Source organism: Corvus hawaiiensis, chromosome 6 (genome assembly GCF_020740725.1).
Source record: "Corvus hawaiiensis isolate bCorHaw1 chromosome 6, bCorHaw1.pri.cur, whole genome shotgun sequence".
Lineage (NCBI taxonomy): Eukaryota > Metazoa > Chordata > Aves > Passeriformes > Corvidae > Corvus > Corvus hawaiiensis.
Window position 1 is genome coordinate 25,535,610 of NC_063218.1, and position 72,089 is coordinate 25,607,698.

Genomic DNA, 72,089 nt, shown 5'->3' on the forward strand with positions numbered 1-72,089 from the left:
ATCACTAGGATATGAAAGGCTTCATTGCAAAAATAAAACTTCAGTAATGAAAAAGCATCATCTTCAGCACACAGAGCTTGCAGAGAGACAGAAATGGTAAAATCTGCAGAGGAGCTGATAGCATCATTGAGGAGAAGTCAAAGTTTTACACCTCCTAACTGCTCTTTATTAGAAAATGATTTATTCAGTATAAAATAGGGTTTCGAAATGATGATGGGATTAATCAACTTGCTAGAAGAGAAAGTATTGAAATAACTTCACGGTTGGCATAGCCAGTTGTCGGATCAGCTCTCCCTTTCATAGGCACTTGTTATAACAGGCAGGGGGCTAACCCTCTCAGACATGGAGCTAATCAGTCCTTGAAAGTCACTTCATCCAGTGGAGTGGAATAATGTACTCTAGCATCGTTTGTCCATCTCTACCATTTGGAGCAATGTTATTTAGACTGTCCTTTTTTGCCTCATCAGCTTCCATTTCAAAGAATTATATTTTTTTTCAATGGCATCTTTTATCAGAACATCAGGTTAAATGTATTGTCTCCTACTATCCCCTTTATAGTGGGCATTGTAAAGACTAGTCTGTGAATATATAGCAAGATAAAGAAAAAGCAGCAGCATAGTTGGAATGGCTATTCTTTAAGCTTGATTAAGTTCTCACAGAAAAGGAAAAAATCTGGACAAGAAGTAAGACCACGATTAATGACCAAGAACAATATTTCCAGCAAAAAGTTAACTTAATCAACTTGCTGGACTGCAGGGTCCATTTACAATTACCATGCAGATGCCAGTAGCTTTCATCCTGCAGGCAGTGCGCGTGCCTGCCCACCCTGTGCAAACAGATGTTCTTTGTCTCATTTTGCAATATTTGTTTCTGCCCTCCTCACCACAACTGGCCGCCTGCCCTGTCTGCAAGAATTGGTTCTTTTCCTGAGTCTGGGCTGGGCCTAATTGAACATGAATAGATTCCCTGGCCCCAAAAAGGATCACTGAACTTGAAGAAGACAAAAGCTGATGGACAAGGAAAACAGAATAAACTTTGCTTCACCACCAGCTTTTCCTCAATGTCACTCAGTGCTATCAGTAAATTAAATGTCTTTCTCTTAGTACCTGGATATTCCTCTTTGGGAAATTTCCAGGAAATTAATAAAAGTAGGACTAGACTAAATAGTGTTGACAATTTGATTATATTATACACAGAATTCACCTGCTCACAGAAATCCTCTTAGCGTGTTAATTCCACTCTTTGATAACATTTATTTCATTTATGTGGTGAATGTGTTTTACTCTAGTTATAATACTGTCATTTTAGAAGATCTTTTCTCCTGTCTGGAGGAGGCTGGTATCAACAAGGGAACAGACATCTTCTGAAATTTGTTCATCCAAATTGATTAATAAAATGAGCACTTGGATGTTTCCTCTTTGTAATGCAGTAACAGCATGCAAGTGGCTACTTTGAAACATTTCTAACTCAATGGCCACCATAGGGCCTCTGGTGTCTCTTGCTGTGTCCCAATGTCTTCCAGTGATTCCCATTACCTACAAAAGATCATGAAAATAAATTTCATTTTGCATAAATGATTGCCAGTTAAATATCAATAGCACAAAAGATCATGCATGGGTTTTAAAGAGAGCACTACCTTCCCTGAGCTGGGAAGAGAGTGAATCTTGCTGTTATGCAGAGGGAAATATTGATGCCAGCAAGATGTTTTCAAGGGGTTCTTTGTTTGCACTGTTTGGGCCATAGTGTAAAAACCATCTTGTTCAGTTAGCTTTTTCTTTTTTCAATGTCACTGTCCTTGTTTGTAATCACAGTGCATAATATACTCATTCCTGACCAAATAGTTGGAACAGAAAGGAAGCTAATCTGAAAATGATGGCGATTCATTATACACATTTTTCTCTTTTGAGTAAAGGGTTTATTCTTTAAAATTAAAAACTTTTGGTCTTGTGTTACAAACCAGTGAGCTTTACTTTAAGAAAACAAGTAAAACTAAGAAAAAAAAAAAGCAACAAAAAAACAAACAAAAAACCAAACAAACAAAAAAAAATCCCCCCTCACCTTTTCATGTAAAAGCAGAAACTTTCCACAGACTTTTTATAACTGAAATTATCTTTTTTAGTTTTATGATATTTAATTCATTTATTTCATCACAGTGCACGTAACATGTCTGATGGAATTCTTACAGAGCTTGGTTTCCTGCTGCCCTCCTGGCCAGTTAAGCATAAGGAAAAGTCATGACACTAAAATGAAAAGCAAATGGGGAGGAAGAAGAGGAGGAAAGATAACCATCCCAAGTCATATTTGCTGCTTCCGTCCAGGAATGGCTCCTGATACCACTCATTTGAATAGAAAAATGAGTTGTATTTTTTCCTGACCTTTTCCATCGAGTTACAAATGGTGTTACTTGAAAGGCTAACTCAAGTCTTTTGCATTGTGAGAGTAATAATGTATAATGGCACTTATGTGTTCTAAATTAGGCCTTGCCAATAAACATACTTTTTAACCAGATACTTACTTTATTGAATTTCGTAATAAAGCAGAAATAACCTATGTGAAACAGGAAATAATCTATATGGAACAGAAAAATTAAGTTAAGCAAAAGTAACTTTGCTGTTCAGCAAAAACTATTGGGTAGTAATCAGCTTCATTCAACATATCTTTATAAATCAGAACTGTGAAAATAAAGTAAATTAATTTATCTTCACATTACAAATCACAATGATGAAAAAGAAGATAGGTGCAGGTAACGAGATGTGTTGCTCTCAAATATGCCACATGATCACAGGTTTATTTATATACAGTTAATGTTCTTTGTTTATCCCTTTGTTATGATTCTGCCAGATTTTCATTTTCTATCTTGACTGTTGTGGTTCTTCATCATTATATGTCTTTCTCTCACAAGAGGAATCCTGCTAAAATCATTAGTGCTTCTGCATTTGAGTCTGTAAGCAACTGTTCACTGAATGCACCTACTTTACACCTACATGGAAGAACAAATTGATGCTTAATTGTTTTATGGGAATAATTGGTGCTTCAAAGGAGAGCAGGAGACCTTTCTGCAACTCTTCTGTAAAAATTGTTTAAAAGCATTTTAAATTCAATATCTTGATAATTTCTGCCTGAATACATCAGGTGAGATCTTAATTGATAAGTCAGTTAAAGTTGTAAACTGAAATAGATCCCGATATTAGCTGAAAGCTAAATTAAATGGATTGCATATAACCTATATTATTAGTTGAAATCAATTTAATTGTTTAAATTAACAAAGCATAGTTAGAAAAGGAAAGCATTTTCAAAATGCATATAGCATCCTGAAACTTTGTTCTTGAAGGAGGGACACAGATCAGTGCCCACCAACTGCCTACGTTTCAGTGCTCTTCTGCAATGCTTTCAGGGTCCCAGGTGAACAGACACTGCTCCCGTGCTGTCTTTGCTTACAACTATCAAATGCCTCCAGTGTCCTCTCCTATGACTCCCCATCCTAAATGCACTGTATTTCAAATCTTAGTACAATTACGGGTAGCGACGTGCCGCATTACCTGCTAAGATAGGTGTTTCATGCTGGAGTTGGGGGATATCTGGCTGTTACTATTTCTCTGCAGTCTAGCATTACAGTGCAATTGGAACAATATTTCTGAAAGACCAGTTCAGTACATTAGCTCTCAAATATGAAAAAATACACTTTCATCATTGAAATTATTCACTTACAGCAGCACTTCAGCAAAACATTGTCCATGCTGACCTTGCAATTATATCGCATCTAGCGTGTACTCATTTACATACTGTATACTTTTCCACCTGTAATTGAGGCTATTAAGCAGAATGCAGAGGCTGAGCTCCACCCTCTGTATCTACCAGATTACACAGAAGGTGCAAACTCAACAAAACGTGCTGAGGATGCTGCTGCTGCTAAAGCTACACTACGAGGGCTCATTGCCCAGCAAAGTAACGCTCCTGCCTGGCAGGTGCTTCTCAGCATCTTTTGTTCAGTAGAGGTTATGCCATTCCCAGCGTAAATCACACATACTGCTTAGTAAAAATCGTTCTAAGATAAAGTAATCTGGAAAAAAGGGAGACAGTGTGATGACACCATCTGATTTTTAGAATTAGACTAGAACTAAAATTTTAGGTCAGATCAGAATTTTTTCTGTAATTTTAATGCTGGTGTTTTAATTGCTCCTTAGAAGCATAATTCTTTGTATTTTTAGTATTTCCTTGACTGAGGAACTTCTAAAAATGCTGAATTTTTCACTACTGAATCCCTTTTAGATTTAAATAACCATTTGTCCACAAACTTTTCAGGATTTGGGAATTAATATGTCAGGTTTGTCTGGCTCCTGAAAATACCAGCAAATTAAATCACCACTTTCATTCATACAAAAATATTTTAGTTTGCAACACTTTTTGTTTTTCACACTGCTTGGTTATTAATATACTATGAGCTGAAAACACTAATGACCTAATTTGCTTCTGAAAACGTGAAAAATGTCTAAATCAGAAATGTCCTGAGGGGAAGGCCCAGGGGAAATAATAATATAAAAGTAAAGCCATCTTGAGATCTTAATCTGGAATAGTATTTTACATCATTCTTGCCGTATAAAGTAATTATGGAATCAACTATTAGAAGATGTTGAATTAGAGCACGGATGGCACCAAAAATCACCGTTGTGAAGGACAGGACAGGACATTTGCATGTGAAAGGATTGTGAATAGTATCTGTAAAGAATTGTGAAATTACTTCCATATTTATTATTATAATTTTGTATCATCACAGTCTCATTTCAGCATGACCTGCAAGAATAGATTAAATTAATGTCATTTTCTCTTCTTGTTAACATCTTTATCACAAGAGCAAGCTGTCACAATTTTAGTGTCTAAAATAATCTGCGAATTACAGAGGGCAGGAGCAGGACCGTTTCCCCATTCTGCGCCTTGGTTTGCTCACCTCTCCCAGCTGGTTCTTCCTTCCCCACCATGCAGAGTGACAATCAACATAAAAGCCCTTTGTATCCTACTCTCCGCTAACAAACAGAAGACAGCCTTCACTATTTTAAACCTCAAGGTGAGTTAAAAACATAGAAGAACAGAACTGAATGAAAAAAGAGTGGAGGAAGAGGAGGTTTGAATGGCAGCAAGGTATAGAAAGGATCATACAAGAAAATGAAAGCAAGCGTATACATAGGTCTTTAATGTACGTACAATACACATGGCTAGAACACAAACTGTCAAAATAATTGTTTTTACACTGATGATAAGAGAAAAATCTGTCTCTAGAACTTCACTGGCAGTTTTCAGTAACAAATATTTTGAACCTTAAAAAGACCAACCTCTTACAGGAAAAAAAATTAAAATTGGGCTTTGGAAATGTTGTGTTTTTATAGAAGCATACTGTGAGGAATGAGAGGTTATGGTTGGTGAGTTTTGTCGTCTTTTTACCTTCCATGTCCCTGTTTCCTTTTCCTTCATCAACTTCAAGTAAATGGACAGGAAAGACCAGAACATCATCAAGGAATTTCAGAAGTGAAATTTTGAGGCATTTTCAGAATATTTTCCAAAAAATGAAAAAAATCTTTCATTTGGATACCTGTTGAACAAATGCTTCAGGACTTTGAAACTAGTCAGTCCCTCCTTTCTCAAACATTTCGTTTCCTTGGTTTTAAGGAACTACTCAATAAGTGAATATTCTGTGAGGTGTTGCTGTTCCTGATTCAACATTAATTATTGTCTGAGCTGCAATAATCCACTTGTAGCTGTAGAAATGAGGTGTATATATCAGGTACAAGTTACGTGAGATGTCTTATCCTTTAGAAAGTAGGAAGTTGTTAAAGGAAGTAAAATGTTGAGATTTGGATATGAGATAAAAGAATGCTGCAGTTTTCCCCTACTGAGTTATGAGTAAATATTACATCTTTTTTAACTTGTCATATAGATCATATTGTTCATGGGGTGTTTTTGAAAACCCAGTTTAACGACGATTCACTTTTTTACCTTTTAGGTGGGAAAGGAAAAAGAGTTTAGAAAGTCTTTCAATACCTTAGACTAGCCATGGTGTTCACAACATCAGGCAGGAGACCTTTCCTTCGGAGTAAAAGATCCATTTGTGGTGCCTTCTGGCTCCTGGCAAGAAGGTGCAACGTGACTCCATCCCATAGGTACCACAGAGCCTGTCGGTACCACAGGTACCTCCAGTCGTGGAGGAAAGATCTGTTTTCTTTCTGGCTGAATGTTAACTAGCCAACATGAGGGACTGAATAGGTGCATATTTCACTGAATATCCCAGCTTCACATTTGCTCTACAGATTCCTGGGGTTGTCTGTAATAGCTCTGTGACATTGCAAATGTATGTGTTGTATGTCTTGTAAATGTACTATTGCACCACTGAACAGGCATCAGTATTGCTGCTGCTGTGTTACCATTTTCTTCCCAGAGAATGTGATGTAAACATCAAGAGCCCCATAAAGAGCAGTTTGAACAGTAATGGTTTCCCAATTACAGCTGGCTATCCTGAGTATTAAGGTACAACACAAAAAACGTCCCCTTTCTTCCCTCCACCCAGCTGAGCTCTGTCCTCCCATGCTCCAGGACATACTCCTCAGAACTCAACAAAAGGGCTACATGCTCAGCTGAGTCCCAGACAAGCAGAGGGATGTAGAAGACTTTCCACAGAAACCATAATTCCAGTAACAATTATCATTCCAGGACTGTCTGGAAAAGGCACAAAATGCATGTATTTCATGGTAAATATTGTCAAAGAAGAAAACAAGTGGTACCCCAGGTACTTTATTTAACACCACAAAATACTTGTGCATGAACATAACTTTGCTGAAAGCCTTGGCCAAACTGATATCAGGCTGCCCCTGTCAATGAACAACTGTGTGGAAATGAGCATGGACTCATGGACTCAGCAGTATGAGCTACATCTGGCTATTTAAATCTACTCAACATTCAAGGCTTTTGGAAGACCCCATGTCTGCTCCCTTTAGTTAAATCCTGCTTGTTAATGAGCACTAAGATGAAACCAATGACTTAAACAAGTAGACAAATTGTTTTAACATAGACTGGAGGGGAGAAGTCTGCCTTCTTCACCTAAACTTGGTTTTCAGTGCTGACAATGCAGATGATCTTCCTTTCTGACAATTCATCTAACCATTCCCTAACTTTTATCTGCCACACTATCTGGGTTAAAAAGAATACCACAACTTAATTCCAAGAGAGCTGTTGAACAACAATCTGACAGAAAGGGGAGTACAGTGATGAAGTTTTGGGCAACCTGCTGTTCCTGCTTAGCAGCAAATAAAGTGGTCTGGAGCATTATTTACATGCATAATTCACAAGGGTGCTTCTTAGAGGGAAGTAAAGCCAAACCCTTGTGGAGTTACAAAATAATCGCTAATTTCTCTTTGATATGCTGAATATATTGATTTCTACCAGAGGTTTTTGGTCTATGGATATCCAAGGTTATAACTGCAGACCAGTTTCCAGAAGGATTAGAAGAATAAGGCATAATTTGATATAGGTCATGTTGTTGTCAAATGATGGCTTTTTAACATGGTATATTTATATACTAATTCCATTGTATGTAAAGGGTGATTACTTATTTAATGAAGAGTCTTCACTGGAACAGAGTTTTGTCACAAGATAATGGTCTCATGCTGTTAACTAAATGGGAAATCATTTACTGTAAAATATATACACACTAATTTATGAGATTACCTTGTACAAGTGAAGATCCAGCAATGGGATGTGGGCAAACATAAGAAAATATGAGAGAAAGAATATTTGCTTGTCCATAACAACAAAAATGGTAACACACAAACCCCCCCCCCACTTTGTTGTATCTTTATCCCCAAATACATATACATGTCAAAAGCTACTGATATCAATGCAAGTTATATGCATTTGTGGAAAAAAAAATCACTCAGTGGTGACTGCTACAGAACTGCAGAATTCAACCCTTCTGCCAGCTGACACTGGTAAATAACAAAAGAGTGTTTTCCATGAGTTTCTATCCCTCTTGGCTTAGGTACCTTCCACCCCTAAGTACACATGTTCTGCATTCAGCATGTGTTCAAGTAGTGCTCCCAACTCCTCTTTTAAGTTCCTCTGTTTCTATTACCAATATAAATTAATTTGCATATAGGCGTTTCCTAATATTCCTGAATGTGGTGTTAATATACAGCTATAAACCCGAAGTGTTAATCAGGACTAGTGAGACAAATAATCTCCCTAAGGGGAAAGTGTCAGTTACATAATCAGAATACATTAAAATCTGGTAGGCTGCATGTTTTTAATAAAAAAGAGCAAAATGAAGGGCTGAATTTATAGCCAGCAGACAAAGGTCCCTTAAAAATAGGCCTATTAAAGCTTCCCACAAGGTCAGATCAAGGATGATGAAATGAGAATTGACCAAACACAAGAGCAATTCCCAGCAAAATAAAAAGCCAGATATTATTTTCTTCACTGACAACAGAAAATGAACATAGAGATAAGAAAGGTTGATCACTGATGCCAAAAATGTGCTTTCCATTCTCTGAGCTTTCTAAAGTCTCTTCTTTTATCCATTTTCTATTTTTCATCATATTGCCATTCTCCCTTTTTTGTCAATGACCTTTCTTCCGTCCAACTCAGCTTCTGTCTAATGACCTGAAGAGGCCTTCTTCACAGCCTGGAAAGCTTTATATTTAAGATCCCCCTCCTTCATTAGAGTGAAAAGTGAACAGCCTCTATGTGCTGGGTGTTAATGAATGTGAAGAAAGATTTTTTTTGTATGTGTTTTACACATTATGTTCTTGACTCCTTGAGGTGCTACAATAAATTGCTGCGCTTCATTTACAAGGAGTGATAACAGAAGCAAAATGAGGATCTGGCAGCAAATTACTTCTCAGTTCACCCTGGGTCAGGCTGCTGGGGCTAATGAGAAGAGGTGCTCTAATTTTAAACTCCTCCTCAACCAAGCTATTCTTGCATTAATGTTCGCTGCTATAAATTGTAAAGTCAAATGAAGGAGCACTGTTGAAAATTAACCAGTATTTTTATCTTTTGAGTACCCAATAGAACATATTTTGGCTTCTAAGCCTGGTGGTTATCAAAGGCAGCACAGCTACACCAGCCACTCCTGCGTCACCACGGCAGGATGCTCCTCACACACACACGCAAACCACTGTTTCTGCCTTTTCTTTATGAAGCAGACATGAGAGGCAGAAATGGTATGGCTTTACAACCAGATTATAATTTAACTCAAAGAAGAAGGTGTTTAAAGCCAGCCTTTTTGTGTCACTTTAACAGGACACTGCACAGACATTAAAATCGTGGAGAATTACTCCATCCATTTAATGCTGCCACATGTTTAATGAATTGTAATTGTATATATGGAAAAGACCCTGTAAATCACTGACCCATTTATGTCTATGAACTCCTTGTTACTATAACCCAGAGCAGGATTTGAGTAGTTAATGAGAAACTAATGCAGCACCTGCTTCTCTCATGAAATATCTTCCCAAGCGTGTATTTTGTCAATTCGATAAAATCAAATACAATACAAATAGGAAAAAATAAATAAACAGAATAAGCCCCTAAACAAAAAAACCCCAAACCAAATCCATAGCCCAGGGTTCATAGGGAGTTACACATCTTTGAAGAACATGATCCCAGATTTTCATCACTGGATTTTTATTGATAACTTGGCACTGACTACAGTGATGTTAATATATTTGAACTATGTATCAATGATATGGCATTCATTTTTTGTGAGATGTGTCTGTCCTAGTACATTCTTCCATGAAATTACTACATAACATACAAATTAACCACACTACCCTACTCTAATCATTGTAATCAGTTATGTTTTCATGTGTACATTACTAATATATAAGGTTGTTGTAGTTCTTGTGTGTGGTTTAATTGCTTGTTTTTGCATATCTTGTGTGATTGATGATGTTCTAGAAATCTTTTCCCCGAAAGGAGACTTTCTAAATTACTTTGTTTAGATGCTAATGATTGTATTTCATTAGTGGCCCTCTCATCCAGAATCATCTTTAAATGAATGAATATGCCATAATTAAAAATCTGAATTATGAATTACTTTGAAAGGAGACAACATTGTCCCGATTTCCCACTGCGACTCAGTGTTATTTCAATTATGTAAATATGTTTAATCATTCCCCTTTTGTTTTTCTAATTATTTAATATTAATGTTGCTTTACCCCTTTATTGCTACAAGAAGGGATATGGCATCTTAAATGAGAGTACTTAGACAAGTGATACACAGATGACTAGATTCAAGCAGACATTTACCAGAATGCATAACCCATTTCAAAAACAAACATGCTATTAACATTCATACTAATATAGCAACACTAGCAGTAATTGCCCTTCATGCATGTTTTGTCTTTATAAACCTAATGTATTCACAATGTACAATCTCCAATCAATTTTCCTATCAAACTTAAAATCCATTTGTACAACTTTAAATTCTCTTGAAGCGCAGATTTTAAGTAATGAGATTTCTCTGCCCACAGGCTGCGCTTTTTCAATAGTTTAAAAAACAGATATAAAGCATCTGGACATAAGATCTCCTTTTCTCACTTATGTGGTCAAAAGACCATTCTATTTTATAGGATAAGCAAGCAAATTATTTCCTGTGGGTGTGAGCAACCTGAAAAAAGTAATTCTCCTGAAAAATATGCATAATACTGCACTTCTACTAAAATTCACAAAATGAAAGGGCTGTGAAATTAATATCTGTAAAACTATCAAAATCATAAATCCACATTTGGCATTACACATGCTACGTAACAGATAATGGAAATTAATTATAAGTATTTACACATCATGGAAATGTTATGTGAGTTTCTAACTAGATTATAGTCTAAAATGCAATAATTCAACATTTGCTTTGAAACATCCTGAAGCAGAATTCCTAAAAATAGGGTATCTCACTCCTCAGTAAGACTATCAACACAAGTTCAGAACATTGTTTAAAATATCTATTTGTAAATAATCTGAAGGACCAGCATAGGAGACAGAGAAAAATGTGAGTTTTATTTCCATATTCTTTATGGGAAAAAGTGTGAACTTGTTAGTGGAAGCTAATGCATCTGTTTCAGTTTTTATCAGCAACAGCCACAACATTTTTTTAATATTAAGAAAATCTTTATTTTTAATAATAAGTTTTACATTTTGCCAGTGACCAGGGCTCAAAAAGGGTAGTGAAATGTGCATGAGTATTACCAGTGATATCATTCTGCCACTTCCAGTTTGAGTTTATTTTTCTCTGCTTTGCAGTTTTTGCAGAGAGAATACTTCCAATTAGCACTGCTGCTCTTTTAGCCTCTGAATTACCCTTGGATTATTCAATACAAAGGAAAAAAAAAAAGACTGCTAATAACACATTCTAGTTTGGAGTTTCTAAAAATAAAATTTTCCATAGGCAAGGATAGGGTAGTTGTTTTCCATGGACTTCTCTGTACTGATACAGCCGAAGTGGTGAGCTTTATTCATCCCATCACTCTTGCCATAGGACAAAGGTCTGCCTGCAAGCAGATTTGTGCATTTTGTCTACAGCACACACACACGCAGAAGCAGTTCAGTAAGCACTGTTACAACATGTATGTTTATGTAGTTGTATTTTGCAGAAGTAATTCTTCTGCAGTCGTCTTTAGTGGTGCTGACATTTTCAATCAAAAAATGGCACAAGGTAGCAGCTGCAATTCCTGTTCTTACAATGTTGTGTGTGCGTGTGTAACACTTCATTTCGCTAACTAATTTTAAAAAAATAATAGAAGCAACCCCTTAGTATTTCTGCATAAGTGTTCCAGTGAACTACCTTTTCTTTGCAGACCACATCTCTTGAGACACAATACTTTGTAAAAACAGCCAGAGCAGAAGAGCAGAGAAGAGAGAAACAGATATAAAACTTTAATGGGCTGGTATGTTAAAAATGAAGGAAGCAAACAGCAGGAATCTTAGCCTGGCAGCCTCCATTTCATATGTTACATTTTTCACAAGACAGTTTCATTACAAAAATTGGGAATGGTAATTGCTACATATAAATGTAAAGTGTCTCTCTTGGCCCAGCACAGGGGATAAAAACCCCCAGCCAAATCCCAAACTATAATGCCACTCTCTGTTCTCAGGATTCTTAAGTATGCAAATAGTTTTTCCACTTAAGATCTCCCAGACACAGATCTGGTCAAAGCAAATTACCCAAACAGTTTGCATTCATCAGAGAGGAAAAGAGATGATAAGGCAGATAAAACCAATGATTGTAGACATTTTGAACAAAAGCCTGCCATTTTACAGAGGAGATTATCTTGTACTCTAATTCTCTAGTTATATTAGTAGCTGAATCTTATTTTCATATTATAAGATAATGTGAGGTGAAATGGTAGATAAAACCTGCCTTCACTGAAGTGAAGGACAGGATTTTCATTGACACAAATGGAGTACTTTTGTTGCAGGGGCTTTATGTCGTGTAATTTTTTCAGTGTTTTTTTGTACAAATACTTGCCTTTCTAACAGAGTTTTTTAACATTCAGTATTATTTGTGCAGCCTATGTTCTGCCTGCTCATGTGGAATTATTCATCTCCAAAAAAAAGTATCATCTAGCATCTCAGTCATAATTCAACTTTCTCATACTAATTTTGCGAATAAAATCATCTTCTTCTTTTACATTTTAGTTAAGATGGCCATAATGCTTGGAATTATCATGTGGAATGTTACTCTGTGAAGTGTTATGTATGATTTCTCTTCTAACAAAATACAAAGACACATAAAATCTTACTTCTTCTATAAATGCTTATAATCCTTGTCTCATAGATGGCCCCCAAAAAATCTGTGATTTTATTACAGCCTTGCTCTTTTCAAATTGCTCAACATTTTGGACCAGTTCTTCTGTACATGTTGAACACCCATGCTCTGCACCACAGGGTGTTGAGCACCCACCTCTGCTCAGCTGAACGCAAGGAGTAAGAATGATGGTGCCATGAAGCTCTGGTTTATGTGGTACAAACCATCATCCACCATGCAGTAGTAGTGGCCCGTTTTAGTAGCTCCATGAGTGCCACCCCAAAATGAGAATGATGGCACAGTTGTCAGTTGTCATTTTCCAACAAGTCTTGAGTGAGAACAAATACTCATATTATGAATAACAAAAAATCTTGATGAAATTATCAATAGAACTGGTTTTTACAAAAGTAAGGAAGATTAAACAGTAAGACTATAAAATAATTAGCACGACACTCAGAAGCTGAAAAAGCAGGTAAATCTATTGCAAATAGTGTTTGGGTTATGCTTCAGACTTCTGGGTTTATGCAGATATTATCACTGACCCATTTGCAGAAAACCCATCAAATTCCTTGTCTTCCCTGCAGGGGACATAAGGAATAACTGATCATTAGCCTCTTCATAACCATTTGTGACATACTGAAAGAATTGTGTCTTGTTCCCTTTTGTATTTCCCTTCATTTAGCATAAATTGATACAGACACCTCCTGCTTTCCACACAGTTTAGCAAATATTTAGTAAATTCCTTATCAATCCTGTAGCTTCTCTCTCCAGAGACTTGCTTTATTCTGGAAGCTCCATATCCAAAGCTGGACACAGTACTCAACAGGAATACCCACATCTTGCATCCATAACCTTAAGCTCCCATTAACACCTCTCAGAATGAAGTCTGCCTCTTTTTCTGCAAGGATTCCTCCAAATCTTTTCCAGTTCTACTGCTTTTTACAATCTTTCCTTAATGATCACCACTGAGATCACTTCTGCTGCAGTGGATAAAGCTAGTCTGACTCTTACTTGTAAATGGATTTTTCTCAGATAAAAGTCTTAAATTAACCTTTAGGAAAAAATGAGATATTTGTAATCTCTAGTTCATTTTAGAACAAACTAATCATTCCAGACCATAAGGAGTGACTGGCAGTGTCATTAATAAAGACTGTCACCACTAACAAAGCCCACTTTACACCAAAAAGCACAAAAACTGAATATTACAACAAAGTTCTTTTTACCTGGTTCTGAAATAAAAACATTAACAGGCATACAAGAGGTTTTAGTAGAATCAGTTTTTAATTGCTTACACCTTTTTCAACAGCAAATGAGAATATTAAACTAATCAAAACAACAAAGTCTATAACTTCAATAACACAAAAGACCTAATTTAACTTCACCTGTATCCCCAGAGCAAGCGCTTACACTACATCACTGAGATAGTTCTGGATATGTCCCTGTAATAGTGGAAAACACTTAAAGAAGCAGTGTCAGAAACAGCATCAGGTTTTTTTAAATACAGGAGTTGAAGGAAACACTTCCTTAACCAAAGCCATAGGTCAGGGAAAATCAAAGGATCCCAGGCCACAGCAGAAGGCAGATGCCAGGTCAAGGAAGCGGACCCCTGGTCCAGACCTGGGATGGTCTGGGCACGGCAATGACCAACTGGGAGCAGGGGAAATGAATCACAGAACCACAGAATTGTTAGGCTTGGAAAGCACCTCCGGAGATCATCTTGTGCATTCGTGGACATGGCTTCTCATCCTGTCACTGGGCACCACTGAGAAGAGTCTGGCACCATCCTATTGACATCCATCTTTGAAATATTTATATGCATTAGTGAGATCCCCTCTCAGTCTTCTCTTCTCTAGACTGATGAGACATCACCTATGCTGGCTAAGCTCCTGCCAGGCTGGTGAAAGAGGCAGAGACTGAACGCCAAGTAGGTACAGCCTTAGCTATTGATTTTAGAGGGTTAAGTGTCAGAAGGAATAACTACTATGTATCTAAAATTGCTAGACTCACCATTTCAGATGGTAAGAAATGCCTGCTAAGGTTGCACATTGTTTTCAGGGACAGGAGAACCAGATTCAGACTACCAAAAAAAAATTGTGGCTTTCTAGTTCAATGGCTGAACTGAAACAGAGGGGGAAATTGTTACATTTTGGTTTTTAAAAGCCTGCCTTTTCAAGCCTATTTTTAAAACCCCCTTCCAGGTTCAGCATCTTGACTCTGAAGTCAGTTTTGAGACATCAAATTACTTACTTTTTTAAATATTTAAAGAATTTCAACTTCTTTTTGTCTTTCCTTTATTCAAACTCATCACAAATTTGGAGCTAATTTTGTGGAAAGTTTTGATTCCTATCCCCCAATATTCTGTTTTAAGAAAATGTAATGTTCACTACTGCCTGTCTGTAACTCCTAAAAGAAAGGTGAGATGTGTTTGAAACAATGAAGAATTTTGTGGGAACAGAGGTTGCTTAAAATTATTCTGGATCTGAAGAACAAAGCAAGCTTAATACACTTATTTTTTATAGCACTGTGGGTCTCCTCCACAAAAATGCCTTCTTGAACAGTCCCTGCTTCTTGAAAGAAGGAAGAACTACCTACTATAGGAGCATATCAGGTTTGAGAACATCTAAGAAACCTGAAGGTGCATGAGTCCACGGGACCTGATAAGATATATCCATGGGTCCTGAGGAAGCTGGCCGAGGAAGTGGCTAAGCCACTATCCATCATATTTGAGAAGTCATGGCAGAATGGGGGAGTTCCCACTGACTGGAAAAGGGGAAACATAATGCCCATTTTTGAAAAGGGACGTAAGGATGACCAAAAGAATGACAGACTGGTCAGTCTCACCTCGGTGCCTGACAAGACATGGAGCTGATCCTCCTGGAAAATTTTCAAGGAGCAGTCTTCTCAAAAGAAGCTTGGTCTTGGCTTCTTCTAAGGGTAAATGCTACTTCAGGTTCTCCTCCCTCTCCTGCTGCAGCTCTTGCTTTCCTGCTTCCACAGCTGTGTTCCAACCACTGCCCTAGCTCTGCATTACCAAACAATGGTAATTCCCCCCACCCTCCAAAAATCACCACCTTAGTCTTTCATATTTCTAGCTATTTTCTGCTTTGGACATAGATTTCTCTTTTTTCCTTGTTTGCTTTCATAAAGGAGCTTGATTGCCTTCTTTTATTCAGTTGAAATTAAGAGAACCAGTGTGCCAAATGCTTGTCTACGATTGCCAACAATAAACTTGCTGGAAGCCATTCCTTTCAATGCCACAGACCTGTCCATTGTCCGAGTGGAATACAGAACAGAGATCTCTTGTGGAACCTATTTCTAATTCATCCCCACTTAACTAACAGTGCACAGTTGTTTCTTATCCCAAATATCCTCTTAGCCATGACACTATGCCTTGAATCATATTTCATCTTCTAATGACACTTTAGATGCCAAAGTAAGTCTAAAAAACACAATATTTTTCAAGATACACAATCCAGGAAATTTTAACATTGCTTGTAGAAACTATTAACAAGAAAAGACAGCCAAGGAAGGGAAGACATACAAATTAAGCTTTTTCTTCAGCAAGCTTGAGGAAGAGAAAAGGTCAATCCACCACAGTAACTGGCAATGTTGCCCAGTTACTATGAGGGATTTTGGAAGTCATATATTGTAGCACAGGGAAGGTGAAAAGATGCCCTGGCAGAAATAAAATAGCCCTAGGAATGCTTAACACCCCTCTGGGGTAGCATGGCAAAGCTAATAGCCAGCCTTCAAGGTAGCCAAGATGCTGAAGCAACAAAACAACAACAAAAAGGAGCTTGTTTGAAAAACAAGCTAAAAATGTGTTCTCTTGTCTTCTGTATTTGTCCCCATGGTTACAGACCCCATATTACTTATTCCTTATCTTAGTAGATTAAGTAGAATTATTTTTTTAACTGAAATGTTGTGATAAAGCAGGACCACCTAGAAGCACAGGTGCCTCTCTGACTTGGAGGGTGGCATACCTTTCCAAGAACATGCACAATGCTCCTGCAAGAACTGAATCCTGATTTTATGCAGATATTGCTGCCCAAGTTTCCCAAGGAGCTGCTAGCAAGCATCAGAAAAATTAGTGAGGGACAATACTTTAGTGACTAAAATGTTTCCAGATTCCTTGAGATGCTCTGCCTAGGATGAAGCTTTTCTTTTAACAGCTTCTTACCTAAAAAACAAGGGAAAAACAACAGGAAGATCTTCTTTCTCCTCCTTCATCATGAAGGTCACTCCTACACACTGGTTAGAACCACAACTAATGTGCTAAGACTAGGGTCTTTTATTTTGGAAATTGATCTAATCTGCAGAGATGTGTGGCAAGTGCAGAGACAAAGGGAGGCACTGCCCCACTATGCTTCTGAGTAATAGGCACAAGTGAACCAAATTTAAAGAAAATAACCATTTTCAGCAACCCTTCAAACCACCATATGAAGTAGGAAATGCAATCACATACCACCTATCACAGAGCAAACAGCAGATGTGATCTCATTAAACCCTGATTTGATATTATGCAAATTTGTCTTTTGTACATTTCCATCTAGATTTTGTTAACCAGCCCTGTGCTAGCTCCCAGTGAGAGACACAAATAGGTGGCACTGAGAAGGACAATGTTTTCTGGTAGTAGTGCTAAGAATGACTCCTCCATCAGAAGAGAGCAGCTCAAAGGCCACAGCAATCTCTGGCAAACAGTGTTTTTAATATGAGTCCCTGTTCTAGCCCTTCAGATGAGATGGCCTTGACCCCTGCCTCCCTGAGGTGTTGGGAAATACCTACAGGCCACACACAGATTTGCAGGGAGAGGGCAAAGAACCCTCTAGGTCCCTGTGTGTGCTTTCAGACCCTGCTGCTCCAGCAGCTGGGCAGCTTTCAGGTTCAAACTCAAATTACAATAGTTAAGCCTGTTGCTTTTCCAACCCCTGAACCTTGTTCAGAAACAATGTTTCTTCTGTGTCATGTTGGCAATAACAGAATCTGTTTTGCTTTCCCGTAGTGGTGTAGAACCCAGGACATGGGACAGGGTGGTAACACTGCCAGCAGTGTCAGATCAATAGTCAAAACTGCTTTTGCCCTGGCAGTATGGCTTGTATAGCTTTTCATTTCATAAGACTTTGCCATTTATAGTGGTAGCATTATTTCTTCTCATCTTTTAAGTTGATTTTTTTTTCTTTCAACTACAGAGGGATGTCATATACATGAATAATTTTCAAGTTTGACCACCAGCCTGAGATCTGGCAATCTGAGCACTTTTCATCAGTGTTAGCAACATTAGGGACAAACTAAACTTTGGGATAACAGCATACTCAGATTGTTATAAATAAGTTCACACTATACAGAATCAGCTGATTAAACCATAAGAAAAACAACTAAATAAATCTGTGCATTTCAGTGTCTGCAAGACATTCTTTATGGAAATCTACATGGTAGGTTACTTAAAGAGCTTTCATAAGGACAGAGACTGTCATGGAGGGCAGACTAGTTATTGTCTAACGTGTAATAACCTTCAACCAAGGAGAACCTTTTTAATGGTCGGAAAAATTTTATTAGCTGCAAGGAACATTATTACATTAGAGTTGAGAGACAGAGAGAGACAATAAGCCTAAACCACAAAAAAATTAATATTGTTTCTCTCTTATGAAGATGTATAACATTATTGCGAAAAGGATACCTGGGTAAACTCAAACAAAATATTTGGATAAAACATTTGCGTGAAATGCTGGCAATGTTATGTAAATACTGTGATGATTTAATATCTAATTAATTATTATTATTTGCATTACATCCATATTTGAACACTCTAATTAAGGAACAGTTCTGCTGAGTTCAATGCTATACAAATATGTCAGGGGAGAAGCTCCATTTCCCTGGTGAGTCTGCAATCCAAATAGCAAATGCAAAGTAGAAAGAGAAAGAAATGTAGAAAGTGACTTACCCAAGAGCATATAGTAAGTCACTGTCAGAACAATGGGAAAAAGTAATTCAAAACAACAAAAACATTCCACCAGTCTTATGATATCAGACCACACTGTCTCTATTTAAATCATGAAACATGCAAGCATGTATGGCTCTGTTCATCCAAAACCACATCTTCATTATCCTTCTCCTATTACATGGCTCTGTCCCTATTTACAACTGAACCCTCTGAACATAATCAGACATCTGAAAGGCACAGATGTTCTTCTCCTACACCACAACATAAACTGGAATTTTAGCCCTTCCCATACAATGTATATTTTATATGGGACAATATAACTTGTAAACTTAACACACATAAACCAAGATCAAACAAACCCCAATAGGTCAAGTCAAGCACCCACTGAAAAATACCAAAGGATCCAATGGCCAAAGATACCTCGAGCAGAAGAGAGCAATCCTGCACTGATGTTGGGAGGACAAAAAAAAAAAAAAAAAAAAAAAAAAAAGGTGTTCTCCTCCTAGATCCAAGGAGGAGCTGATCCTGATCCTGCCACAAAGCTGGGCTGGTATTTAGAACAAAGAGCAGAACAAGCCAGCCTCAAAAACAGTGTAAGCAGAAAGACTTTGGCTTTTGAGAAATACAATTATGTAAGCTGGATTCTCCAAAATTTCTCTGCAGTTCTATGTCTTTTTTTATGGTGCTACCAGAGAGCAGCTCTCAGGCTGTAGAACCTTGCACTGGGTCAGTGCTACATGCTGGTCCCAGCTGCAGCATCCTGCTGGTCCCACAGCTCCCAGGCAATTGGCACATAATAGCAGCAGCCTGCAGCCAGAGCAAAGTACATCAAAACCATTTTTTTTTTGCATTTCTACATATTTTTCTACTTTTTAATGGAAGAAGACAGACATTTTAGCTGCAGAAATATTGATAGAAACTGGGAAGCAGAAAGATCCACTAGAACACTGGGATGAAAAAAGGAACTTGTGTAGCTGTATTTTCCCAGGCACATTTTTTCAATCTCGATGGAAGAGTCAAAAGAAACTTTAGTTAAATACTTTTGGCTAAATACAAAAAATTCAGTTTTGGAAATGTTGCCTCTGTGACTTGTGTTGGCACTCACCATGGTGGACAAACCTCCCCAAGCTCAGTACAAGGTGGTTTCCTTTCCAGCTTAGTCCTCACTGCCAGCCTTGATAATGTATGCCCTACAAAAGTCATCCAGATACTGGAGTCCAGCTCAGAGAGAAAAGTAGACAAACAAACCACAATTTCCAGGTGGGAATTACTGGGTGTATAATTTTGGTAGTAAGCTATGGGTTTTGTTCAACCAAAGCTACAACTTTCTAGTTATTTTGGAGTTTTGTTCAACTCCAGCCTCAACAACTTCAGTCACTAAAAAAGGCACCTCTTCAAATCCCTCATGTGGGTTTCTCAATATTGTTAAGGAAAGCCTATATTATGAAAAGGGAAGAAAAAAAAAATACGTAAGTTAATGATTATCTGCCTTATCTGATGTTGAAGAATTTTTTCAGGCAGAAGTTTTCAACCAATCTTATAAAGAATGTTTATTTCTACTCACTCTGTAATTCACATTTACGTTTGCACCCAATTGCAGAATTCATGACCCAACCTCTGCAACTGTATTTAGAGATACTTTAAATATAAAACAGAAGCACCCAAGAAACAGCACCTTCTTCTTCCCCTCCTGCTGAAAAACACCTGGCTCACCTCAGAAGTCTTTTAAAAGAAAGATTGTGTAATAACTTGCAATCAATCCCAACACCAGTTTTACTGCAGTTACAGCCAAGTTATACTCAGGCCCAGATCAAAGGATAAGAAAAAGGTAATTTTCTGTCACCTTTGTTATCCATCCTCATCTCTCACACAGTAAAAAGCAATGAGCTAGTTCAGTCATCAGGACAGTTTAGAGGAGTTTTTCTGAATTAGTTATCTGCAAAGAGCCTCAGACAGCTATTCCACCAATGGCAGGACTCCACAGTGAAAAAGCAGTGTGAAATCACTTCTCACCACAGGATGCCAAATGCAGAAGGAAGCTGGGAAGAACAAGAACTGTGCAAGGTCACCACGCCCAGGACTGGAAATGGTGTAAAGTCCTACATAAAGGGTCAAAGACGTGCCTAAAACTTCTGAGATCAGACTCCTCTTTCTCTTTGTAATAGGCTGTCTGTTATGAATTTTGATCCTCAGACCACTACAATGTTATCTTGAGGATAAACAGTAGGACTTTGCTGTTTCTGCAGGAAAAAATGGATATCTGCTGGGATCTCTGAGGTTCCTCCTCACTGTCCCTGGTAATAGCACTTTCTCCTGCTTATTTGTAACCCCACCTTGCCATCAAAGCTTCCTACAACATCCCAGAAAGCATGAGGGGATGACATCAGAAAGGTGAAGCAGTGACTAGCACTTGCAAAAGAGCTCTGAAGAGCCCAGAAGTGTTGCAGATCACAGCACACTACAGAGCTGTCCAAGCTCAGCAAAACCTGATGTACAGCTGATTGCCTCCACAGCCAGAAGGAGGGCTCAAAGTTGGAGAAAGTCACAATTCAAATGTCTTGGAAATATTTTGATGGTCCCATGGACTTTATGACTATTAATGACACCAGAAGCAGAGAAGCTGAATCTGTCATAGCCTATTTGAGATAAATACATTAGCTGTGGTCAGTGTGACAATCTGGGTAGGAGGAGCTGAGCAGTCAGCAGACAAGATACAGATCCCTTCCTGACTGGCTTCATCACATGTATATAACTCTGAAGGGATAAATATCTTAGCAGCTTTTCTGGTAAAGGGCAAGTACCAATTCAGCAGCACCAGCTGGCTAATGAGGAACTGAATTAACAGAGCTGATAAGAACTCAGTTGCCCCACACTGCCTGGATTATACTGGCTAGGAAAAGAGATCAGTATACATCCAATTCAGGAAGGTGTGCATTAGACCCACTTAATCTTGCTGTCCAATTTCCATCCCCTCAAACACCACCAGTCCTATGAGATTTTGCACCTATAAAAGATAGAATTGGTTCTACTATATGTATTATTTAAATAATTTAAACTTGAAGAAAATATATTATCTAGGTCATCATCTAAATTTTAATGCTATATGTTAACCAAAACTAAATTAATCAAAAGAACTCCACAAAAAGCCAGATAGAAGAAACAGGCACTTTAAGTATGGTTTTAGGCAATTGGTCTCCTTTATCACAACCTGGGATTTTGCAATCATTATTTCATCTTCTTTGTGCCTGAAGCTTTTGTTATCCATGATGGTTTGATCATTTTTGCCAAGCCTCTTCAGCTGTAGAAAGCTTTGGTTTGCTTTCCAGTTCAGGTTCCCATCTACCACTTCTAATCCTCATTTTCATTCTTGCCAGTTAGTCATCTGATTTCTTTGATCCTTTGTAGCAAACCTTGAACTCTGTTTTTATTCAGATTAGAATCCAGCATCAAGAAGTAATGGCTCTTTTTCCCTGTAGTTTTGCAGCCTCTAGCTTCTTAAAGCTTCTTTATTTTTTCCAAAGTTTTCAATTGCTGCACTTGAATTTTCTGTGTTTTCAGGCCATGCTTCTGACCTACACGTAGCATCTGTGACAACAGTTAGCAGCTTCTGACAATCGCAACAGGTGAACATCTTCCTGTTTTCTCTCTTTTTCAGTTCCTAAATGTTGTTTAGGCAGTATGGCTGGTGTACAGCACTGGGAGAGCAGTAAATTACCCAGCTGTAACAGGCTCTCCTTGGACTCTCATGGCCTTGAAGGTGTGTAGGACAACGAGATCTTTCCAGGTCTCACATTTGCTGGGGTGGGTGAAGCACTCTGAGCATTTCCATTGTTGTACAGGAAGTTCCTGAAAACCCTTGAGAACTTAGGGTGGTGTAGGTGTCCAGGCTGGCATCTCAAAGCACCACCATTGTGGGAGCTCATGCCTTCTGATCAACAAATCAATATGATTACGCAGAAGCATCTTATTGTTTAAAATACCCCTGTGTTCACACATCTCACAACTTTGACATAATACCTTACTTATACATTTCACTTGCTTATCTTATACTACTTATACATATACACATCACTCTACTTATACATTTTCTTACTTAATTATATATTTTACCTATTTTTACATACTACTCTACTTATACATTTTACAACTTTTACATAGTACAGTATGTATACATTTTGCAACTACTATGCATGAGATCTCACATTGTTTGATTGGTTTCTCTATTTTGTCCATGAGCTCTGCACAGACTTTTCTGATAACATGATTGGTTTTAATCTAGTGCAGCACAGTCCTTTTTTATCTATTCCTTGCTGTCTTGGTATTTGGTTTTTCAGCTTCTTCTTTCCCATTTTATCACAGTTTACCTTTCAGTCCTTGAAGAATTCCTGATGGCTCTAGCAGGTGGGGCTCCTGATCCAAGCAAGCAGGATCAAGATGATGACAGCAACAAAACCCCATCCAGTGATCAGCAGCCAAGTTAGTCCAGGAAATCCAAACAACAAGACAGCACAGGACACAAAACAGATATAAACTTACCCCACCACTCTCCTTAAGCCTTCAGACTGGAGCTTAAAAACCCTCTTGGGGCTGATGTGCTGCAGCTGAAGGTGGAAAGGCCAGGTGAAGCCAGTGAGGGTAATTGCAACCCAGTCCTACTCTGAGGGCTCTGGTAAAAATAACTAAAAATGGTTTGGCTGGGGCACACTATCAAGGTTCAAATACTTTGCAACATACCATAGCATAAGTGATTGCTCCATGAGTGTGCCAGAGTACAGCCCACTACAGATGACTGACAAACCCAATTCATCCAGCTCATGCAAAGGAGGGCGGTGCTTGACTTTAGCACAGATCATCTGGCTGAAGATGCTGGTGGACAGCAGGATCCCTTCCTTGGTGCGCCATAATGATCATGGACTCTTAGTAGCCAGAATGGTCATCCAAAGTATCACTCCAGTGTGATCCAACAAAATTTTCCTGGAGTTTCCTGTCCACAAAGAGGGAGGTAGATTTTTCAATTGAAACCAGTGGAAGCAATTAGTTGAGTGGGGTAGCTGAGTTATGGTCTTATGAGGTGACTCAGCTGCTACAAACATTAGTGTTAACTGCTAGTTCCTTGTAGAAGGTATCCTTGGACAAGGCATTTAGTCCTCTCTTTGGATGCACCACTGTTCCTTAACTGGTTTATCAGTATGGCCAGTGCTGTTTGGCAGTACAAAGATTCCCTTTGCATAAATCACCTAGCAGTGTATTCTGCATCTCCATGCATGGGGCAAGAGAGGACATTGAGTCTTTAGCTTCAGAGCAATACAATGTTCTTAGGCCTCTTTTTGAAGAATCCCGTGAGAATTTTTGGAACCATGTTTATTTTCCACCAGAAGCTCCCTCATGGAGACTTCAACATCGTGGGTTTAGGAATTGTTCAGACATTATTAGGACAGCAGTTGTTATAATTACATGGGATGACTAGTGTTCAGAATGTTAAGCCAAGAATAGCCAAACTTTTGCTTTCTCAGACAGACATAAACATGCTGAGCACTTCTCTGGGGCCTGACTTTCTCTATATAGGACAGACCATACCTGTACCTGAATCTCAGAGGTTCAGAATTTGGCGTAGAAAACATCATGGATGCAAAATGGTATTGAACAGGCCTAGCAGATATAGACTTTGAAAAAATATTAATTTTGGATAAGAAAAGGAAAAAAGCTCTTCACACCTTTGCAAAAATGTTTACAGATTTTAAAGTCTGCTAAAAGGATGAGCAGATGCAGGTTGCATCTGAAGAGTGCTGGGGAAGAGCCATTAATTCTGTGTTCTTTATACTCATGAAAGTCAGGGTTTATATACATGTTCTCAGAAGATCCTGCTATTCAGATTTCTGATTTCTCACACACAAAGCATACATGAGCCTCCGGGTCCACACTGATGAGTACTCAAGGAACACAATACATTTCTCAAAGCAGAAAATAGAGTGCAAACAAGCAGACAACCTGAAATAATGCCAAGAAGCCATGAATATGCTGATTTAAGACACTGTTAACAAATTTTAAGGACCACCAAGCTACACAGTTCCCTTAAGCACAGCTAATCAAGAAATTAAAGGTCAAGGGATCATTGTAGAAGTCCTTCTGAGTGGACTTTTTCTATAGGAGGATTAGTCACCTGTTTGTGCAGTAAGACCCATTATTTGTCCAATAAACGCCAGTATACCCGTTTTTTTGTCCCATACATCTGGGAAAAACTGCAGCATTGGTACTGATTCCTTGACCTCTTTACTCGGATGTTCTGACCAGAAATTTAACTAAGCACTGATTCTTTATGGTTTTCACAATACACCTGAGACACTGCAGATAGAAACCCTGAGTGGGAAAGAGATGATGTGTGAAGTTTTCTTAGTAATTACCCTAAGGGGAGATAATCTTTTTTCTCTTGGTCTTATCTGTCAGGCATTAATTGCTTCCCTGGTTCCCTACAGCTGCAGAGTTTGCTTTTCCTAAGCCTATTTCTCTTCCAAATAAATTTCTTGCATTTCTTACCTGTATAGAGCTACTGAGCCCTTTGTTGCCATGGTTTCCTTAAATCTTCCCATGTCTGTCATCTCCTGTTTTCCACAATATACAATTCAAAACTTTTTTCAGCCAGGATCTTAATTACTGACATAGATCACCTAAGTTAACAAGGGACCTGTACTTTTAACACCATGATATTTGCATTTTATATTTTTGATTTAGCCATTTGCTAGGATTTAACAGAAAACAATTTTCTGTCTCCTAAAGCTTTACTTCCTTGTAACTCATAAACAGTATGAAATAAGAAAGAAGCATAAGAAAGGTAAAGCCTACAAATATAAAAGCCAGCTTCACCCAGCTCTTAAAACAGTTTTTCAAACAGCTTTTCTAACCATGGTCTTCCAGGTCCCAATGCTATCTTCACCTCTCCTGGGATCTTCATGCTGCTTAACAAAGCAGGTAAAGCATTTTGTCCAGATGATAACTTGTGCCAAAAAAATGCATGACTCATAAGGATAGTCAAAGATGAGGCTGAATAAAAAACAAGGCGGGAAAAGTTCATGTTGCTTTTCTTCCATCTACTCACTCTGCATTCTGTTTTTGAGGCTGGTGGCTATCCAACAAGCAGGAATAGCCACATATGCTTGAGTTTCTCTGTCATTGGATTGCACAGATATTTATGTATATATACTAGCTAAATAGTTATTTATTCTTAAAAAAACAAAACACTCCAAAACACTAAACACTCATGATTTATTAGACTCATATTACAACCAGAAGTTCCTTCTGACGACTTGTAAAGAGAAAGAATATGAAGCACTAGCAATTCAGTAGTAGCATTCTGGGTAGGAAATTTCACCGATAGATAACTATATCTTTAACAGTGAATACAAGAAATTTATATTTATATATTTTCACGGAACTTGTTAAGAAGTACCACGTGAGCAATGGGACAGGGGGTGTGTGCAGAGGTGTCACCCGGTGAGCACATCTCACACGCCTCCCGCTCCTACATTTCCCATTGATGTACCACCAGCGCTTTGGTTTAGCCACATGGTTTCATTTTCAGTCTCATCCCTGCCACTGGCACATCGTTCCTCCTCCACACTGACAAGTATTCTGTACTTTTGAAAGGAAAAGCCGAGTGCCAGGCGACAGAGGCCGGACGAATGCCTCTGCGAGATCTTTGGCCGCTGCGCAGAGCCGGCGGCGCCGCGGCCAAAGGCGGAGGTGCAGAGTTTAGGAGGTGCTAAGGTCGCGTAAGAGAAACCGCGGGTCTTTACGCCGCCGCCGGCTTCGAGACGCACCGCCGCCCCACCTGGCAGCGGCGGGAACACCCGCTCCCTCGGCGGGGACACCCGCTCCCGCCGCCCGGCCCCGCTCCCTCCGCGGGAACACCCGCTCCCTCGGCGGGGACACCCGCTCCCGCCGCCCGGCCCCGCTCCCTCCGCGGGAACACCCGCTCCCTCCGCGGGAACACCCGCTCCCGCCGCCCGGCCCCGCTCCCTCCGCGGGAACACCCGCTCCCTCCGCGGGAACACCCGCTCCCGCCGCCCGGCCCCGCTCCCTCCGCGGGAACACCCGCTCCCTCCGCGGGAACACCCGCTCCCGCCGCCCGGCCCCGCTCCCTCCGCGGGAACACCCGCTCCCTCCGCGGGAACACCCGCTCCCGCCGCCCGGCCCCGCTCCGCTCCCGCCCCGCTCCCGGAGCCACCGTGTCCCTTGTGCAAGTGCGCCATCTGCCGGGAGCGGCGGGCGGCGCCGCCGGGGCTCCGCTCCCTCCCCCGCAGAATGCCCGGCAGCCGGGCAGCCCATGGAAGCTGGGGAGCAGCGGGGAGCCCCGGGCAGCCCATGGAAGCTGGGGAGCAGCGGGGAGCCCCGGGCAGCCCATGGAAGCTGGGGAGCAGCGGGGAGCCCCGCGGCTCCGGCTCCGCCAGCAGCACCACCGCCTTTGAGGCGTCCGGCACCTTAAGGGCCAAAAGCATAGGAATGGCGCTAAAGGTGACTCGGCAGAGCGTCGCTGGAAGTGCAAGGACTAAGGCAGGAGAAGAGTATAGTTTTTAAATTATTACTATATTTTTTTCAGGGGAAACTGTAATTCCGAAGGGATTTAGTCACAGGATACCAGTTTATCATAACAGACCAGTTATTCCATCGTCAGGGTCGCGCACGGGAAGTTCCTGGAGCCGGGTGGTCTTCCCAAGAATAAAACGCGGCGCGAGAGGAGAGCCGAGCAGGGGCCAGTTTCTGTGCTGTGAGCACGAGGGTTCACAGCTTCCAAGTCTCAAATAGCTCCTGAAATAACTACTTCAGGGACAAATTTAAATGCACGTATAATCATTCACGCTCATGAAAAACATTCAGGGAAAGATTCCTACCAGAGGCTGGGGCTAAAGTGAAGTATTTGGGGGCTGACTACCTCCTCACTTTCATCATAGGGATGCTGAACATCTGTTCGTCTAAGGAATTTGTTTTAAAAGCTCTTCAAAGATTTTATGCCCTAATGTTCATGTTTCTCTCCAGCAAAAAGATTATATTCCCTGTATCCAACAAACCAGTTATGATGCTACTTTATACACACATACTTTTCACTTCTTTTTTTCATCTACGTGCTAGTTTTCCTCTTAAAAAAAACCCCAGCAATCTGCACACACAAAAAAACCGCAAAACCCAAAAAACCCACAAGAACTGACCATGTTCTTGGCGAGTCAGAATCTGTAGTAATTTGCAGCTCTCTCCTTCAGAACTGCTGCCTCTGAATTTTAAAATTACTCATCTCAACAGAAATTGGTATGCTGGCAGAAGAATACATCTCAATAGCTGTATAAGAATCTGTATTCATTCAATCTCATGTTGAGGACTTTGCTTTGTAAGACAGTATTTTATAATATGTCAGGTTTTGTTTTTCTGGTTCTTTGTTGTTTACACTGACGAGCAATAAGCTACCTTTTCTTTTTATCCTACACCACTAAAAAGTTAGCAATTTTCTAGAACAATGAATGGAGCATAGTAAAAAAGGTAAAAACTCCCAGTGAAAAATGCTTGGAAAAAATCTTGAAAAATCATACCTACTCTTGTTTGTAATGTGTGAAATTATTACAAGTATGTTCACTATGAGGACTATTGATAGATTACTCACAATTTAGCTAAATTCAATGAACCACATACTGTGCCCATCTCAGTAGGTGACTCATGCATTTTGTATTTCAAGTATCAAATGTTTGCCAAAAACAGTATTTAAAAAAGTAGGAAAATTGTTAAAAGGGGCTCGTGAATGGGTTGGGACTACCCACAGGCAGCTCTTACTTATGTTCTGACCACTTACGTAGGATTTCATGGCACTACTGTAGTATTCTGCTAGAAGTAGTGCTTAGCCACAGCAGCCCCACCTTAGGCACTTCATGTCTCTTTCTCACATATATTGTACCTTCTTTAAATACACACACATTAGAATTTAATGTGATACTTTAAAGCAGTTGTGTTTTAAAGAGAAAAGCCTGCAGAGTAAACATTTTCCCTACAGAGTTACTGCTCCATAATTTTATATACATTTCCTAATTTTCTTAGCACCATGCTTTGCCCTTCTAAATTTAAATGTAAGAAGAAAAGAAAACAAATCAGCAATGTCAAAAGAATAATTTAGCTGCTCCCTGAATAATGTATAATACTATTTTAAATCAAATATTTCAAAGTAAAGCTGGCAGAATCAGGTCCACAAGAAGGAATAGGCTTCAGTCCTCCTGGTGTTGATACCTTTTCAGAGTTTCAACACCTGTGGGGTGACAAAGGAGGCCACTACCTGCTGATGACTGCTGATGATAGATTAGCTTAGATTTAATCCAAACCCATTCATACAGACCTCAGAATGTATCTGGATCTAATTTTTAACTTCAAGCAAGTATGACCTGATCCCAGAATATTGTGCATTGCATACACACAGCATTGATGTATTATAAACTCTTTTGTGAAAGCAGAGGATCATGTGCCTTCATGACATATGATGAGAGAGGACAATTTTTTTCCACCAGGGCCTGTGAATTGTACATTTTTATAGAGGGTCTGACTCTTGGTGTCTATTTTCTGGATGCCTTAGAAGAGGTGAAATATTTGGTGAAGTATTTTTGCATGTTTGGTGACTCCTTTAATTGGTATCAAACAGTGCAATTTCATTACTGATCATCTCTGCATCTTCTTTCTCAACATTCCTTTGACACTTTCCCTCATGAACCGGCTCTTCTACAGATTCCCTTCTGATCCCTGGAAGAAGCCAGTACAGTATCATCTAAAAAGTGATGAACCTAGAGTTCACAGAATCATAGAATGATTTCAGTTGGAAGGGCCTTTAAAGATCACCGAGTTCCAACACTCCTGCCATGGGCAGGGACACCTTCCACTAAACCAGGTTACCCAGGGCCCCATCCAACCTGGCCTTGAACACTTATGGTGATGGGGCATTTGCAGCTTCTCTGGGTAACCTGTTCCAGTGTCTAACACCCAGTTCCTAATATCTAATCTAAATCTACCCTCTTTTGGTTTAAAGCCATTACTCCCTTGTCCAATCACTGTGTGTCCTTGGAAAAAGGTCTGTCTCCAGCTTTCTGGGAGAGGCAGAGGGAGGCTGCTATAAGGTCTCTGTGGAACCTTCTCTACTCCAGGCTGAACAACCCCAACCCTCTCAGCCTCTCTCCAGCACCTCTTGAGAGGTGCTCAAGCTTTCTGACCATCTTTGTGGCCTCCTCCTCCTCCATGGGTTCATGTTGTCTAGGGATATATTAAGCTGATGGAGTCACAACTGTCATATATATGCAGAAGTGGTCAAATTAGGCATAATATTGACCTCTGAACTTTAATAAATTAAAACCTGGCATGAAGCCTGTTTTACTTGTCAACCACTTCACATTTTTACCCTGTTTTTCTTGCAAAAAGTGTCAAAAGAACACGTGGAAAAGTATTGCAGGAAAACATTTTATTTATTTTAGATTAATTTAATGAAATTTAGCAACCAGACAGCAAGTAGGAAAAACAACATCAATATGCCCAGGCAATTCTCTAGAGGCCTTTACCAACTGTTTTGTAATAGGACCATTAGCTTCCTGCCTGTGAAATTACCAAAACTGATTTCTTCGTATTTACATGGGTGAAAGTAATGACACTTGAAGGAAATATTAAATTTTAAGCAGAGAAAGTATACATACTTTCCTGGTAATACAAACTTGTCCAAGTGTTCTACGTTGGCAGTGAATGCATACACAATATGGAAAATATCAAACAACATACAGATTGTATTTTTGAATACTCTGAGGCTTTTCTCCACTTGGGAAATCATGTTAATTGTTAAATGATGACAGCTGTAGTATTAACATTTTTAACAAGGGGCCAGATTATTGCTTTGCTATCCATGCATCATGCTAGAAATGCTTTTTAACATCAGAGACTCAATATTTATCAAGAGAATTTGATTTAATAATAACCAGTATAACGGTACTCCACAGTTTCCATTAGTTTGATTGAATGTTATATCTGTCTAAGCAAACCAAGCATTAGGCGCTTCAGTGAAAGTCACTTGTCATAGAGAAAATATAATGCATGAATATTTCATTAGTAGATGAATACCCATCAAAACTTTACTTGAAATGCTTGAAAGCACCTACTGAATGCTTGCCAGTTATTTCATAAAACAGAGATGGTAGTACTGCTGCTGTTGAAACAGGAAAAAATCTATTAGATCATTTAACATACTAAAACAATTATGGTATAATTATAAGGAACATAATTATATGTTCTTGATGTCTTTAACAGTGCAAGCCTCACTAATTAACATTAGAAATTCAATCAAAACAAATTATGCTTTAAAATTTAAGGATTAACTTAAAGAGAAAGATCACATTTACCAAGTCAAACAAATACAACTTTAAATTCCACCTGATAGTAGGCAAACTCCTCATATATATGCTTGCAATCTCTCTCTCTTTCCATCTCCTAAATGTTACTTAGTGTATTTGGAGATATATCTATAGACAGATAGATAGGTAGATAGATAGATAGATAGATATTTATACACACACTCAAATTACTATTATTTAAAGTTATAATGTCAGTTTTGCCTAAGACAAAATCCAATAGAGATTCTTGTGGCCTTTGGTTTAAACTTTAAAGGAAGAGATTCATATTGTTCCTACTGTATTTGGGTGTTTTCTGCATATCCCTGCCTTGTGTATAAACTTACCATAAGATTTTCATCTCCAGCTCTACCCTTGGTTTGTATTTTACTCTTCTCTGTTAATTCTCACCTCTCAGGACTATGGGATTGTTTATAGAACAAAAAACCACCAGTTTTTGGGGAAAACATTCCATTCTTTCAAAAAGTTTAGATATGTCGTGTCATTAAGCCTACAAAGAAGATCTGCTCAGACCTTTCCCTATGTAAACTATTCCCTTTGAAAACATCTGTTTTGCAGAACTGGAATTAGCCTAATTGCTGCAATCCTGTTGTCATTCTCAGTTTTCCACTGAAAGGGATTTCTCTGAGGCTCAGGCTGGTTCCAGTCAAAATAGACAGGTTCTTTTTTTTTTTGTTTCTTCATAAACAAACATTGTGTTTCATATCGAATATGCATCTATGCATCTGTCTCTGATACTGCTGTGCTTCACAGGAAGTGTGGGCCACTTGCTTGTAGCTCCCACATCCCTCCAGGGAGGGGACTTCCAACCAACTAGTTGCATTTCACTGGACATATCCAGTGAAGCCCAGCTCTGTGAGTAGCACAACTAGTCAAAGTGTACGGGGCAGGAGCACTTGAAAACTTTGGAAATATACAGAGTAATATTTAATCCAAGAGAAGCAGCCATCATTCTTTGTTTAGTATTAGAGTGTTAGATACAAAAACAAATTTTCAAACATCTGGATTTTTTATAGAGTGGAAATTCTCCATTTTTGGCTAGCTCTTTTTCTAGACTGCTAGTGGTAGTCTGATAAGCTTTTTTAATTGCTTAATAATCTTATAATTTTTTAATAATGTCATTAATTTGTAAATTTAATAATCTCGTAAATTTGTTTAATAATCACATAAATTTTTGAAAATAAAAATCTCACAAATTGTTTAATAATCTCATAAATTCAACAGAATACCTGCAGGGTATTCTCTTCTCACACTGTGGAGATTAAAAAGAGAAAGAGGTTCAGTTATTGAAGTTGCATTAAACAGATGAACGTAAGAAACCTCACAAATGAAAGAAAAACAAAATTCTCCATAAAACATAGAGCACTGAAATATTATTCAACATCTTTATGTTGTATTTGCACTGGGACTGGACCCTAGCAAAAACACTTCAAAGACATTCCTCTCTCTCTCACTGAAAAACTCCAGAATGGCATCATCATTCATAAGAACAGAAAAATGGGAACCTCTAAGAACTTGGTTTCTCTCTTTTAAAAACAAAGCAGCATATAGAGTAAGCACTGTATGTACTCCACCTCCTATATTTTTGCTTTCCACTCATTTTCTCGGATTAACTAAAGCAGAACTGTTATCTAATTAATATTTTAGCCATTTTCTGCTGCTCCTTTAAGCGTATACACACATTCAAGGGTCTGATCATGAATAATGCTGAACACTAAGGGCACCAGACAGTTCCCTAAGTGTAGGAGACCAGTGCTAATTGAGAGACCTTCAGGTATCCCAGTCATCTCAGTGCAGGCAGATGGGAGTGTAGGAGGTGCTTGCACCTTTTAGCATGGCCAGACCCCCAGCACCTCCTTTAGGTGACTCGTCAGTCAGCTGATCCTCACTGTATCTCTCCAGGTCTGCCAGGCTCTAGTCAGAGTTAGCACCACTTTGGTTAGCTTAACTCCCATGTTCCTGGCCGGCTTGGCACTTTGGAGTGCAAACTGCAACACAATGTAAGACATCAAAAATGCTAGAAGAGTTAACATGATTATAGCTTATTTCAGGTCAATCCTCAAAAAAATCTTGATATTAGGACTATGAGATTTCAGATCCCTATTGATCATTAGAAAAGCTATTACTTTAGACCCAAGTATATTCTTAGAAACACTGGACTTTATCAGAGCACATCAGCCACACCAGTGATCAGTGCCAGTGAAAGTGCGTAAATTTTTCACGGAATAATTGCATTGGAGTATTTGAATTCTAAGAAGAAAATTCAGACAACTCCTTGCATAATTTGATTAATCAACATCTCCTCAGTGAATAAAGAGTCTCTCATGCTATTAGAGGTTGAATGGATTCAAGTGCTATGCTGGAGAATGACAGCAAAAATTGACTGAATAACACAGAAAAACTTGTCAAGTCCCCCACATATAAGACTGCTTTCTATTTCAGGTTCTGTTCCATTCTTCCATGGAACCAAAGATGATGGGATGTCTTAATCCAGCATATAAACCCTTTAAATACAGCAGGGTAATGCTTTGGTTGTTATATGATAAAATATCCCTGTTGTGGTAGGGCTGCCTGGTCTGGTTTAACCCTTTCACCACACAGTGTTTCTCGGTGCAGTTGGAGTATGGATAAACCCTGTACAATTTTTCCTTGACAATTTCCATACTACACTAAACTTGCTTCTGTAAACTGGAGTTTTCAAAACAATTTTATTCACATTTTATTTTCATATGGTCAGTTGTGCAATAAAGTAGGCTTCCGTTATTTGGTTTAGTTTGCAAATGTTTTCAGTAAGGCTTATAATAAAATATTTTCCAATGCCTACCATCATCTTTCCTCTTTTGAAGAACCACCAAAATACCTCTGTGGCCCTGCCATGCTTTTTGCTGGTATTTGGAATGGCAGGACACAGTGACAAATAAATAAATAAATGGTAATAAAGAAAAAAGTTACATCTATTTCACTTTGAAACAAATTATTACGAAGCAGCTGATTACAATTGGAGAGAAGATGTAGAAAGGCAAGATGTTAGTAATATCAACTGGAGTGAATTAATTGGGGTATTCAGGCACAGTCTCAAGAAATGGATTGACTCTCAGAAGGAGTTTTAGTGGTGTGAAATCTTGCATTGCATTTCTTCAGCACACCGAAAAGCAATCTACCTGATTTTCCCAAAAGTACAAAAGCAATCAGTTATTTTCCTGGTCTGCTGCCTGCTAAGATGGATGGGGAACCCTAGAAAGAACAGGAATGAAAAAACCCAAAAAATCTTTCTTGTACACCAGTACATTTTCAAGAAACATACTTATTTCTCCTAAATTTTTTCTTAGAAAGGAATTTTCCAAAACACTTTCGGAAGAAAGTATAGCCCTCATTGTTGATTTGCTTATTTGGCAAATAAAGTGAGAAGTAGTAGAAAAACCATTTTGGATGCTGCAGGGACTCAGACTGAGTTTCTCATGGAGTTTTCTTTTCCAAATTTTATCTAGCTATTTCAGTCATTTAAAAGATGCTTTTAAACAGAAATTCCAACACATGTACTAATAATTTTAATTTTTTTCTCTTCTGTTTACAACCTGTTGTGGCATTAGTTACAGTTGCTTCAATAACTTCCCTTAACATCTTCAGCCTGTTATCACCAAGTTAAATATGTCTAGTCTTGACCGGGTCCAGGAAGGATTTCTGTGGGAATGTGTGGAAGATTTCCAAATCTGCTGGTCTGAAAGAGCCCTACTTTCATTTTCAGACTTGAAAATGGTAAACTATTTTTTCCCAGAGTTACCTAAGATGCACATGTACTGCACATTTCTTCAGCATTTTAAATCTGTAATTAAATGGGTTTAGCAAACAGAAAATGAGTCTAGAAGGTGAATGTCCTGGCCTCAAGACCTAGTACACTGAGCACATGTTAATTTTTATTCCACTGGTACAAATAGAACTGTCTTGGATGCAGGGATTTCAACATCTTGTCAAAGTATTCCACCACAGCAGAACTAATCTCCTTTAACATATTTTATCTAGTGATCAGGAAAAAGTAAACTCCCTCTAGAATAAGCTTATTGCATTCATAAATTGTGTCTTATTTGCAAAACAGATTTTAATCAATATTATCCATTCACAAAAACTAGCAATGTGACAAATAACAAGAACATAATTTGCTGTACTGGAACGGTGACAAAGCAGAGTAGTTACTTACCCTATAATTGCCATTCAGATCAGAAAAGAAAAGGGGAGGCACACCAAACTAATTAAGACACCATGGCATTCTGACCTAACGACCAGGATCTTGGAAAAGTGGCTGTTAAATATTCACAGCTGTTTATTCTCGAAGTTTCACTGTAAGATAGCGCCCATGAAAGGAGGGTAAAGTCAGTACTGGCATGCTTAAATCAGTGGCATGGAGAGTATGTAGCTATATTATTTTCATATGTATCCACTTATGAGCTGTAACTTGTGGTGTAGTGTGAGACTCTGCAAAGAGGTGGAATAGTAATAAAAGGAGAAAGCAACATCTGTCTTCAGAACTTGCTTTCCCAAGAGACAAGCATGAAAAGGGAAGGAATAGCAGAGAGGAGGCTCAAGAGGCATTTTGCTATCCGAAAGAGAGTAAAAAGAGTGAGCTACACGTAGTATGAGAAGAGATGCCATATTTGTCATCCTTCAAGGAGTGCTCAAAGAGGATGGGCTCAGTAGGGGAGTGCAGGCCTCCATGGGGGTATGTTCCCATCCTCAGCAGTTAAAGTGGGGAGCTGCACTTAGTGTTGTGCATTCAAGCAGGAAATCCAACATCATTCACTTGTCACATTGTGATGTAATAGGCTGTGATTCACGTCTCCTTAGAGACACTTTCCTGCCATGGAATATGGAACCGTGGCTCACACTGGAGAATAACAGCATGAAATCTGTGGGTGATATGCTCCTAATGAAATCAGTATTTTCTTCAAGTCTTCCTCTGAAGCCCAAAATTTCTGCCACATCTGTAGTTCAGCATTTATTTTCATAGTTTCTTAAGCAAAAAAGAAATTTCAAAATAAAGATTGCAGCTAAATAATTTCTGACTTGCCCACCTGAATGACATCCCAGTTCTCTTCAATAATGCAGGCCTTCCTATTTTATTAACCAAACCAAAAGATACTAAAATGGTAACGCTCCATTTGCCTTGCTGTCCAGGTTTTAGATGGGATAGAGTTAATTCCTAGTAGCTAGTAGCACAGAGCTGTGGTTTTTTGGATTTAGTATGAAAATAATATTGATAACTCACTGTTTTGGCTGTTGCTAAGCGGTGTTTACACTAAGTCAAGGACCTCTCAGCTTCTCAGACCTCCCCAACAGCGAGGCTGTTGGCTGGGGGGTCACACAAAAATGAGAGGAGACACCACCAGGACAGCTGGCCCCAAATGACCAAAGGGTTATTCCATATCATATGACATCATAAACCAAGGGGAAAGGTGGCCCAGGGCTACTGCTCAGGAACTGGTTGGGCATCAGTCCTAGAAATCCTGGGAAATGCTGACTTTCTGAACTCACTGCCTCCTGAAGGCTGACAGAAGTCAGCATATCATATGAGTAAGTCATAAACTGTTCTATTCCTCCAAGTCTTCAAAAATAATTTTAGTGTTCACTTACTCCAGGAATGTAAAGCTACTTCAGTAAATGCTTTTCTCCCCCCACTCTTTCTACTTGGAAATTAAATCGCACATGGAAGGCAAACCCCATCTTATATATAGGTATTATTATAGGGACAGAATATGAAAAAACATCCCTGAAGGACTTTCTAAAAACTTCAAGACATTCACTTTGATTTTGCATATCCAGTATTATCGTTCTTGCAAAGATTTTTGTAAATTATTTCCTTATAATTTATAGCTACAGTACAATGCACAAAATAATGTGTATATTAATGAGAAACTTGGTTTGTTTTAAATTATCCGTCTAGGAATCCAAATAAGTAACTAGTCAATTTTGTCAAAATGCTTCAGACTTGTAATACCAAAAAATCTCGCCTGAAGAAATTGCAGATTAAAAATTATTGCAGATGCTCTGCAAATGCTTTAGATGAATCAATATATTTGGAAGACTGTTGGCAAACAGTATATAACCAAGAATACAGGGAAAACAATATATTAAATAACTTGTATTGGTTTCTGTAGCAAATTCAGATTTGGTTTGGCATGACACATATTTGAAATACTAGCTCGTATTTTCTTGTTAAAACCATTAAATTTATGGAATTGGAACCAATATTGGTGTAGGTTTGGGGGCAGTTTGGTATGGGGTTTTGAGTATCTTTGATCTTTCACATAGATAAGACCTTTTTGAGCTAAAGTTCTTAGAAGAACAATTTCATCAGAGCCAGGGAACATAAAGTTCATGAACAGAATTAAGCCCAGCTGGTGCAGGATCTATTTGGTCTATATCAAATGGAGCTGAAAAATCTGATGCTTTAAGCGAGCTTAAAATGATCAGTCTTATTTATTCCTTATCATGACTGCAAGCAACAACAACAACAAAAAAAAACAAATGAAAGAGAAATAAAACTGAGCAGATCATACTTGAGACATTGTGTCTGGCATTAGTTATTTTTAGTCAAAAGGAGAACACATGATGGTTTGCTATAAGACAAAAATATTTTCAGTTCCTACACAAAAAGATCTCACTCTTTGGAGGAAAACACATGGTCTCCTGAAGTGTAGCAGTTTTGCTTTTTTTTCCCATATGTACTCCACATCTCAAATCTTATTTGCATAAACGAAAACGGGTCAAGCCCTACACTAGAAGCAGAAGCTGTAACTGTCAGTGTTCACAATATTGTTCCAAACTGACCTCCTTCTAAATAGCAACATAATTTCACAAAATTTTCCTGAGATTCAGGTCTCAAACCTGCATTTTCTATAGGGTGACTTTAAACCTTCTCAAATACTGCCTCAGTAACGCCATTTTTTCTGAACACAGACAAATTTATATTTTTATTTATATTTCTGACTTTCCTCCTGGATATTTAAAACTCCTCACAACTTTGAAAAATCTCTCTTCTCATTAAGACTCACTTGCACAGATCAGCCTTGGCCCCAGGCAGAAACAAAACCCCAAGCAAATTCTTATGCTTCCCTACACCAGAGGCATTGCGGAGAGGCGAACACTGAGTTTTGTTCTCTGCAGGTCTGCAGCCATAAGTCTTTTCTCCTAGGATAAAATTCTTCTGATAGGTGTCAAGGTCTATCTTCTAACACAATAAAACATAAATATTTTCCTGACAGCAGAAGGTAAAAATTTGCCCTTCAGTAATAGCTTACAGTAATATTCCTGGTTTTACAGCATAACTCCATTGTGGGGCATTCAGGGCACAGTTATTTGTTTCTGGTAGCATCAGCTTCTTTTAATAGAAAAAAAGCACCTCCCGGTTGCTAGTTAGTGTGCAAGATCTTAGCTAGGATATTCTGAAAGGTTTATGCAAAGGCAAAGGAAAAGGATTGGCTTAAACCCTTTATGGAGGTGATTTAAGCTGATCCTTTTACTGTGCATTGCAAATTGCAGATATCCAGTTACCAATCCCCAGTAAATGAAGCAGTAACCAGCAACAGAACTGAACATGCTAACAGAATTTTCTGAATTTGTCCTGCAAATGTCAGTGTACTGGTTCTATCAGCTGATGGCAGCATCCTGATAAAAATTATATTTATTCATTAGTTCTATATCAAGTTACTAGTAAAGCAATTAAAATTCCTTACACAACCCACAGAATAGTAGATTTAAAAGCATTCACTGTGTTGGTTAGAAATTTAACAAAGAATAAGTACTGTTGATTCTAGAAGTCTTTTTTTTACCCCTTCAGAGAACAAGTCTTAACATACTGGAGGTCACATTTTAGATCTAAAATATGGAGATAATGAGACTCATCTCTTTTTTACAGTGCTTTAAAATCTTCTGATGAAAAGTGCTAAATAAAACCTTGATATTATTATGATTAATGCTCATAATCACCATCTTGTCAGTACTTTTTCCCCTTCTGACCTTGTAGTTTCCATGTAGTAAAAGGCACTTACCTCACTGCTTGATCAAGCTCTTAAGACAGCTCAGGCAGCAGGTTTATGCGTCCTTTCCAGGAGGTGGATTCAAGAATCTACCTAGGTGGCTTGATAAAAGGAATGGGATGCTCTGAGAAAAAAGAAAAAGAAAAAAAATTTTTTTAAGCCATTGATTCTTATTTATCCAAGGAAGTTTTTCTTCTCCTCTCAGGCTTTTTTCTCCTTGGGTCACTGTCCCTTTAGGTAGGACATCCATGGAAATCATTCTGAGTGATTTTATTTGAGAGGGGATGTATTAAGGATAGTGTTTTAGCAATAGGGAGACCTCTTGTTCAGCAGCACTCATTCCACTGCAGCAATTACAGGCTTGTGGGCAAAATTTGGGGGTATCTCTCTTGGATTTTGGCTATCTGGCATAAGCTGCTGAGATGTAGCCTCATCAGATACAGGATTTGGAACAACACTGTGAAGAGGTGTTAGAGTTCAAGGAATTGTGTAAATTACACTTTGATGCTTTTCTGCTTGTACTGGCACTGGTGTTTCTCACAGGCTGCAAAAAGTGGCTTTTACAGGAGCTGCATCCTTATGTGAGCTCTCAACTCTACCGCCCCACCCTAAAGCAAAATGCAGACTCACTGAATAAAATCCTGGTCTCAGAGGAGTTAATGACAAAACCTCCTCTAGCACTAGATAGATGTCATCTATCCTCTGGTTGTGCAAACACATATCCTGGAAAGCTTCATTCACAGGTTGAACATTGTCTAGGTTTTTTTGAAACGCACACATTTCAAAAAAATGCACTGTACAAAATCATGAATCCCGATGAAAACAAATGTTTTTAGTAGATGTCTTTGAAAATTTAACCACTGCACACTCTTTCCCCAAGAGAAAATGTCCCATTACCAACCAGGACTTATTGAGTGTAAATCCATTTTTAATGAGCTTCACTCATATACTTTTCTGTAAAACTCAAAACAGATTTTTTTTTTTCAATACTGAAGATGTTTGAACATGAGATGAGTGGATATAAAACTTCTACTTATTTACTCACATATCTATAACTGAGCTGTCCTAAATATGAACACAAAAGTATTCCTTTGAGTAAAGTGTGACAAATTTCTTTCTATTTCAGAGAGAACACTGTGGTGGAATATTAAACACAAATTAATTGTAGCTACTTTGAAAGATTTTTTTTAAAATTAAATCCATCAATGTATGAATCCATATCAATTATCAATGTTTATATTAAATTCATCTATTTATATGTGGTGATGTTGGACAAACTACTTAGATTTAAAGCTTTTATAAAGAGATATGACTTCATATCATATTCCACTGCCATATAACAATATTAGTATATCTCTACACCAGTGTAGGATCCAAACTTACTGGAAACTGTAGGAAATGGATATCCTGAAACAAAGAGATCAAGTAGGGACTTCTCTGTCGTTGCAGATTAACTAAATATTATTTTATGAACTTGCTTCTTTTCTGTTGCAATGTTTGTTTCTGTGTTTCTAGGTAGCGTTTCCCCTTATGAAATGGATCAGAATGCATTAAGAAAGCACTTAATGATATTGTAAATAAAATAGCTGAGCAAGGTTATCAAGTAAAGCAACTTGATAAAATCAAGTAAAGTTCGTTTATTTTACCTTTCTGTTAGTTCATGTCTCGCTACTGTAAGTAGAACATATTTGCATTCTAGGTAATGTGACTGACCTGGGAATGCCAGTTCCCTAAGTTCTGGCAAGAAGAAATTTGTTACATATTTAAAACAAGCAGAGGTTGGCATTTTCAGGCTATAATCTGGCACTGCAGATTCCCACCCACAGAACTGAGGTACAGCTTGTGGTGGTATATCCAAAACTCTGAGGCAAAACAGTAGTTGATATATTTCCCTCTGGAAAAGTAGAATTCATTTCCTAAGTTAATGAAACTATATGGTGGTTTTGGCATTAACAAACATATGACCTACATTTTCCACACAGTAGCCAACTACAAGAACAAAAAATACAGATATCTCTGGAAAAACTTACTGAAATCAATCAAATTCTATTTTAAGGAGGAAAACTCACTAGATTTAACTGAAGTTTGAACCAGGAAACATATATTTGGAATAACTGTATAAGTATTTATGTTTCTAGTCACTAAAGTTCAAGACAAATTTCCAGAACTTCATACATTCAGCTGTTTAATGAGGTCTAAAATAATTGTGGTTACATGTATTTATAGCTGTTTTGACCAGCAGGTAAGGTAATTAAAAGCACATAAACAGAATACCCAGGGAGTAGGTTTTTTGTGCATCAGGTCTTCTCTTTTCATGACAGTTTTCCAATGCCAAGGTTCCTACAATAGTCAGAATGTCTAAATATTATTAAGAATTAGTAGGAAATCCACTTTGATATTTTTCCTCTAAAATTGCCTATATACAGGCTGAATTCAAACAGGTGAGATATTAAACTGCAGGAGAAGACCTGCAGACCAGTTGGGTTTGTCTTGCAAATAAGGGAAGCGGGTGGTTAGGGTCTCATATATCTGCATAGTGTCTTTGCAGCCATCCTGAATGCTCTTTTAACTTGGGTATTATGAAGAGGTGGGGAGAGGGGAGGAGTAAGTTTGATGGTACAAATTTTATTTCTTAAGGGGAACTATCCAAACTAAAAGAGGGACAAAAAAGGGCTCTTATTAGCAGTAGTTGCTTAACTGCTACTCGGGAAAGAGGCAGGGAGTTCATGAAAATAATATATTAATAAATATATTCTCATTCTTCAAAATGCCACCCTCACAGTAAATATTTAAGCATATGTGTAGGGCATTGTAGAGGAACTGTCAATAGTGCCATCAGAGCTTGGTCTTTGGAAAATTTCATCACCCAACAAATTTAGTAAGTCCTAAACTCACATTAAGATCTTCCACTTCTCTTGATAGTCACAGGCAGGTGATCAACATTTTTCTGTGCCTGATCAGTCACTCTCTGCTCAAACTCAGATGTCTCTCCCAAATAACCTTGACTTATATTATTTTTACATTTCTTTGTATATTTTTCTCATTGCTTTGCTGAATTAGTTGTGTTTATTTTTACCTCACTCTGCCAGCTGCACAGATACCACTAGCTGTGAGACAAAAACCTTCACAGCTGGAAACAGCCTAAAATAAGCACTGGGATGATGCCACAGATACACAGCATCAATTAGCAGCGGGAGCAGCTGTTGCAGCAAGCAAAGACCTTCCTGTGTTTGGTTTGCTCCCTTGTCATTTAGCATCAGATGACACCACTCCTCATCAGGATGCAGTCATTGCACGCATGCTGCACAACAGTCCTTCCAGCACAGAGGGCCAGAATAAGTCTTTGGAGCCACTTATATGGAGCATAAGCTCTATTTTGAGGTTGTAAGTAGTGCACAGGGAGTTTTTGCTGGCCCCAATACATCTAAGCATCCCTTATGGGGAGCAAAGCACGGTGAGAGCTTAGTTACTGAGTAGCTGCCCTATTTTTAGGTGGCCCACATTTATAAGAGTTCTCCATCATCTCAGTGACACTGTCCCAAGGACAATACATGCCAGCCACAGAGGCCTCAAAAGTCACCGGTGATGCTACACAAATCCAAGGGAGTGTTATTTGCATGTACTCATCCTTCAAACTGTAGCAAAGATGGTAGCTCAGGCTTCTGCTACTTGCCCATGAGTTCAGGGGGAGACAGAAAGAGAGCAGGGATGAGGGGATGAGAAGGAGAAAAAGAGGGTACAAGGGAGAGGAAGAGAAAGGAGAGACAGAAAAGGACACATTAAACTCGGGTTGCAAATTATGGGCCAGATAATGAGCCTATTTCAATAAATTAGTGTTGTTAAACCAAATACAATTATCCTCCCAGCAGTGTGTGTGTATGCAGGTTCATATCCTAATGACGTTGTTCCACCTGGAATCCAAGACACCGTCACACATCAATCTATAATAATCCTGCTGTGGATCATGAACAGAATTACTTGAAATAACATGCCAACAAGACTTGCTAAATGAGAAAACATACGTAAGTACTGTGTGCAAAGCACTTGGAGGGAGCCATGACAGGAAATGCAATGAAATAAGCTTGTCTAAGACAAATTGAGCTTGGAAACACACAGAAATTTCAGTGCCATCTGGGAAGAATGCTTTATAGGTGGGATTTTGGTGGACAGGTGAATGACACAATTCCTCTCAAACCCTTCTTCTCCCAATTCTCAATGTATGCAACACTAAGCATAAAAAATATTACAAGATTCCAGTAGGTCTTTCAGAAGTCCAAGCAGAGCACTGAAGAAAATAAGAAAATATTCAGCCATATTTTTGTGTATACATTGAAATAGCATCATCACAAAATACAACACTGTTGTAAAATAAATTCTTTATCATTGAATTTTTGCATTTAATTCTAAACATAATCAGTTGTACTGAATCCAAACTCAAATTAATTGAGGTTTAATAGTTTTAAATGACTCTTTAAGGAAAATTAGTAATGAAGAGTCAAGTCCCTCACAGTTGAATCACCAGGAAAATATGAAGTGAGGCATATAATCTCAGTTCACAATGGGACAGGTCCTCAAGAGAACCAGTAATCTTTATATTACTCACACAAATAACAAAAGTTTTCTAAGTTTTTCCTTAGAAAGTATTCCTCTGAGCTCCAGTAAATGCCAATGCCAGGCCAAGAGAAGTGCATTTTCCATTCCTAAGTGTTTCGTTCCTCCTGTATTTTAAAGCCTCAGTGAAAATGTTAATTACCTCACCATGACTGTTTCACAGACCATAATTCATGTAACTTCAAAAATTCTCAATAAGAAGACAAAATAAAGTCAAAATGTCACAATTTCTTCTCTTGCTAAAAGCAGTCCACAAAACTCAGCCATAATTTGCATCAGTTTTCAATGCTTAAACCTTCAAGATATCTGTAAAAAAAAATGTAGATACTCAGAGCTGTGCTAATTTTTATACCTAGAGGTACCATGTCTTTGCTGAACCTCCTTCATACTGGTTTTCTTGCCTAAGACTGCCCAAAAATGCTTGAGCCTCTTTTCCTGCTGAGCCCACGGTGTTGAGTGTGCTTGGTCTCCCACCTCACCTTATAGTGGTGATATCTTTTTCCCCTGTCCCTTGACATCACTCCCAGCATTGGGCTTCTTAATGTACAGCAGCCAACCTCCTCTCATTTTAGAGGAAAAGGGTGATGTGACCTCCTCAGATCCGGCTGGGGCTCCAGTGGGACAGCCTGTCCAGCTAATGCAAGAGGGTATGTATGTCAAATGCAAAGCCTCAGCCTATGTGCAGTCCAAGTAATTCTGACAGGGCTCCTTGTCTCTAACATCTTTGCTGTCTGGAGTTACAGCCTTTGAATATACTGCATGCAGCCTCTGAGGTGCACACCAATTATAATACAAATTTACCCCTACACTTCGTGTTAGAACTACTCTTGGTGATGCCAACATAAGCATTTCTATTCTAGTTCTATTATGTAAGAACATTTTCTCCACTGTTTTAATCATCACATTTCATCTGAGCTAAAGAGCTGGACTAAAAGAAAGATGTTTCACTCACTGGAGATTACTGGTGCAAATCCAACTGGTTTAAAATAAAAGACTACCTGGTAGAAGTTATTGTATACCTGGTGAAGAGGAAGGTTATGTGCAGGCGTCCACACCACAAAACCTGTCCACACCTGGAATCTGGCTGTAGCCCTGTGGCAGTCTCAGATGAAAATCAAATGACAGAAGAGCATCAGAGACCACATCAATCTTTTATCCACCACAGGTAATCATGTTTGGGCTGTGAAGAACACGTGTGAGTACGGAAGGGCGGGAGTGCTGCTACTACCCCTGTCTGCACTGCGCATGGTCTGTGAACGAACTTAGGGCCTCTGTTCCCTGGGCTGTCGTGCAGGGCCTTTCACCAACACTAAATTCACATAAAAGTGCTGTAAAATTTTATTAGGGAAAAAAACACCCTTTAAACAGTTGGCTCACTTCTCTGCTGAAGGAAACCTTTCTCCTTGAACAGTCAAAAGTGCTCGGACCAAGACAAAAGTACGTTGGTAAAGTTTAGCAGAAACTGGCACCAAGCTAAACAGTAATTTCCACATGCCAAGTGTCACTAGCTCCTTACTTTGGTTATAAATCAGGTGTGCCCATGTATTTTTTAGACTGAAAACAATGGTCACTGAGTTATGCCTGAGTTCATGCTTCACCCTCACACAGCCGAGACTAAGCCAAGACATTATATAGAACCATGTATTAAGTGAAACTGCTCTCAAGAGCTTATCAAATTAAACTAAACGGTGTTACATTGCTCAGTGTGGTTCTTTTTTTTTCCAGAGAAATAGTATGTGATTTTAACTATTATCGCTGAAAACAAAATGAAAACATCATCACTTTCTCTTTTATTTTCCACATTTCTATTACCATGTGGCAGGTGATGCGGCAGTAAAATGCCATAAAAAAAATTTACGAAGATGCATAAGTGCCTTTGGAACTTTGGCCCATTGGGCTTTTATGCCTAATTTCACATGTATTCAGTGTCTAAAAATATATTAAGGCAAATAGATAGATAAGGGTACTGAAGAGACCAAGGGTCTAATTCAGACTTATTTATGCTGAAAATCTGTACGTGTCCTGTACAAATAGTACCAAAACAAAGTGAATTGCCCATGCACCTTTTTTATAAAAGTAAAGTGCTTCCATGTACTTTTACACTACGTATCTTTAAAAAGTTGCCTCCATGAATTAGATTCAAGAGGAGTATGCAGGATCTTGATACAACTTTAAGAACCCAAGCCAAAAATACAAAATTCAAATCCTCAAAACTTCTGCAAGTTTCCACAAGAGAAACCTCCTAGGAAAGTGAGTTTCAACACAAAGAAAGTACTCACAGTTTGATGTCTATCTCACATCTAAAGGCACTGACATTCCCAGACAAGGTTTTCTACCACCTACCTTCCCTTCAAGAGCTGGCATGTCAAATACACCCCAAGGACGTCTAATCTCAGACAAAGCATGGCCATTCCCTCATTCCAACCCTTCTTACCCCAGTCAGTAGTAGTAGTGGTAGTAGCAATATCACAAGTGTTTCCTTGGGATCAGGATCAAGTCACCTTTAGACTTCTGTATTTCTGTTTTCCATGTGAGCATCTTAGCCATCAAACTGCATCAAGCTGCCCTGTTCTGTAGAAGCCCATCAGAGACTCACCTCACCCTTCACACATAATTATGGATTTACAAGGTTACAGAAACACGTGTTCCTCTTCTCCAAGATGACTTTGGACAGGGGACAGAGGCAATTCAGTAACTGGCAAGGCATGATACTCATTTGACTGTCATGTTCCTAATGCTCCTTGGTATTTCTTCCCATGGATAATTAGGGTAGCTCTTCACTGTGCTCCGTAATTTTTCCCTTCACTTAGAGAATGTGGGGTTGTTAATGTGTATTCAATGTGTGGCAAGACACTTGGATGTTGGATCCTGCCTTGCAAATCCTTCTTGGTCAACCTCAGTTCAACTGTTTAAGGAACCAAAACTCTAGTTTTTGAGCCATTTATTACATTTGCCTTTAACTCAGTTAATCTGGTTTATCACTTTCAATAAATAGAATTCACATGTCCACGTACCTTTAGAAACTGAGGCCTCAGCTGATTTTGAAGCTGTGGATTAGGGTTCTAAATTATTAAGAATCCTTAGGAAATTTTATCAAATATGACTTCCCTCAATATTTGCAAAAGGCTAAAATAGCTAGAGATAAAAAACCTTAGACATCATTAAATATTGTAAGATCTCACTCTTGCCTCTCCACTGAAAACTGTAAAATAGATTATGTAATGTAAGAACAAACTATAATTGGATGAAGTGAGACTAAAAAATTGCAGGTTTATGTTCCCCCTAATATTAATTCTCTGCCAAAGCACTTCATTAAATCTCAGTTACAGGTCAGAGTAGCACCATGAAATAGTAGGATATGTTAAATAATTATGTACTAAGCATGGGTCTATGTTGCCTCACTTCACTTTGTGAAAAAGGTAAATGTGATTTTGTGAGGCAAAAATTCCATATCCACCAGACATTTATAGATCAGGAGAAGGAAATAGATTTGGCTGCAGGATCCCCTGGTGTTCTTCCTCCATAAAGTATTTTCTCAGGTTACCTATGAAATCAGTGAAGCAATGGTACAGCTGTTGCTAAAACATGCAGCTAGAAAAAATTAAAATGAAGGGAAACATATACATTTGTTTCTTCTTAAATGAAAAAACATTTGATAATTCTTCTGTATTTTCAGTGATTTGACTGAAAAAAGTCAATTGAGCAGTGTAAGGTGACAAGGAAGCCGGGAATATCTGGGTCCATAAGGGCAAACATGATGCTTGACTCTTCCCTAATGCATGGAAGAGTCAGTGCCAAAGAAGGGTAGTCATACCATGCCATTTCAGTTTGTAGATCTAAGATATTCGACCTGGATCTGTGCTCTTGACAGAACAAAGGCTCCCAGATCAATGACACTTTTGGTTTCCACTCCGGCCAGTTTGTGTTGGCTTTGTGTTCCTGCTGCCCTTGCTAATACAGGGCATGTTCTACCACAGCAACGAGAGCAAGAACTGATTATTTTTTAAGTGAATAGGCTGGTTGGGTTTTTTCAATAAACAGTTTGAAAGTTCAAACTACACTATCATCTAGAGTTTGTAAATTTTTTCTCTGATCTACTTTATTAAAATAAAATTGGTTGCATTATGTAGAGACAGTTTTATTCAGCTTTTCTGCTGCTGAACACTCAGACTGGATACCTTAATACATGCATAGTCGCAAATGAAGCTTAAAATGTGGTCCTTTACACTCAGCATAATTTGGAGGGAAAAGCATCCTAGACAGATGTCTACTCCATGGTTTATAAGAGTATGTGATACCATCCGCACTTTTCACAGCTAAACCCTTGAAAACTGGGAGATTGACAAAGGGACCTAAACGTGAAGAGCATTCATTAAAAGATGTAAATAGCCAAGATCCGTGCTGTTTTGTTTCAATCTTTTTTATCCTGTTGAAAACAGGAAAGCCTCCTGTCATGCAGGCTTAGGGATTTTCAGGGCCCAATAAAGGTTAGTGACATTTTCAATTCATGTTTGTTTTCATTCTTCTAATCATGAACCCTGTGTCAGCCTGAGAAACCAGCTGAGCTTAATCCATAACCTTTTACAAGTGAAACATTAACTCACAGCATGTTCTGTTGTCTTTTTAAAGCAATACAAAAGCAAAGGGAGGGAAAAAAAGAGCCACAGCATACATGATAAAACATAGCAGCCACCAAATGTGAAGGTTACTTGAAAGCAGTTACAGTTGTGGACAATAGCATATTTTTAGGTCATTAAATTCATCATGTTCAGATGTCATAACCGCTGTTTTTTTCACAAGAGTATTCAAGACAGAAGAATAGAGGCAAAAACATAGGAAGAGCCAAGTAAAGACTATCTAGAATTTTATCCTACATTTTGATAAATATCCTGACACATTGCCATACCATCATTTTTGATTAGTATTAACTATGGAGAAAATATCCATCTAGTTTCTGCTCTTTCCTTCTACAGATTAACTCATCCCACTGGTTTGCCCTGCAAGTTTCACCAGTTGAGTGGACAATGCTTCAGGGGTTTATGGCAATACAGTGCAACAGGCTGAATTTTGTACAAGGGCAGACTGCTGGCCACATATGGCAATCTTCCTGTCCCACCGAGCATGTGGAATGGCACACACTGATCAAACCTGGAGAGAAGAACAGCTCTGACTACAAAGCACACAGGGTCAAGGAAGGCTAATTATTTCTCCAGCTTGTAAAAGCCATCATGGAGAAAACCTGACCTCCCGTGCCTCTGTTGGATAACGAATACGGTCACACGTGTATTAAGGAGGTTCTCAAGTTACAAACTTTTATGACCCAGAACAAGAAACCATGTTAATTCATAGAGAAAAATAAAGAAACAGCAGTCAGAAGCTATCTGAAAACAGAATAGTAAGACATAAATAAAAAGGTATCTGATTTAAAAAACAAAACAACCTAAGAAGAAAATGCAGCTCTCAGAAAAAGTTTTATTAAATTTGAACTAGTGTATGAACCACAGATCGTTCCTGTGGAAAAAAAGAAACCTAAACATGGGCTTTGTGCAGTATTGCTGATATATCTGAGATTATAAAGAGATGTGAAATAAGGGAGATTTCACAGGATTTCTTTTCCTTACCTGACCACCTGTATTCAAAACATCTTTGGATTCTCTATTCCTGTGTGATTGGATTTGGAGAATAGGCTGAAAAATTATAGAGGAGAGGGAAGACGAGAAAGGGAGAAAAGAAATAACTAAAATGTAGGCAGAGAGATGTGTACAGATGAAGTAAAATCCTACAAGGGCCATTTCCTTAGCAAACCAGTCTAAAATATTCAGACACAGAGAAAGCTGACATGACATAGTGTCTTGGGGTGACCTTATGATGTGTATCCCATATCGCTGCCTATGCCCAGAAATTAATTATTGGCCTTTCTATGCCTCTGAACTGAGCCTGAGAGGGGGAAGAAAAAACTGAGCAAAACTTTCTCAAAGCAGTTTGCAACTTGTTCAAGGTCACATAAAGATAGCAGGTTTTTTTTTCCAGCTGGGGCAGGGGAGCGAGGAAGCACCCGGCTTGCAGCTTTTCCAGTCAGCTTTTGGCCAGTTTTTTCCAGTTTCTTGTTCTCCAGAGAGAGGCTGAGAGTTGAACTTTTCCTTCTCTGGAATTTCGGATTTTCTCCCTTTTCTACTGGACTGCTTGATTGCTGTAACATCAGAGCACATCGGGAGGACTTTCCACCGGGCACAGAGGGCCTGGCCCTGGGCCAAGCCCCAGCTCCGAGGAGACCAAAGGGAGGACTCAAACACTTTCCCAGGTTTTTCCTCTACAGCGAAAGATTTAACATTTAACATTATTTTCCTTTCCCGTGTGTTTGTTAAATAAATAGTTTTATCTTCTTCACTTTCCTTCGAGGAAAATCTATTTTTTTTCCCGAACCTGGTGGGGGGAGGGGTGGTTGTACCTTCTCTCAGAGGATATATATTTCTAAATTTGGCCAAACCAGAACACATAGACAAAAAATAGAAGGATGCTACTGCACTGATGATGCACCAGGACCTGATGCTGTTTCCCTGCCCAGGTTGCCTGACCACAACATTTTGACAGTACCTATGTGCCTGCTGGCCACCACAGCATTGAGACTTCCTCGTTTAGCTCAAGACTAAGAACACTAAAAACGTTGAATGTGAGGCTCACAGAAACAGCAAAGTAATTCATTACCTGCTGCATGTTGCTCTCCTGTGCAGCAAAAAATTTGGCATGGAGAGCAGGACCCATCACCTGCATGCAAATCAGCAGGGAAATCAGTCACTGTATCTGCCAAATGCTTTTCCCTCTGGTTTGTCAGACAAAATTACTGGTTAGACTGGGGGCACACAGCCACAGTCCAGCCCTCTTTTCAGGAGCAGAGCACAGAGAGAGACCAGAGTTCCAAGCCCTGCTTAATTACCTGGCCTGCTCCTGGGGCAACATAACTAATTATCAAGGACATAGTGTAGCATTACCATCAAATCCAGAATAAGTAAAAAGAGGCTTGGGAAGATTAAAAAGGCTTTTATGGCTAGGGAAGTACACATGAAAGAAAGTCTATTAACAGATGAGGGGGATGAAATTAATTGCAACTCAAAAATAGGTAAGATAATAGTCTTGCTGAGTGGAAAATAGAATGAAAAAAATGAACTGAAAGGTCCACCAAAAACAACCATTGGTAATCCCATGTAAGACTCTACAATTTAAATATTTTCTTATACATTTTAAATTTGCAATTTAAATTTACAATTTAAATTTACAATTTAATTATTGATACAATTTAAATATTTCATTTATCTTTATGTATTATGAGAATTAGCTAACAAATTTATTCACTCACTGATTATTATAACTTCAGAAATACATCTGCATATTCAAGCATGACCTGTGATGATGTTGTAGCAGTTTCCAGATGCTTCTCTAGTTTGACTCATATCTTTGTGATCTCATCAATCCATCCATCATCTATCTGATCTTCATGTTGACTAGCCTTCCCTATGTTATTACCCCCTTAGTGCTGCCCTAATTTCTTTCCTGAATGTTTTTCCATTCATACAAGGTTTAAATAAGATTGTCAGCTAGTTTTTGAGAGTCCCTTTTTCTTTGACTGTATTTCTACTACTGAAGACCATTTATCTTTAGGTCTTATGTCAGTGTATGTTCTTGTTTTTTTCAACATATCTAGGACCATTCATGTCCCTGGTTAGTTGCCCAGTCTCACTTCCAGAACTGTATTGCATCTGTCACTGCAGACAGATCATGCTGTTAATGTATCACAGATCAGTTAAGACAGCCACACCACTGGAAACTCCTGGTCCTTCCATCTTTAAATATCCTTTCTCAGGAGGTTCAAAATAAACTTCATATTCCTGTTGAAATGGCATTTTTTAATGCCCAGTCCAATGGAATCATTCCTTCTCATTTGTTCTTCACACCGTGGTTGGATACTGATGATAGAGGCCTGTGGTGAGAGCTCAGTGGCATGCTGTTGAATCTGCCAGCATCCCCCTAAACTTTTGAGATAAGAGGTGTCAAGCGCCTTGTAAACAATAAATAAAATATGTAGTTAGTGGGTGATTATGTTTTTTCAGTGATGTGGTTTCAGCACTGTGTATGATTTAGGTGCCTTCCCCTCCTCTGACAGAAGCTTTCTGTAGCATGGTGATATTCCCAGCATTTGCTTCCTGTGATTGTATAATCACAAGGAGATGAATTTTTCTTGAAAGGGATATCAGTAAGATGGCTCAGCTATAACATTCTCACATCAAATTCGTTGTCATGGATAAAAAAAATTCCCTTCATCCAGTCACAAATGGCCAATTCAAACATTCATACACAGTCACAGATTTTCACAAGATCAGCATGAAAGCCATCAGCCAAATTTTGCAGTTTGGCTGGGGCATTCTCCCTCTATAATGCTTTCCTGAGCTGCAGTTTCAGATAAGCACATATCACAAGTAGTAGTAGCACCTTGGTAGTACCTATGAGCTGTGCGGCCCTGACTTTTTTCTGTGTTTCTTTTGTCTTAGACTGTGAGTAGCTCTACAGGTTGGCAAAGTGAACACTGCATAAGGGCTAACTATTACCTGTGGTAAGTCAGGCCACACAGACCTTTTTAACATTATTTCCTCTCTTTGCTTCTGAAGTTGCACACATTTGGTCTCTCCTGTTTTGCCAGCCTTAGAGTTTATCTGCTCACTTCCTTCTATGGTTCGAGTCTTTTATCTGCTCTCTTTGTGTGAGCTTATTTTACCATGTCTCACCAGCTCAAACACTGCATGATAGCACGGCCCAAAGGCCTTAGAGCAGAAAGTGGGCATTACAGACAACATTTCACTGTATCACAAAGTTTTCACCTTTGAATCTTTCACAATGCTCACACTCAGTCTGGACATCAAGTTCTTTCACTTTTTAAACTTATAAAAGTCACTGTCTGTTTAACATTCAATTTCTGGCCCTGGTTGGGTTTTTTTATTTTATCAGATTATGCTTCTAGGGTGTTAACTGAGGAGGGATTGTCAGCGATCAGTTTATCAGAACCATTATAATCAACTAAATGCCTTTCTGCCTTACTGCATGAACCCAGATCAAAGTTCTCTACTAATTTTGAGAATTCATATTGTTAATAATCCCAAGTCCTGTTACAGGATTGACTGGTGGATTTACTTGTCTTTTAATGGGTTTCTCTTGGTCCCGAGAATTAGATCACAGAATCACAAAGACTGAGTGTGAGGAGGTGAAACAGCGATACAGAGCAAAGCAGAAATTTCAGAGGCTGGAAGCTCAGAAGTGGGTGATGTTAGGCTCTAGTTCCAGTTGAACTCCTAAATACCAGGGCTGAAGGACTGATGATCCCAGTGTTTCCCTCAGCCTCAATGGGAGCTACTGTATTCTCAGCATCTCTCTGAAAACCTAACCCTCATCATTCAGTCCCCATGTCATTTAGTTGTTTGCAAACAACTTTGGAACACATTTGGAAGCCTTGCCTCAGAGCGAGTGGAAGGAACAGGACTAAGCAAGGAGAGAGAAAGCAGTGTTGGGCACTATGACATTGTTACTGATTACACAATACAGATGTTCAGTTGTAGTAGTTTCCAAAGGATAAAACAAAAGGCTCAACACCTGGAGTGCTCAAGCCAGCACGTCTCACCCACCACATCTGCTCTAACCAACAGCTGTGCCAAAGTTAGCAATAGTCTTTAATGGCTTATCACTACTATTTGTTCACTGCCTCCACCTCCCAGAGGGCTACCCCCTTTGCCAGATGCAAATTTTGATAATTAAAACAAAGCCCCCAATACCAGTGCCCTGAGTACAGAACCACGTGTTTCAGGCTGTGCATTAGGCAGAACTTGAAGCAAACTGAGCCCAAAGTCATGAGGCTCTCTCCCTAGTTAGCAGGAGGTGGGGGTTGAAGCCAATGGGTATCCTTGATCTTTAGCATACCATTTATTTCATTACATCTAATTTGGTTGATATTATCAACATTATTACACTGATAGTTGTTTCAACTCAGACTAATTTAATTGATAGAATTCTGTGTCCTTGCTATTATATGAGACAATTAACTCTCATTAGTTCACATTTCACTCATTTTCCACTGACTGATTGCACTACATACTGATACTTGCTATCAATATGTAATGCAATCAGTCAGAGGAAATGTTGGTATAGTATTTCTAAAAACTATCACACTTATCATTCTGATTGTCTTCAAAGTACCAATATTTTCCTATAACTTAATGGTTTCATAATGCAATGTTTTGTATTAATAACAATCTTTTTAAGGTCACACAGTTAATCACATACTGATTAAACAGTAGTTAACTAATGAGGGTGACAACTTATTAATAAATTGCAGATGATATATTTCCGTTATTCAGTGTAACCTTTAAAGAGCAGAGCTTAGACTGAGGGTTGACTTAAAGATGTTTTGCCTCTCTTTTCATGTATCTTCCTGAGGTTTCTTTTCCTGAATTCTAGGCATTTTTGTATGCTATTGTCACAGTCCTGCTGTAACCATATGGACACCTTTAGCAAAGCAAGGACATGCAGCTGATTCTTTGATACAATGGTGAAGAGGTTACTCGAATTGTACTACTGGTAATTTGTCCTTCAAGCACCTACAGCAGGGAGTCTATAATGGTAAGGACTGAAGAACAGAGGTCTATCAGATTATTACATCAGAAATGCTAAAGATTCAAAGGAAAGAAAAGGGCAAAAGGTAAAACCAACTTAATATAATCCACTGAGCTTTCAGTGAAGTCCATCTGAAAATGCACTAATAATTTACTCAAAAAATTGCATACCTAATTTTCTCTTCTTAAGCATTTGTATACCACTACTCCCTGGTGTGAATTTGTAGCTGTGTTTATAAATAATAAACTTCCAGTCCTTACATTTCTATGAAGTTTAAAATTCCTCAATATGCTATAAAGCATAGATCATTCTGTGAAAAATAGTAGTCCAACATTCTTCAATATCTAATTTGTAAATCTCATCTATTCAATATCAAACACATTTAATCAGCTCTACAGTGAATCTGAAATGGACTCTTAATCTTGAAAAGTTAACAAGATAATAAAGCATAAAATAAATGGTTTGCAGTTGGGGACTTTAAAAATTCCCTACAAACATATTTTAAAGAGTAAATCCGAATTAGTCTTGCAATGCTAAATTTGATGCTAAATAATGACAGAGGACATTTAAATACCATAGTTACTATAATAATCTCTGTTTGAATCATGACTTCCATGAACTGGGCTAAGCCTTTAGACAGAAACTAATTGCTACAAACACTAATTTTCAAGTCCCTTTTGTTTCCTATTGCAGGCACCTCTGGATGCAAAAGGTACCCAATTAGCAGAATTCATGGTTCTGATTGTGCATTGTGGGACTAGTATAAACACTGCTGATTACTATTCCACTATAATGGTTGATTTTTATTTATTTTTTTTCTGATTGCTTAATAAGGCCATCTATTCTGCATCAGACACTGGCAAGGCTGCTGGTGAAATCAGTTAGGTCACTTTTTCTGGTCATAGTAGCAGGAGGAGCCTTGTGATGGTAAGAGATGACTAAAGGCATAATTACAGGCTATTTAACTACATCTGTTTCCCCACTTAACATTGTCTGCTCAAGTTAGTTGCAGTTAAATAAATAAAAAGGAAAATAATGGTGAAGACACTAAAAATTACTATTACATGGGTAAAACTCTAGGGTTTGTTATAATTACAGAAAACAGAGTTTGCCATGATTTTTAAAAGGCACTAATTTATATTAGATGGTTTCTATACACATGCACTATGACTGGTTGCTGCTGCTTTTACAGCCTATGTTATTTAAGTACCTATTTTTTCACAGGAATTAGTTGAAACTAGAAAAAAAATTAAGATGACTATTCTTTATTGAATTTTGCTGTATGTCCTCATTCAGTATAATTACATGACAAGACTCCTTGTGATTTTGTGGTTAAGAACAAATATCCAGAACACCACCAGTTCCTGCCAATGACAATGGGAAGAGCAGAGAGCTCTGGGTAGCTCCATTTGTTTCTCTAGTCATACAGGGATACTGTTTTCACCCTTTTATTTATAAAGGTAGATCATATGTTGTCATTTCTGAATATATTGCTGCTTCATGATGAAAAATAACACATAAATAAATAAGTGCTGTCAAAGCCCATCTTGCACATGGACATATAGCCAAACCATTTAGAGCAGCAACAAGTCTAGCTAACATCAGGACACATGTTCTGTAAGTTCCCTGCACTCTTTTGTTCTGTGTAGATAAATGACATAATGTAATCAAAATATCCACTGTAACACTGTGACATTGACAGAACAAAGGAGATAGCTTGGTTGGTGGTTGTAAAACTAAGATACTCAAATATCAGAGCAAATATTGAGCTTCTTCATATCAGTTGCTAACAACAGGCAGATTTTTAGTTACCACCAGTGCAAAACCCACCGAGAACAGTGAAGTTTTGTCAAAATAAGGCAGGTGTCCTTACATGCTCAGACTAGGAGTCCTAGCACAAGATCATCAAATACTTTAAAATACATTTAAGGCAATAGAATTAGCCAGTCTATGTCAGATAGGATTATGGCCCTATTTCTTTTATTTGGGTGGGTTTTGGTGGTTTTTGGTTGGTCGGTTTGTTCGGTTTTGTGGTTTGGTTTGGTTTCAGGATTTTTGGCAGGCCAGTGGAAATAATGTGGGGTATAGTAGGAAAAGTAGTAGGTTGTTTTCTTCAGGTTTCCAAATGCTCACTTGCTCTGGGACCTGGTTTTGCTGGATATGGTGGAGGGGAATGATGAAGCTCTGCATCCTCAGTTATACACTAGCACTACATGAGACCAAAAAGAGTTAGGAATCAGATACTCTAAAAGCAAAAATGCAGTAGTAGGAAAGAAGGAGTAAATAAGTGGTACAATCCTAATTTCTCAAGTGTGTCAGAAAAGAACGTCCTTTCAGAGCGGAACATTGCAGGATCAGATGCAGGAGATGGCGTAAAAAGCAGTGGCACTGGGGGGCTCTGCTGCCAAGGAACCATCACCACACCTCGGGTGCAGTGCAGGCAGAACCTGTTGGTTCTCTTAAATCTGTAGAGGCTGCTGTTAACATAGGGTATTCCTATTGTGCAAAATTATCTTTGCTTGGAGATACTTTCTTGGAAACAAGTAGTTATGACAATGCACATCCCTACTGTGCATGCACATTTGTACACATGCACTCACCAATGCATATACATGACATAAGATCAGAAGTATGATCATGGAGGATTGAGACATTCACTATTCTGCACACTGTAGAAGCATCTGTACTTCAATTACACTGCCTCTTCCTGGGATTAGACTTCTCATTTTCATCAGATTCTCACTCAAGGCAATACATTCAACACTGACCTTATTCTTCATCTATTTCCACCATTTGGATAAAGAAAATGAGAGCACTGCTCCTGTTACCATTATAGCCCCATTTCATTATTTTGTTTTCCCCTAATGCAACAACTACCCTTCTAGCACATCTTACTCTTGGCTCCCTCCTCTACATGCTGTCTAACTGCAAGCAGCTAAGACAACGTTTCTCCTGTACTGTTCACTCCCTCGCTTTGTTAAAATCCAAAGCCTTGCTCTTTAATTGAAGGCTACATAACAACTTCACTGTGACCTCTTCTGCACTAGCCAGTCCAACTTTTTAAAACATTTCTTGCGAAAGAGTGGATTCATTTTTTAACCATTTGTAGTGAGCTGTAACTAAACAGGTTTCCATAGCACCATTTACCCCCGGTAATTTTGGATGTTGAAGTTCCCAGTGTCACAACATCCCTTCTGAGCAAAAATAAAAAAAAGCATTAAGAAAAAGAGACATGAATATGATACAAATAACTATGAGCTACCTGTACTATCAACTGAATTTCTTAACAACTTTCAGGATAGTCTGAAGTGCCTTGTGTGGTGCCTTGTGTGAACAGCCAATGCGCTCAAACCCTGCCCATCATATGTCATTTTTATTAAGAGATGGTCAGTCCATTTGCTCCAGTTCTCATATTTCAGGCACCTATCATTATCGTTTACCCCTGGCCTTCTTTTTTAGCAGATCCTTGCTAACCTTCATCTCATGAATCAGTTTTGGGGACAGTGCAGCTTCTCCATCTGGAGTACAGCAACTCTACAACATTCTCCTAAGCATGGGCACTGTGGAGACAGGCAGCATCACACTCACACACAGATGGTGGACCAAGGAGTGAGTAGGCATTCACTGTCAGGAAAGAGAAGGAGGGCTACAGCCATAAAATGGTCTCATACACTGTGTATATGTTCAAATTTCATTACAAAATCATCATGAAATGGTTCTGCAGCTCATGTCTCCCATATTGCCAGGTTCAGGATGACTCCACTGCTGATGTAGTGGTAATATGCTGTAATTTAATCAGTCACAAACACGGTAGGCAATCTGTGTCTGGGAACTATTTAAAATGCAGTTCTATTCACCATTTTCCCTGGGTCAGTAGGCTGAGAATGGTCAGGAGCACCAAATACCTATCTGAGACTGCACAGCCCTGCCAGCTGCTTGACTTCCTGCCCAAAATAGTGTGACTTGCTGTCAGGCAATAGACCTGTAGATGACAGTGGACAATACATTTGAGATACATAATCACTCCCCTAGCTGGAGATTTTCCTAATAAATTTATTTCAGGGAAATTAGGGCTAAAAAAGTCTTTTTCAAATCTACAGAAGCAGATGTATAATCACTTTGGTCCAAACTCCAATTTTCTGTTACAATGATCAAGAAATTTTCTGTGAATTTACCTGCTTTTTTTGCAGATACAACAGCTCAACAGCTTTGTGTATGTTACTATTCATTTCCCATATAAAATATTCTAAACCCATTCTCATATATTTGTTAATCCTTCACACTCACACCATTTTTCTTTCATTCAACTTATTTTTAAAATTACTATTACTAGTTATCATCTTAATGTTTTTCAATATATGCTTGCCTAGTTTGCTAACATGGTAGAGAGGGCAGGAAACTGTGACCTCAGCTATTTTGTACTAATAAACATGAGGAGTGTTTCTGGCTGTTACCAGGTGAGTTTTATAATAGACAAGGCAGTGTTGGTTGGTTAGGTTTGGGGGAAGAAGAAAAGATGCTCCCAGTTTTTTTGAAGTACATTAATAGTAACAAATTTACCTGGCCTTTACCCCCTTCAGTCGTTGCAACACTTACTCAGATGGTGAATGTGTTCACAGCTGAGTCAAAAGTATCTCAGTTCTTTGGAGATGTGCTTTTAGTAATGATTACTGGGTTTTGGAAATGAATTTATCACTTTTTGAAGCGTTTGATGCTGAATCACCTGCTTACTGCTGAGATAAAAAAATAACTGCATCTCGTTCACAGGACCTTTCTTCACCATCTGTATCTGAAATACAAAATAAGAGAATGTTTTCTCACTTATCCCCTACTCAGCAACACCCACAAACACTAAAATTATCAGTTTCCACCCTCATTTAAAAATATCAGATTTCCTTTCTGTACTACCATGCCCACAGCATCTGTCCCTGGTATTACTGTAGACATTTATCTCTCTGACCTTCATCTCTCCTTTTCATTATTGCTTGCAGCATCCTCCATTTTATGTCACCCTGTACCTTCTCTCTTCCAGCCCTGTTGGATGTTTGGCATTTTCTTATGATGATTTAAGGATTTCTAAACAAGCAAACAAACAGTTGCTAAACAAGGTTTCTTTCACACCCATGTGATGAGAAGCAGGAATATAGGATACTACCTTTGCTGCTGTTTAATGTTGCTTTGTTTAATTTGTTTTGTGCTGATTCATGTGTCTCTAGGATGTGAGTCACTTTTGCTGTTATACTCTGTCTTCAAGCTGAAGTCTCCATTCCTCTTCCAGACAGGCTGGTCTCTCTCATAAGCCTTTCCTGAAAGTACCACTTCTATAAATACAGAATAATACAACACCTTTACTCAGAGATGCTCACATAGCCAGTAACTTGAACTCAGCCATAATGTACAAGCAGTAAAGATGATTATATAGAATTAATAAAGGCACAAAAATATCTCATGTGATTCCCACTGATCATAAATCCTTATTTTATTAAGCATTTTAAGATTGAATACTCAGAAAAAGTTTAGATACCTAACAACAAAATATTTTAAAGTAAGATACATTTTTTGGCTTCATACGTTGTCTAAGTAAATTTTAATAAACCTATGTAAAAATTATTAAACAACAGACAAAGAGTGAATAACATTTTAAAATTAAAGTATGAATTATTATTAATCCAGGTCTCAATTTCAAACTACGTATTTTACAAGAGAAGAGTTTGGATACAGTTTTTTATTTCCTGTATAGTTTTTTATTTCCTGTGTTATTTAAATCTATTTGAATCTACTCGCTATGCCAAGCAGTGTTACCAAGCAATCAAAATCTGGAAGCATACAAGTGTAATTGAGGACAAAACATATAGATCCTGTATTTTGAAAAGTATGTTACCCTTTTGTGTCAAAAATATTATCCAACAACTTTGTTCCAACTGGATGTCTACCAAAAAAATAAGACAAGTTGAAAATCAGTGGAGTTAAACCCCTTGGAGAGATGTAATACTGTGAGTATAATTGAAATGTTAATAATTATGCTCATGCTGATAATTACCAAGGATAGTTTGGTATAGTAGTTATAGAGCTCACCTTTCACCTCTGGGTCTTGGATTTGATTTCTACCTGGGACTGTATGAACAGAGTTCAATTATCTCTATCGGCCTTTTAGTGGAAGAATTTTCCACCCCTTTCACACTTCAAAAGTAAACAAGAATAAAAATAGAGATGGACAGAAAAAACATTTTATTCTCCCAATCAGCTAATTAGTATGAAGTTTGGGGCGTTATTTTTAATTAAATTTGACAGGAAGTATAATACAATTTAGACCATTGGAAAAGACACAAAACGACTGAAAAAATGCAAACTGAAAACAAAGCTCTACTCCTTCCTCTACCATTTCTTTTAGTATTTTGAGTATAACATACAAAAATTACTGTAGTGTCATAATGTAAAGATAAAACAACTCGTTGCTTTGCAACAGCCTCATAGCTATGAATCCAACCTTATCAACACGACACAAACACTGTAGCCCAACACTTATCCTATTCAAACACATAATGAGAAAAGGAAATAAATTACAATTTATGCACAGGATTAACAGCAGAAGTACAAAAAAATACATCAACAAACTCAGTGTTTTGATGCTGGATTTTGTCCCGGTTTGAGACAAATTCAGAAGAATGTCCAAATTTGGATGTCCTCTGATAGAAGGCGGGTTACAGCCACTCCTCTCCCACCAGGTTAGGGGGAAAAAAATTTTCCTCAGAGGAAAGTGAAAGAGAAAAAAACCTATTTATTTAACAAACACACGGGAACAGAATAATAATTCTGAATAATAAAACCTCTCGCAGTGGAGAGAAACCAGGGAAGATTTTAGAGTCCTTCTGTGGGAGTGCTCTTTCTCCTTGTCTTTGGAGCTGGGTTGGCATGGGCCCTCCAGGGCCTCAGTGGGAATTTCTCCCGGTATGTTCTATGTTGTTGAAACAGTCCAGAAGAGAGGAAAGGAAAAGACGAAGTCCCAGGAAAAGAAGAGTTTAACTCTCCACCTCTCTCCGGAGAAACAGAGCTGAAAGCTGGCTGAAAAGCAGCAAAGGGCTCCGCTCTGGCTGCCGCAGCACAAGAATGCGCAGGAGTAGTGACCTTGGAGCACAAAACTGCTTTGAAAAGTTTGTCTGGCTTTTTTTTTTTTTTTTTTTCTCCTCTCACACCCAGCTTTAAAGACACAGAAAGGCACAGAAATCATGTCTGGGCATAGAGCAGTGATAGGGGATATCACATCATAAAGTCACCCCAAGACAGTTTTAATTAGCCCAATTGCCTCCATCTACCTGCCACATATAGCAGGAAAAGAGTAATTATTGCTAGATTATGTAGGGATCTAGGCACATGGGTCTCTAACTTAAAGGTTTCAGAGATTTTATAGAGTTCTACTCAGCAGTGCATCTCTTCTACACCATGAAAATAAGAACTGGGCAATACCTGAAGCCCTAATGCAAAGTTATGAGGCAGTATGCAGTTGGGAATTTAGGAAACAGTGAAGCTTGTCTTATCATGAAAAGTGAAATCTCAGAGAGTCCTGCAGTGATAGGCAAAAATTAAGATATAAAGATCAAATTTTAACAGCAATCATTGTTTATGAGACACTGCAATTAGTTTCCATCAGTTACATACCATTTACTATGGTAAACATTGATTTAATCTGTGAGTTGTGCAAGTCTGAAAAAAAACCCCAGCTATTTCTGGTACAGGGCAGGATGCCATTGGCCTTCTTGGCCACCTGGGCACACCCTGGCTCATGTTCAGCTGCTGTCAACCAGCACCCCCAGGTTCCTTTTCTGCTTTCCAGTCTGTAGCACTGGCTGGGGTTGTTGCAACCCAAGGGCAGTACATAACACTTTGCCTTATTGAACCTCATACAACTGGCCTCGGCCCATTGATCCAACCTGTCCAGATCTCTCTGCAGAGAGATCCTACCCTCCAGCAGGTCAACACTTCCACCCAATTTGGTGTCATCTGCAAACTGACTAAGGGTGCACTCGACCCCCTCAACCACATGAAGATACTGAAAAGGGTTGAACACAAGACTGAGCCCTGGGGAACGCCAATAGCAATTGTGAGCCAAGTGGATTTAACTCCATTTGACACCACTCTTTGGCATCACCCATTCTGACAGTTCTATACCCAGCAAACAATGCACCTGTTCAAGCTATGAGCAGACAATTTCTCTATGAGGATGCTGTGGGTAACAGTGTCAAATCCTTTGCTGAAGTCCAGGTAAAAAACCTCTTTCCCTCACCTGCTACACTGGTCACTTTGACATAGAACATTTATTTATTAACAGAACAATCATTTATTTAACAACACTAAAGTTTGGTTTCACACTGCTAGCAGGAAACTTTATGGGTGAGCCATACTTCCATTTGGCAAATATATTAATTGCTCACCATTTACCATATCTACAGTTTTAAATCCTACAATGACAACACATGAAAACACTAAGTGCCTTATTGAAAATGGAGAATTGTGAATTATCCTAGCTTTTCATTGTAAAACATCAGGATCATACATTCATCCAGTGGCATTTGAAGGCCCTCCTGAGGAGAAAAATACCAAATAAGTCTTGTATTTATTGCTATGAAATAAATACTCTAGTCCCTGCATAAAAAAATGCAGTAATATTGGCAGTAAAATTGCTAATTACAAGGACATAATAATCTGTCTGGTGATTAAAGCACCTAATAAAAAGGAAAAGGACAAGATAATGCTGTGGCTGAGGGAGTTGTAAGATGTGAGGAATGAAGACATATGGGAGGAATCCTGCCCCAAGTCTCACCACAAAAGGACCAGAGTCAGAGAAGAGAGGTTGAAAGGCCTTGCAATGCACATTCCACTTATCTGAGAGATGTGCACAGGCAAAGCACTGTGGGATTGTGCAGTGTGTGACAATCTGCCCATGCCCTGGTTCATTCTCTGGCTGCATTTCACCTGCGGTATTGCCAGTCACATTTTTAAGAAATTACAAACCCCCATCAACAAGAGTCTTACAGAAAAAGTTACCTAGCAATTAAAATGTATTTTGAAAACCTTGCAGTGGTAAAATGCATAAATCTGCAGGGAATGCCTGAGGCACTGGAAAGAATAGGGCAGGGAAGAAGAGCCCCCTCAGTTAAACATAATCAAAGGCTTTGGTATTAAATGTACAGCTGATGTATTGCACCCACAGAGTTTCAAAACAGTTAATACAAGGTTTTAACTCCTTGGGCTTTAAAACAGGAAGAATACTAAACCCCAAGTGAAACTGTGAAAATAGAGAATCCATTAAAGATATTCTCACAGTAGGGCACAATAGGCCTTCTATTTAGTGGCTCACAGATAATGGGTTTACAAAGCACATAGTTATCAAGTAAATGACAGATGAAGGAACTTGAAATAGTGATTTCAAATCTGTATTTCTTCAGCCGTGCTCTATTTTTTTTCACAAGAGAAGTTTATCCAAAAAATTTTAGATACCAAAGGATTCTGGCCTTGAAATTCCTTTCACACCTGCTTTACATGGGTATCTCATACGTCCATGATCTCTTTCAAAAATATAAACATTTCCACTTCATCAGGTATAGCTTGACTTATTTGTGTCCCTGAATCCTCTGATTTCTAAAGAAGACAGATATGGTGCTAGTGGTCATTACACATGTACTCTCTATTATGTTTTTCTCCATTATTAAATGTCCTTCTTGTTGACTTCATAAGCATTTCAGTACACGTGAGGATATAAGCAAACACAGCATTTCAAGTGCAGATGCATTAATGCCATGTGTCTTGCAAACACTGTGGCTTTTTGTTTGTGCACTTAGTCACAATGTTTCACCAATATCAGCCTGTGCTTCAATTTGCAAATTAACATTTGTTTTTCTTATCTTTAAAACTCCACCCATATCTAAACTTAACTTCCAAAGAGCTAATCCCCAATTTTTATCCACCCTATTGATTTTCTTTCTTGTGCCATATATAACCTTACACTTACTGGCATTTAATGTTATGTCAGATGCAGTTTTTCAGTCATATGCCTTCTAAGGCTTTTTTTTTTTTTGCTGTTTTTGTAGAATGAATGTTCTAATCCTTACCCATACCTTTATGTTCTTTGCAATTATCTCACTGTTCTAGACCAGCATATGTCCTCACATGTTTAGCCAGCTCTACTGTGAAAGCTGTTGCCTGTTGTGCACTTACACAAGTTTGTCAAAGGTTCCAGAACAGTCACTTGTTCTGAGACCTGGCATTACACAAAACAGTGGTCCAGGTCATCATTATGCTCAGCTCCTTTCCTTCTACTTTGTCCAGCTCATTTTGACATTTCCAGGCTTTAACAGCTGTTTTTCCTATTGGAAAGTGCAAAACACTTTGAAGAGGCAGGGGGTGGGCAAATACTTCAATGGAAGAAAAGCAAATCTGTACTCCTTCATATGTTGCTCTCCTTAGATGATATCACAGATCTAAAGAAGTACTTTCACACCTGCTGTCAGTAGGACTTCTGTAAGTTGCTCCTCTGTATTCTCTCTTCTTTCTCATTTAAGGTGCAAATTTTGCACAGTGTTTTCTATAGGCATGAGCTGGTAATTAAATACCAACTAAGGCATTGCTTACCACAGCAGCTGTCAGTGATTCCCTCTGCCAGCAACCCAGCACCACAGCCTGGGCAGCTGCTCAGCCAGGACACGGAGCAGGCCAGCCAGAGGATCCCTACCCAGCATGATGCGGATCCCCAGCCCTGCACAGCTCTCACTTGGGCTCTGCGGCTTCTGTGCACTGCCCAGCTGCAGCTTCAAACAGGCAGATCCCACTTAGCACTGAGCTAGCTACGCGAGGGACTACTAAGTTGGCTGACAGTCTTACCTGAAGTAGAAATACTCTTCATTTTTATATTAACTTTTCTTTTTCCTTCTTATCACTGCCAGGGTTTTTGCTCTCTGTGAAATGACACAAACTTCCCACAGATTTTTTCTTCAAACAAATTCAGATTTCTTCCTCTTGGTCAACATTTTCCTTGTGTATAGATTATGGTTCACATTAAAATTGAATTGAAATATTTTGTGACATTAAAAGTACTGGATGGCAAAAGGAAAAGAAATTTACCTTGACCTGTCCTTTATCACTCTTGCCAGACTCTGTTCCAGTTCATCTGACATTTTGGCATCTCTAACTGATTTCTTTTGACAAATCGTTGAGTGAGTTTTTAACACCTGGGTTTTTTCACTGGGTTTTTTTTTTTGTAAATAAGTATGCATGCTCTACACTACAACTTGTTAGCTTGGTTAAAGAGCCCTTTCTCCATTTTTCCACAAATACTGTTCTGTTGCAAATGAAGTCGTAGGGCATTGGTTTTCTGTGTGTCTTTGTAAATTGACTCTGCTTTTTGTTGTTGATGTTGTTGTGTGCCCTCCTCTTCCCTCTGTCTTCTTCATATTTCTATGGCTGGAAGACAAAACTGAGCTGGTTATTGAGACAGTATCATTTATTTGTGTTCTTTAAGCAGGCTGTAGCAGAGCCAGAAGATAATGGGCACCTCATTTATTCAGGCTTTGAATGATCATATTTAATTCCCAGTGACAGCTGTCTTCACCATATTAGCATTGCAAATCAGCACTGTTTTGTAATGGCCTTCTATTGAACATGATTCAATTACGTGTGGTCCATAGCAAGGCAGGATACGGTCTTAGTATCTATAGCAATATTTCTGCAAGCTGCTGCTCTTTACACTGCTCACATTTAAGCTGTCTGTTTATCACAATGCTTTCCTTGAACTACACTGAACTCTCTTCATTTTGCAGTGAAATAAAGAAGAACGAATATAATTTGTGAAAGCAGTTATCTGGTCAGCTATATTACATACCCTATCTTCTTTACATATGCCTGGAATCAGGAAACACTTGTTAAAATAATTGTTATTTACTTAAAACATTTATATTACAGAAGTCATTAAGATGGATTTAAATTATAATACAGTGTTAGATGGTACTAAATATTAAAGCTCAATGCTGGCTTGAAGAAAAATTGTAATAACATATCAAACAAGTAAATTTTGTGTTAGTGTCATAGTTTTTTGAGGAAAGGGCAGTGAAGCTTAACTTTTATAAAACAAGTTAAAAGTCATAAAATTTAAAAAATACCATTTCAAAAGGTTTCAGAAGTCGTATTTCATTTACTGTGGAATGGCTAAATCCTGTGCTCTAAGTATTCTACTCTTTCCACATCGTGGGCTGACATGTGCATATGACATTTCAGGCTATGCTGTTGAAGGCCTAGATTTCAAGACCATAGCTTAAAAGGTATGTGTGTTTGTTATAATATAAAAACCCTTATAAATTCTGATTCCAGCTGTAAGATAAGTTCTCCTATTGGGCTAGGCAGCCTCAAAAAAGAAAAGCTTCCTTTGCACAAATTCAGCAAATACATGCTTCAGTCAGTGCAAGGCAAAGCACAAACCTTACTCTTTCCTTCAGGTTTTCCATTCCTATGTTTTCTACAACATTTAGATCTTTTCTTGCAGAAATCTCATTATACACAATACAACTGTCCCCAGCCTCAGGGGTCTCTTAGCATCCTTCATCTTAGTGACAAAGTGCACCTATAGCAGAAATACACTGTTTATTCCACCAACTAGAGTGCTAGGCCATCATTCCAAAGTTTTTGGTAGATCAATAAGATGCAAGGTTTTTTAATCATATACAAACCTTGAACTGTTTAAAGATACTTTCTAGGTAATTGCAGCAGAGGAGCTGACATTCCCAGTTTGAGGTTGGTCCAGCCAAAGATGCCCCAGATGGGGTGGAAGGTCACAGAAAGCCACACTAACCATACCACTTCCTCCAGTGATACTGCATTGGATACCACTGTGCATATACCACATTCATTCACTTTTTAAAGGATTATTTAAGGTTTTTTTCTTTTTTTTAGTCCTCATTCAAACCTTTCCACTGTCTCCTCCAACAGATTCTGTTGTCTTTTTTTCAAAGATTTGCTACATGTTAATTTCTTGATTGGATTCCTAACTTCACATATGAGATTTTACTACATTTTTGTAACCAAAGAGCTTACATGAAAATAATGTATCACACTTCATCACTCACATAGGGGATTCACTGCATTTTTTTAAAGCAAGACCCATTTGTTGTTCATGACTGGGTTTGTTTACATATATCAAATTATATATTCACCTACCTGGGAAACAAACTCAAGTTCATGGAAGCAGTTTGACTTACTTTTATCGTGCCTACTGCATAAAAAAACTATGTATGTACAAGAAAATACCTGTACATGCTATTTTTGCACATGGTCCTTCATGAAGCTGCTCCAAGACCCTAACAAGAGTCCGTTACATAAGAAGGTCTCAGGCCCCAGTCCTAAGAGGTATTTAGGGATATAGCGCCCATAAATGACATGCAATGCCAAAGCCTGCTCTGCTCAGATATCCAGAAAAGGAATGTGTCTCAATTTATATTACACTACTTGAGCCTTTCAACTGGCTAAAAACTGTTTATAAAGGGAATTAAATAATATGGATAATGAATAATGGAATAAACCTGTCTCTACCATACATGTTTAGAGTCACATTCTCTAAACTCTTCACAGACAATCAGAGATTTTTAAAAATTAGGAGGAAGTTGTTCAGTTATTTTCATACATTTTTCTCTCTTTTTTTCATAATATTACCTTGAAAGATTTAAATTAAAACTCTTTTTCTTAAAGAATTATCAACAGGGATAAAACTTTGTTTAAGGATGAATAATGGAGCAAGATAGAAGAGCAAAGGAAAGAAAAGCACACATTACAAGCTCTACAGGGAAGAACACAATGAAAGGCTTTATAAAATGAAGGAAGAACAAAATCTTATCTGTACCCTTCAGTTCTTTGTCCCATTGAAAAAACTGAAGAAAAAATCATTTTTAGTAAAATGCAGATTTCCATTGTGCGTAGTAAACAATTCAACTATGTCAGGCATGAAGAAAATTTGTACATATCTGTCCTTGGTTTGACTGGAATAGAGTTAATTTTCTTTCTAGTAGCTGGTACACTGCTGTGTTTTGGGTTTTGTATGAGAATAATGTTGATAACACACTGATACTTCAGATGTTGCTAAGTGGTGCTTGCCCTGAGTCAAGGACTTTCAGTGTCTCGTGCTCTGCCAGTGGCAAGGTACACAAAAAGCTGGGAGGGAGCCTGGCCAGGACAGCTGACCAAACTGACCAAAGGGACATTTGACAACATAAAATGTCATTCCCGAAGTATAAACTGGGAGGAGTTGGCTGGGGGGGGGGCTGAGCACTGCTTGAGGGCAGGCTGTACATCTGACAGTGGATGGTGAGCAATTCTATTGTGTATCACTTGTTGTTCTTTGGTTTTATTACCCTCTCTCTTTTATGTCCCTTTTCCTCCTCCTTCTCTTTCTCCTTCTCATTCTCATTATTATTCTCATTATTATTATTATTATATTTTACTTTGTTTCAGTTACTAAACTGCTCTTATCTCACCCCACAAGTTTTACCTTCTTACAATTCTCCTATCCATCCCACCAAGGAAGGGCATGGAGTGAACGAGCAGCTGCAGGGTATTTAGTTGCTGGCTGGGGTTAAAATGCAACAGTATCAAAATATGTCCCTTCCTTATCACCGTCGTTCACCTCAGAAAAATTGCACTACGACTAAAAAGGAAAAGCCAGTGGAATGTCTACGCTGTGGGAGGTCCTGGTGGGGCTCCCAGTGGAGCATGAAGCCATGCTACAGCAGTCTGTCACATGGGTCGTACTGTATGACCCTCCTAGATCATTCTCAGGCACACATTTTCAGATGTTGACCTTTGCACAAAGTATTTTTCACTGTTTCTTTTCCTAGGAAAACGTGGTTTCTCTTACCACAGTATCTCCCTCTCATCTAATTTCACACACACACAATCACTACTAACCCAAATCTGAAACTTACAAACGATTGCACTCCTACAGGTTTCCTGAAGACCAGCAGTTAGCAATAAAGTCTAAAAGACAGGAACATAAGTCCGCCCCAGAGGAGCACAGATAGCCTCTGCTGCTGCCAATGCAGCTGGCACAAACACTGACAGGAGGTCCATGTATGGCACCCACATGACTGCTTGGCTTAGGACACTAGAGAGGACTTAGAGGGAGGTGGAAAAGGGGCTGCAATAGTGGACACAGTAGATCCTAATCCATAGCAACCCAGGCTCCACTGATTTTATCACTCAGGAAAAACCTTTTTATTCTGAAATAAGTAAGCTCTTTTTACATGAAAACTACACAAACAAAACATCACCTCCTGAGTGTGTACTGCTGTTATGTAAGAGTGGTCACACTTACAGTCAATTACCACAGAAAACCAGGGAGTTTCTCTCTATATTGCTGTATGTAATGGATACTAATGACAACTTCCTCCACCTGTCATGTAATTTGGTGTAATTAATGTAATTTGTTCTGGTAATTGTAAGAAGGTCAGGATCAGAGTTCATGAAATATGAATCACTTCCACATATTCAATATTTATCATCCTGTGCTACCCACACATGCCATTATTATACAAATAACTTAATTGAGAAACAATAAAGGTTTCTATAAAATAAACCTTTCATAGAAGTAAGGAAATGAAAAGTAAATCCCATAACACCTTATTGTTCAGCCAGAGGCACATGTTCTGTAGCATTCATATAGCGTAGGCCAGCACTCCAAAATCTCCTAGAAGTGCCAGACTTCCAAAGTCATTACTTATCAACTGCTTTGCAGTAACACTTTGTTTATGCTACTTGCCCCTGCCTCAGACAACTTATTTTGCAGAGTACAGAGGAAATTAATGCAGACATCAATGGTGGAGATAAAGCAACCGGCATTGCTCAGCTTGATCTCAGGAGACTGTGCTCATGCTCTCATGTATTAGTCTTAGTTAAGAAGAATATTAAGCAGGGATTTGGAGGATAATGAAGAAGATTTGGTCTGCTTATAGGGATATTCCCGTTTCCCAGCTTAGGTAGAGGAATACTACAGGGAAAAACCAAATGTGTCTGCCTGGAACTTCAACAAGTAGATGGAGAAGGCTGGGCTTCAATTAGGTTTTCTAAATCTGATCACAGATTTCTGGCTTTCTTTCTGCATCTGAATTTTTGATAGTCTTCAGATTTGTTTCTTGATTTGAAAACGTGCTTTCTGATATATTTCCTGTCTGGTTGCATGTAGTAGTGCTATGTTTTCCTGAAGCTGTTTTTGTTTGTGATGAATAAGAACTACTGGAATAATCTGTAGTGATGCTAATTCAAATCCACTTGCAGTGCTGCTGCCTAGATACATAGTAATTGTTCCAGAGCCAACTGGAGGTTGGTGTTCACCCTCACCCTTGAAGGTAAGGTCCTAAGTATGCTGCAAACAGTTGTAAAAAGCCTCGAGAATTAATCAACAGCTTAAGTTTAGAGAAGCAAGGGAGGATGGATTTTGCAAAGCAAGGGAATCAAAGGTAATAGAAACATAGGAAGGAAGATCTTTGCAGCAATAAGAAGAATTGTCAGAGGAACAAAATTACAACAAAAGACTAAAAGTATGCCATCGTAATGGCGTCACAAGATAGTGCCAACTTCTGCTACATAAAAATGCAGGAATTATTTGAAATATTGCAGAAAGAATCATCAAGACAGCCTGAACGGAAGAATAACACACATAGCAAACCCATGCTATGTGCCTCACTGACAAGCCTAGCAGCATTCATACTTGGAAAACGTAGGCTGGAATTAGAATCAAAGGTTAGTAGCTATCTCTGAACTGAACATGAGTTCACAGGTCTCTTGAAGGCTATGCAAGAAAGTTGGTCTAAGATTTCAATTTGGACAAAATAAGTCAAGACTGGAATAGAGAGACAGGCTTGTGAGGCCTTTTCTAAAAGGTTTCATATTTTCACAAGCAGATATGTAGAGACACAGTTAGGAGAACAGACATAGTCCATTCAGAACCACTATAAAAATTCTAAGAATGCTGAGTAGGACAACTTTTTAAGGGAATACTTCTCAGAGTGTTCAGAGGTAGGAAACAGAAGAGGACAGGAACTGAGCAAATCAAAGGCTGAGAGGTGGGCTGAGAGGAAATAACAAGCCCAAGGGATAAAGCTGGAATACTTGCTCACTAAAATTATCAAAAGAGGAGCTGTAGTGACGGAAAGAAATATCAGTGAAATGTAGATCCTAAAACCAGATGAAGGGGACCATGGGTAGAACTGGAAGACAGAAAGGGACTTTGGTAACAGAGCATCTATATAAGGCAAGAGGAAGGGAAGAAATAGGTGGGAAAAAAGGTCTTATCACTGTATCCATTTGAAAAAGATTCTGCAGTTACTCCATCTACGATCTTTTGCAAGTCAATTCCTCCACCAACTATCCTACCCAAATAAATTGATGTCTGTGTAGTCACTGGTTCTGGAGTTTTTGGGAAACCAAAAGCAGTAGCTTCTCAACATTTTCTTAATATGATGTAATGAAGGCTATTGTAATGAACCATCAGCACTTTAAAAGGCAGAACTTACCAATGGCAGTTACTGACAACAGTGGAGTCAATATGAGTAAGTCAGAAATAAATGCCTAGATTTTTAATTGAAAAGCATATGTTTGATTCTTTAGATATACAATTCACAGAGGTTTTC

At 38.6% G+C, this 72,089-nt stretch overlaps 1 long non-coding RNA gene across 1 annotated transcript; it reads right to left on the reverse strand.

Annotated features, from left to right (window-relative positions):
* Positions 1-32,323: 32,323 nt before the first annotated feature.
* LOC125327751 lies at positions 32,324-59,740 on the reverse strand. The gene is made up of 5 exons (XR_007204355.1): positions 59,585-59,740; positions 59,390-59,505; positions 59,153-59,218; positions 39,178-39,289; positions 32,324-36,140 (listed from the first exon to the last, which is right to left on the reverse strand). It is a non-coding gene; the product is annotated as an uncharacterized LOC125327751 (long non-coding RNA).
* Between the last annotated feature and the right edge of the window lie 12,349 nt (positions 59,741-72,089).